General features: G+C 29.6%; 3 protein-coding genes and 1 long non-coding RNA gene across 4 annotated transcripts; 1 reads left to right on the top strand and 3 right to left on the bottom strand.

Annotated features, from left to right (window-relative positions):
- Positions 1 to 10,306: 10,306 nt before the first annotated feature.
- On the bottom strand, positions 10,307 to 11,407 carry LOC119613877. Its single transcript, XM_037969948.1, has 2 exons — positions 11,269 to 11,407; positions 10,307 to 11,198 (listed from the first exon to the last, which is right to left on the bottom strand). The coding sequence occupies exons 1-2, from the start codon at positions 11,295 to 11,297 to the stop codon at positions 10,385 to 10,387; spliced, it is 843 nt and encodes a 280-aa protein (XP_037825876.1). The 5' UTR covers positions 11,298 to 11,407; the 3' UTR covers positions 10,307 to 10,384.
- Positions 11,408 to 12,617: 1,210 nt separating this feature from the next.
- LOC119613876 (zinc finger protein 622) lies at positions 12,618 to 14,148 on the top strand. Its single transcript, XM_037969947.1, has 2 exons — positions 12,618 to 13,604; positions 13,677 to 14,148. The coding sequence occupies exons 1-2, from the start codon at positions 12,753 to 12,755 to the stop codon at positions 14,025 to 14,027; spliced, it is 1,203 nt and encodes a 400-aa protein (XP_037825875.1). The 5' UTR covers positions 12,618 to 12,752; the 3' UTR covers positions 14,028 to 14,148.
- Positions 14,149 to 18,108: 3,960 nt separating this feature from the next.
- LOC119613875 lies at positions 18,109 to 18,597 on the bottom strand. Its single transcript, XR_005232281.1, has 2 exons — positions 18,374 to 18,597; positions 18,109 to 18,313 (listed from the first exon to the last, which is right to left on the bottom strand). It is a non-coding gene; the product is annotated as an uncharacterized LOC119613875 (long non-coding RNA).
- A 4,634-nt stretch (positions 18,598 to 23,231) lies between these two features.
- Positions 23,232 to 54,995, bottom strand: LOC119613874 (serine/threonine-protein kinase minibrain-like; the record flags this gene model as incomplete). Its single annotated transcript, XM_037969945.1, is given in 7 exon segments — positions 23,232 to 25,159; positions 45,862 to 46,519; positions 46,590 to 46,876; positions 46,945 to 47,112; positions 47,183 to 47,354; positions 54,860 to 54,937; positions 54,939 to 54,995. Coding segments are annotated over 7 exon segments (2,502 nt in total), but the record flags the coding sequence as incomplete, so codon positions are not given.
- Positions 54,996 to 55,345: the final 350 nt, after the last annotated feature.

Raw genomic sequence — 55,345 nt, 5'->3', positions numbered from 1 at the left:
AATAACGGAAAATTAGGGGTGGGTAGTTGAGATAAGTTAAAATTAAAGTGTTTGACAAAAAATTTTGCATACTTCCAGCATTTGCCTATACAAATCCCAGAGTAGTAATGTGGGGTGGTATATAGTATAACCATAATAACAGGGCACTTGTTATAACAAATTGAAAATTTTGTCAACAAACAAAAATTTAATGGTTAATTAACTATGAATTGTTATTATTTGCATAACAAACAGATAACGGTTAATGTATATATTTTCAAATTTATTCTTATTTGAGGTTATGTGCTTAAAATAATGAGGTTAGTTTTGTGTTTTGTGTATGAACAAAAAACATCCTTATTTCTTACAAGTTTTTATATTAAAACTAGCAGACCTGGGCGATTTCCATTAATTTTGCATTAACATTAAATTAAAAAAAAATTAATTTAATGTAAAAAATATTGCATTAACATTAAATTTTTAAAATTTAATGCATTAAATTTCCATTAACATTAAATATTTTTGAATTTAATGCATTAATTTTACATTAACATTAAATATTTTTCAAATTAATGCATTAATTTTGCGTTAACATTAAATATATCTGAATTTAGTGCATTAATTTTACATTAACATTAAATAAGCAATAAAATTAATGCATTAATATTCCATTAACATTAATATATATAAAAATTGATAAACATAAATAAAAATACAGCTCAAAAGACCTCGATCTAACTAAACAACTAAAATTAAATAGGTTAAAGTCCTTTCTAATAACTCCTATATTCCATTCAAACTTGTGTGTTTTAAATATGATATTTATATAAGATTCCACAGACAAAATAAACTAAAAAAGGAATATCTGGGAAGTGATATTATTCTTCTAATATGTATTATCGAGTATAGGACTTATTAGAAAGAACTTTAACAAAATAAACTAAAAATGGAATATCTGGGAAGTGATACTATTCTTCTAATATGTATTATCGAGTATAGGACTTATTAGAAAGGACTTTAACACATTCAATTTTACTTGAATTTTGTTAGACCGAGGTCTTTAGCGCTGTATTCTTATTTTTATAAATTATTTTATACATTAATGTTAATGGAAAATTAATGCATTAATTTTATTATTTATTATTTAATGTTAATGGAAAATTAATGCATTAAATTCAAAAATATTTAATGTTAATGCAAAATTAATGCATTAATTTCACAAATATTTAATGTTAATGTAAAATTAATGCATTAAATTTAAAAATATTTAATGTTAATGCAAATTTAATGCATTAAATGTACCCATGTTAATGTTAATGCAATAAACTTGCATTAACATAAATTTTTTTTAATGTAGAAAAAATTGTTAATGCATTAACACATTTAATGCATTTATCCCAGGTCTGAAAACTAGAATAATTATATTGTAAATGTTAAGTATTTGATATGATGTTATCTTTTAACAAGTGTATGCTGAGTTTTTTTTTTCTTGCTGGGAACGGCAATAATCTTTTGACAACTTAGATACATAAACTTTATGACATCTTTTGTATTTATATTGTCATTAATTTTAATTACAACTTTTTAAAGATTCACATAAAAGGCAAATGTATGTTGTGCCAAACTTAAGCAGAATCATGGGGAATATGTAATGACTCTAAGAGGCGGTACTTTTTACTATTTATATAGAGTCATTCAAAATAATAACCAAACTGGGGTGATATACATATTGTAGTTTAACTACAAAGGCCTCCAAATTAAATTATCTGAGATAACCAGATAACCTGCTGCCCAGGAGACAAAACTGACGAATAATTCCAGTCTGCACAGTTGTAAGGGATACAACGTTCTCCGAAAAGACCGCAATAGAAGCAACCGTGTGGGCATTGCAATCATCATACACAATGCAGTGCAATATAGAGCCGTATATAGAGACGTTTCGATAGCAAGCCCTGGTTTGATAAACTACGCAACCATAATCGCATCAATCCCTCTGGATCATTGTCAGGAAGGACCTATATTCATAGAGACGCCATAAATACCGCGGTTTAGGTTACCGCCTATAGCAGAAATAGAGAAGAAGATGCAGCGGAAAACAAGAGTTGCTCTGGCATAACTGAGATCGGTATTGAGCAATAGGCTCAACGCGTACTGGTCGCGCATAGACCGCAGTCATCATACACAATGCAGTGCAATATAGAGCTCTTTTTCTTGATCTCAACCAATAATCGCATCAATCCCTATGAATCGATGTCAGGAAGGACCTACATTCATAGAGACGCCATAAATACCGCGGTTTAGGTTACCGCCTATAGCAGAAATAGAGAAGAAGCTAGCGCGGAAAACAAGATTTGCTCTGGCACAACTGAGATCGGTATTGAGCAATAGGCTCAACTGGTCGCGCATAGAACGTGCCGTCCCCAATAAATGTCCAGCATGTGAATTACCACCACATATTCAACTGTCAAGCCCACCAAATGGATTTCTTGGCTTGGACCAAAATACGGAACGCCCGTATTAAAAATTGTATAGATTGTATTACAACAACATCAAATATACCCGTCAGGCAGATTCCCAAAGTGCTTTACGTAAGCGCATGCCTTGTGGGCTAAGCTTAATGTGATCTTTTATGACAAGATATATACTGACTCCAATCTGTGTACAAGTACTCAAGCTGTCTAATTTCTTACCATTGCAGTCCCGCTAAGGAATATCCGGCAATCTTCAGACATGTCCCAAGCATTCTTCGATAAAAAACTGAACCACACTGTTGGGATGATGACCTCTATTGTTTCGGCAACAGGATATGGGCACGTATTTCGTAGACCGAAATCAAAAAGCCAAGGCATCATTAGTTACAGAGGACACATTGATCCAATGTTCGACAGATTTTCGTAGTGCTTTACGTAAGCGCCTGCCTTGTGGGCTAAGCTTAATGTGACATTTTTCCACAACAGGGTAAGCTAGATACCACTCATAAATGCCTCTTTGTGTCTTGCAAAGAACATGCAGGTGGCAATATTTGTACAAGACTGACTCCGATCCATGTACAAGTACTCAAGCTGTCTAATTTCTAACGATTTTAGTCCCGCTAAGGAATATCCGGCAATCTTCAGACATGTCCCAAGCATTCTTCGACAAAAAAAAACTAAACTTCACTGTTTGGACGATGACTTCTATTGACATGGAAACGTATTTCGTAGACCGAAGCGCAATCTCCATAAAAAAATCAAGTCATTATTCCTTAAATGGGACACATTGATCCAATGTGTCGTCAGATTCCAGTATTAATTTGCGTGAGAGTCTTTCTTGTGGCCTAAGCTCACTGTGAGCTAGAGACAACTCACCAACACCCCTTTTCTCTAGCAAAGAACATGCAGGTGGCAATTTTTGAACATGGTGGACTGCGATCCATGTACAAGAACATTGCTCAAGTACTCGAGATATTAAAACTCTCACCATTGTAATCCCGCTGCAGAATGTCTGGCAGAACACGCCACATTGTTGGTATGGACTCAGTTGTTTCGGCATCCGCTGGGCAGACCTAAAACGGTCCGAAATACGATCCGTCTGTATGTCGAAATAATGTGAAGGATGTAGGAATTTATAAAGTCTAGCGAACCCAATAATTGCACCGACAGGTTGGGTGACGGCCCTCAACCGTTAGTAGCGTAGCATGTATTAATATGCATCCTGTTGAGATGGCAACAGCATCAAGAACTTCCCTCAAGTAAAAGGCATACTGAATCAGTACTAGTCTCCCGTCGGGCAAAAAAATACTTTCCCGAAATTTCACCAATTTACATTAGTTCCATTCTCAGATCATAAAAAACGATCTACGGAATGACAGGCAGCTACCGAATGTCAACCCGAAGAGTAAAAGATAATCAAAGGGTTCATGAATCCAGCATAAGTTGCTTTGTCACATCACCCAGTGACATCTGTTGAGATGGCAACAGCACCGGAGAGAGAATCCGAGAGAAAAATTCTCTGCCCGCGAAGAAACCTCAACCAACTGACCAGCTAGAACAAAGTCCTGCGAGCAACTGGCCACCCGTAGTACCAGATTGTCTGACGCTCTGGTTCGATCTCATGTCAAATCATTCTAAGGAAAGACCGAAGATACATTTGATCATCACTACTTTATAGTTACGGCAGACTAAAGTTAATGGTAGCACCTCTTTCCCCCGGGATTGCAATAACACCAAGATGAGTGTCTTTCATCAATTCTACTTTTTTGACAGCCGCGTAAAATGCGAAGAAGCGTAGAATGCTCCCTGTAAGTCGCCGATTTCCGTGGTATCAGATCAGAGCGCAAGACAAATATCTTCTGCAGCTTAGTCATGGCGGACTAGAGTTACTGGTAGCATGTTTATTCCTCGGGATTGAAATTCACCACCGAAGTTATGAGTAGTTCACTATGGTACTATGCCCCAGGCGGTCCAATGATCACCAAAATTCAACAGGAATTTAATTAATGCCCATCACCAGAGATTGAACTAATGTCTACCTCAGGCTAAAGTTAATGTTAATCAGTGTCTGACCTTGAAACTTATACTTTACTATTGAAAATTTTCAAAGATAAAATTTGTAATGTCCAGATCTGCTGATACAAAGTCTAACTTTGACATTCCCCTAATGCTGATTAAGACCACAACACAGAGTCCTTTTTACACCACCTAGTCGATTTATTGAGATGGAACGAACATGGCCATTAAAAGCTCTTAATGGAGAGGGAAAAAGTGTGAATTTTACTATGTACAGAACAGACAAACCTCAACTAGAACTAATAGTGTCATTACTTTAGGTAGGAAGAAAGGAAGATATGTTTATTTTTAAAAGAAACTAAGTTACAATTAATATGAATTTATTTTAAATATTTTCTAACATTTTGTGTCCCATACTCTCAAGTTATTTTATTTACAAATGCATTTCTTAACATGAAAAATTTATCCTCATTATTTATTCATATTTTACCATTATTTTTTGTTTACATATTTTTTTCCTACTCTATTAAAAAACAAACATGTTTATGCAAATCTATGCAAGATTTTGCGTGCTACCTTTTGTATTCATTAGAAGTAAAATAGAAGAAGGCGAAGACAAAAAAGTGAGCAAAAACTGATTTTTTCACTAACGAGCTAAAATATACATAATTTTTTTTCTGTAGGGAGGGGGAGGAATTAAATTATTTGCTGAAGTTTTTACAGGTTATATTGAAAAGAGAGGTTAAAGTGATAGTAATTAGGTAGTCGAATACAATCGGGAAGAAGTCCATTTTATCCAAAAATTCCGCGGTATAGTCTAGTCTAGCTATAGTCTAGTCTATAGTATAGTATACAGTCTAGTCTATAGTCTAGTCTATAGTCTAGTCTATAGTCTAGTCAGTATAGTCTAGTCTATAGTCTAGTCTATAGTCTAGTCTATAGTCTAGTCTATAGTCTAGTCTATAGTCTAGTCTATAGTCTAGTCTATAGTCTAGTCTATAGTCTAGTCTATAGTCTAGTCTATAGTCTAGTCTATAGTCTAGTCTATAGTCTAGTCTATAGTCTAGTCTATAGTCTAGTCTATAGTCTAGTCTATAGTCTAGTCTATAGTCTAGTCTATAGTCTAGTCTATAGTCTAGTCTATAGTAGTCTAGTCTATAGTCTAGTCTATAGTCTAGTCTAGTCTATAGTCTAGTCTAGTCTATAGTCTAGTCTAGTCTATATCTAGTCTAGTCTATAGTCTAGTCTAGTCTATAGTCTAGTCTATAGTCCTAGTCTATAGTCTAGTCTATAGTCTAGTCTATAGTCTAGTCTAGTCTAGTCTATAGTCTAGTCTATAGTCTAGTCTATAGTCTAGTCTATAGTCTAGTCTATAGTCTAGTCTATAGTCTAGTCTATAGTCTAGTCTATATCTAGTCTATAGTCTAGTCTATAGTCTAGTCTATAGTCTAGTCTATAGTCTAGTCTATAGTCTAGTCTATAGTCTAGTCTATAGTCTAGTCTATAGTCTAGTCTATAGTCTAGTCTATAGTCTAGTCTATAGTCTAGTCTATAGTCTAGTCTATAGTCTAGTCTATAGTCTGTCTATAGTCTAGTCTATAGTCTAGTCTATAGTCTAGTCTATAGTCTAGTCTATAGTCTAGTCTATAGTCTAGTCTATAGTCTAGTCTATAGTCTAGTCTATAGTCTAGTCTATAGTCTAGTCTATAGTCTAGTCTATAGTCTAGTCTATAGTCTAGTCTATAGTCTAGTCTATAGTCTAGTCTATAGTCTAGTCTATAGTCTAGTCTATAGTCTAGTCTATAGTCTAGTCTATAGTCTAGTCTATAGTCTAGTCTATAGTCTAGTCTATAGTCTAGTCTATAGTCTAGTCTATAGTCTAGTCTATAGTCTAGTCTAGTCTAGTCTATAGTCTAGTCGATATCTAGTCTATAGTCTATCTATAGTCTAGTCGATAATCTAGTCTATAGTCTAGTCTATAGTCTAGTCTATAGTCTAGTCTATAGTCTAGTCTATAGTCTAGTCTATAGTCTAGTCTATAGTCTAGTCTATAGTCTAGTCTATAGTCTAGTCTATAGTCTAGTCTATAGTCTAGTCTATAGTCTAGTCTATAGTCTAGTCTATAGTCTAGTCTATAGTCTAGTCTATAGTCTAGTCTATAGTCTAGTCTATAGTCTAGTCTATAGTCTAGTCTATAGTCTAGTCTATAGTCTAGTCTATAGTCTAGTCTATAGTCTAGTCTATAGTCTAGTCATAGTCTAGTCTATAGTCTAGTCGATAATCTAGTCTATAGTCTAGTCTATAGTCTAGTCGATAATCTAGTCTATAGTCTAGTCTATAGTCTAGTCTATAGTCTAGTCTATAGTCTAGTCTATAGTCTAGTCTATAGTCTAGTCTCTAGTCTAGTCTATAGTCTAGTCTATAGTCTAGTCTATAGTCTAGTCTATAGTCTAGTCTATAGTCTAGTCTATAGTCTAGTCTATAGTCTAGTCTATAGTCTAGTCTATAGTCTAGTCTATAGTCTAGTCTATAGTCTAGTCTATAGTCTAGTCTATAGTCTAGTCTATAGTCTAGTCTATAGTCTAGTCTATAGTCTAGTCTATAGTCTAGTCTAGTCTATAGTCTAGTCTATAGTCTAGTCTATAGTCTAGTCTATAGTCTAGTCTATAGTCTAGTCTATAGTCTAGTCTATAGTCTAGTCTATAGTCTAGTCTATAGTCTAGTCTATAGTCTAGTCTATAGTCTAGTCTATAGTAAAGTCTATAGTCAAGTCTATAGTCTAGTCTATAGTCTAGTCTATAGTCTAGTCTATAGTCTAGTCTATAGTCTAGTCTATAGTCTAGTCTATAGTCTAGTCTATAGTCTAGTCTATAGTCTAGTCTATAGTCTAGTCTATAGTCTAGTCTATAGTCTAGTCTATAGTCTAGTCTATAGTCTAGTCTATAGTCTAGTCTATAGTCTAGTCTATAGTCTAGTCTATAGTCTAGTCTATAGTCTAGTCTATAGTCTAGTCTATAGTCTAGTCTATAGTCTAGTCTATAGTCTAGTCTATAGTCTAGTCTATAGTCTAGTCTATAGTCTAGTCTATAGTCTAGTCTATAGTCTAGTCTATAGTCTAGTCTATAGTCTAGTCTATAGTCTAGTCTATAGTCTAGTCTATAGTCTAGTCTATAGTCTAGTCTATAGTCTAGTCTATAGTCTAGTCTATAGTCTAGTCTATAGTCTAGTCTATAGTCTAGTCTATAGTCTAGTCTATAGTCTAGTCTATAGTCTAGTCTAGTCTAGTATAGTCTAGTCTATAGTCTAGTCTATAGTCTAGTCTATAGTCTAGTCTATAGTCTAGTCTATAGTCAATTCTATAGTCTAGTCTGTAGTCAATTCTATAGGCTAGTCAATAGTCTATTCTATAGACTAGTCTATCGAATAGTATACAGTCTAGTATATAGTGTAGTCTATAGTCGAGTCTCTTTTCTCTTTCCATAAGAAACGTCTATTTACGGTCTTTAAAAGTGAAAAAAGACATCCTTTTAAGACATTCCAGAAGAGGATCTTTTATGATCTGAAAGTCCTAATATTAGAACCAATCTCTGGGAGAATCATTTTTGTATTAGAGCTCTCACTCTATTCCCATAAAGGAAACAAAGTAAATTGTTGTCTCTACAGTTTACTTTCCTTTAGAAAAGGCTATTTAAAGTCTTTAAAGACGTGATGAAAAATACATCTCTTTAATACTATACCCTGTTTCCCATCACACTTTTTATATGCATTTAAATAACTGCTGTTTTTATACACATTTTTTGTCCTGCATCTTTTCTTTCAAAAAAGTTGTTTTAGTATTTCTTGGTTGCACATTTTTTCACTGTAACTTTGCTTTGGAACCAAAAGAACAGAATTCAGTAGAAAGAAAACAAAAAACGTTGAAAACTTTTTAATAAATTTTAATTATTCATGCACATGAAAAGATTATCAACTTTCGTATTTGGTTTGTCATAAGTATCATAAGTTGTGCATTTTATTTTTTAATTACTACTGGGAGGAGGGTTATTTTATTTTCTAAATAGAATAGCAACAGAACTAAAGAAGAAAAAATGCATAAATATAAATAAAATGCTCAAGTAAGCGCCAAATCAGAGCTCCGAGTTTGTTAGGTGTAGAGGTAATGATGACACTTTAGAAGAGTTTTGTCTATTTTAATTGGTAAAAGGCTGGTAAAAGATGTGTGTAAATTAAAAAAAATTCAGGTCATTTAGAAATAATATGTGAAATAAGATTAGAAGGTTAGCTATGGAGGGAGCTATCATGGATGGCCAAAGATTTTGGATAGAAAATCCTTGCTATTGTGAATAGCTTAAGTTTTCCTATGGAAAATCGCTATCAAGGAAAGCTGACGATTTTCTATAGAAAACATATTAGCATCCGTGGATAGCTGAAAATTTTCTATAGAAAATTCCTCGCTATAATAGAAAATTGAAGATTTTTTATAGAAAATCCTTGTTGACATTTATAGCTAAAAATTTTCTGTAATCGCTCTTGTGGATAACTTAAGATTGTGGATAACTTAAGATTTTTCAGAAAATCCTTCTATATCGTGGATAGCTAAAGATGTTCTATAGAAGATCCTTCGCTGTTGTTGTTAGCTGAAGATTTTCTTTAGAAAATCCTTCGCTATCGTTGATAACTAATATTTTACTAAAAAAAATCCTTCGCCATCAAGAAATGCTAAAGATTTTCTATAAAAAAAACTTACTTTCTTGGAAAGCTTAAAATTTTCTATGAAAAGTCCTTCGCTATCGCGGAAAGCTTAATAATTTCTATGGAAAATCCTTCGCTATCGGTAAAAGCTGAGAATTTTCTATTGAAAACCCTTCGCTATTGTTGATAGCTAAAGATTTATACAGAAAATCCTCTAAAAATGTATTTTTAAAGATAATTTCTTAATTCTTTTAGAAAAGTAAAACAGAAATTTAATTTCTAATTTTATTATATGTATGTACATATTTATAAATTTGCTTTATTGAGTACAAGAATGAATTGACACATATAATATTGATGATAAAGTTGGCTCTTTAAACCAACATCTGCTGCATAATCACAATTTTTTACATTTATATAAAGAAACTCTCAAATATGTATCACTTTAATACTTCATTTCTCTTTAAATTTTTAACGTACCACTAATATATGAAATTTTTGTTTAATTAAGCATTGAACTTAAAAAAAGTTATTAGGATTTTAAGTGACAATTAGAAAAGTAAATTTTCTGCCTTTGAACGTTTTAAAACGGCTATATCCCAAAAATCACTACCTACAGACTCTCATCAAAGAACTCTTGGAAGCTTTTAAGTGGATAATGTACTAAAATGGGAATTAGCGTGAGTAAGTGTTTGTTTCTTTACAAATGCGTAATACAATATGCGTGCAAAATGTTATTACTTTTTGAAATTCGCGAATACTTTGTTGGGAAATATTTTGCCTGCACGAACTTTGTACTAATTAATTGAAAAAAATTTACCTATAAATGTTTTATGTACAGTTTCCAAATATACAAAAACTTAATCCAATTTTAAGTAAATTTAAAAGTAATTTCGTAAAAACAGTTGAAATCTTACTTTGTAGCCAATATTCATCAAGTTGAAGGCCTTACAAAATGCCTAAATGTTAAATAATATCCCGGCTATGCCTTTCTTTATAAAGTTAAAGTGCTTTCAATTTAGAGCTTTAGATAATGTCATGGATGCTACTATCAAAAAGAAAGTAACGGTTCTTGTGTTCTAATAGTTTCCTTCATTTAGTATATCTTTTGTAGTTCCCAAATATTTATATTTTTTAAAAAAATTTTATCAAATTCCAACTTCTACTTTATTTTAACAATTCCAAATTCTACTAAGTAAAAGTTTTAACCATAATTACCTTTGTCTTTATTCATCTAGTACATTATCCAACCACTGTTGTATATCATCTTTGTTTTCTGCAACCGTCGAACTAACGCCGGCAGCACTTTTATTATCCGGTGTGTTAGGTTTCAAGGCCGGAGTGTTAGCACCAGATTTTACACTAACTTTTGACATTTGATCTGAGGTCATATTTAATAACTCATCCAATTCATCGGGAGCTTCTGGAGATTTAGCTTTAGTGGATTTTTGACTTTTAGCAGAATTGGTCTTACGGCTGGCGGAATTAATTTTAATACGGGGATTTTCGATGTGTTCTTTCAAAACATTTTGATATGTCTTCTCAGCAGCCTCAGCTTCTTTTTCCATGTTTTGCAATTGTTCCTTGCTAAACATGGAGGATGAGTAGTCCATCCGCTTGTAGAATGGTATAGTTTGTAGACCCACATTTAAAAGTTTCAAATTTAAAGTGAAATATTCACTGGCTTCGGTATTGTCTAGGAATTCCTCATTTTCCGCTTGTTCCCATTGCTTTTCGGAGGCGAATTTAAAATGTCCACCCATGCCGGCGGGTAATTGAGACATGGAAGTGAAATCTCCCGCACGCATTTGTTCGTTCTCTTCCTCGCCAGCAGGGAAGTCATCCAATTCCAAGGGATACGTCTTAGCGGCTTTTACTTTCTGGCCACCTCTTATCCACTCATTTCTATCTATAAAACGTTCATCACTTGAATCCACCACATCAACATAACCACGTACCGTCTCTACTTGACCCGAGGACGAAGAGGTGGTACAATATTTGCTTTTATTGCGATAGTGAGACTTCATTTTATGACGCTTACTAAGTTGGAGAAAATTTTCAGTTTGCTGTAGTTCTTTTGAGTTGTAGCTAATGAATGGCTAATACTTACTCTTTCGATCGATTATCCTTGCCCTCCATGACGACTTTTTGTACTTTTTTTGCCCGAAATTTTTTAAAAATCTAATAAGAATTTTTGTTTACACTTCCGTTAGTTTACTAAGCAACCGGCGGGACTAATCAAACAGCTGACGCGATTTCAATAAAGTGCTGCCAGATTTGTTATTAATTTATTAAAGAGATGCCAATAAGAAAGCGTTTTTAAGTCCAGCAGATTTCAGGGAAAAAATTATATTGCTTGCGAGTCTTCCTTCTTCTCAGTACAAAAATGGAAAAATATAACTTTAGTCTATTCAGTTCCGGGAGTTATAACCCTTTAAAGTTTTGATTTAAAATTTGATATATCTCGACTACTAATTGTTATATATAGTTGATATGGATATCAATTGAGAGGTCTCCAAAATATTCATATATATGGTATAACATATAATATTAACCCATTGAGTGCTAGGGTTAAATTTTATATTTTCTAATAATGACTTTTTTACAAAAGCACCATTATCTCAAAAATATATCGATATAACCGTACTTTAATCACATCAAATTTTGTAGACCACATTTAGGCCTCTCATATGATATATGATTAAAAGTCCTATCTCATGAAATGCAACAGTTAAAGGAGTTTAAATTTAATCACTTATCTGATATCGCCGATATGGATATTAATGGAAAGGCCTCAGTATTACCTTTCGATGGATATATAATGTAATTTAAATCATTAACATAATGACAGCTATGTTCTAATTTTATATTTTTTAATCTTGACTTTTTTACAAAAACACCGTTATCTCAAATATTCATAAATCGATATAATGGTACTTCAAATCTGATTTTGTAGACAACATTTTGGTCTTTCATATGATATATGTTTGTGAGCCATATCTCATATATATCGGACATCATTTAAGTTTAAAAAAGGATATCAATGAAAGATCTCAGAAACACCTTCCGATTGATAGTGAAGAATTTTCTATGGAAAATCGTTAGCTATTCACGATAGCGATGGATTTTCTATAGAAAATCTTTAGTTATCTACCACAGTGGTGGATTTTCTATAGAAACTATTTTGCTATACACGATTTTCTATAGAAAACCTTTCGGTCTCATGAAAATAACGAGTTTTTTAAAAAAAATAATGCTTTCTAATGATAACAATGATTTTTTTATCTGATTTGATTGATTTTCTTTAAAAAAAGCATTAAAATAATAGGTTTTCTTGTTTAAAAATAACGTTTCTATATATTTCTCATCATCTGGCAGCTTTATAACTAGCTTAACGCCGTTGGTTTTAGATTTCATTGGCTTTGTATTTCGCAGATGTTTACATTTTGACATTTTTCTCTCACCCATCTCTCATTTTAACAATTGACAGACAAACAACAAGAACGTGTTTAGATTTTGCATTCATCAGTTGAAAAGCAGATTTTAGTGATTAAAAAAGAAATTAGTTGTGAAATTTTATTAAATTAAACAAAAATGTCCAATTTTACTTGCATTAATTGCAGCGTTAAATTCGCCTCGGCAGATATACAACGTGAACACTACAAAACAGATTGGCATCGTTACAATCTTAAACGTCGAGTGGCTGAATTGCCACCAGTCACTGCTGAGGAATTCCAGTCGCGTGTCATACAAATGCGCAATGCTGAAGCCACCGCTAATGAGGAGAAACAAATGAGTTTGTACTGTAACGCGTGTCGCAAACAGTTCGGTAACCAGAAGGCTCATGACAATCATTTGAACAGCAAAAAACACAAGGACAATTTGGCCAAATTTGAGAGGGAGAATCAAGGAGCAGAAGTAGAGATAACCACCAAATCTGTCATACAACCCAGACCACATCCTGCCATAGCTGCTGCTGCTCAAGGTAAAGGTAAATTTGCCTTACAGCAAGTGGCCCAGGCAGAAGAAATGGAAGCCGATGAGGATGATGATGACTACGAGGATGTTGAGGAAGAAGTGGTAGATTCCGATGAATTAGATGATGAATTGGCCGAAAATCCTTTAACAGATAAAGATTGTTTGTTTTGTACTCACAAAGCCGAAGATATTATGGATAATTTGAAACATATGTCCGAAACACATTCCTTTTTCATACCCGACCTGGAGTACTGTACAGATTTGGAGGGCTTGCTTAATTATTTGGGTGAAAAGGTTGCTGTTTACTTTATCTGTTTGTTGTGCAATGATCGCGGTAAGACTTTCTATACTTTGGATGCTGTAAGGAAACATATGTTAGATAAGGGTCACTGTCAAATGTTGCATGAAGGTTTGGCTTTGGCAGAATATGCTGATTATTACGATTACAGTTCCAGTTATCCAGATCATGTAAGTTTTTTTTTGGAACTTTATAAAATAAAACAAAATATTGATATCTATTTGTTCTCTTCCTAATTTTAGCAAGAAGGCATGGATGTGGATGAAGAAGTTGTACCCGACCTTTTAGATGGTGATGAATATCAATTGGTTTTACCCTCCGGCGCTGTTATTGGTCACCGTTCATTACTGCGTTACTACAAACAACGTTTGAATCCCAATCGTGCTGTGGTGCCCAAAAAATCCGATCGTAAATTGCATCATCTCTTGAGTACTTATCGTTCATTAGGCTGGACTACTAGTGATCAAAATGCTGCTGCTCGCAAAGCTCGTGATATTCATGTTATGAAGCGTGTCCAAGCTAAATGGCAAATGAAATTGGGTTGTCGTGCCAATAAGTTGCAACATCATTATCGTGCTCAAGTTATGTTCTAAGCTTAATGAGGATATTTGATGCGTGTTATAGGAAAATGATAGCAAGTGAAACGTTATTTTAGTTAAGGAATTTAAAAATTGGATAAAGTTAAATATCAAAGAATTTGATAAACGGAAAAAAGTGCAAGATGTTTGAAAGTGTGAATAAGTGCGAAATTGTAAGTGCAATAACAACCATAAAAGGCAATCTAAATTTGTTCTTAATAAAGGGGTTTATAAAGAAACTAAGCTGAAACAACAAAATAACTACAACAAACTAATTATTATCGTTGATAGCTATAGATTTTCTTTAAAAAATCCTTTTCTATTGTTGATAGCTACAGATTTTCTAAAGAAAATACTTTGCTCTCGTTGATAGCTAAATATTTTCTATAGAAAACCCTTTGCTATCGATTTTCTACAGAAAATCCTTTGCTATCGTTGATAGCTAAAGATTTTCTACAGAAAATCCTTTGCTATCGTCGATAGCTAAAGATTTTCTATAGAAAATCCTTTGCTATCGTTGATGGCTTAAGATTTTCTATAGAAAATCTTTTGTTATCGTAGATAAAGATTTTTTTTATAGAAAATCCTTTGTTATCATTGATAGCCATAGGTTTTCTATAGAAAATCCTTTGTTATCGTAGATAAAGATTGTCTATAAAAAATCCTTTACTATCGTTGATTTTCTATAGAAACTCCTTTCTATAGTCTGTCGATTATGCTACAGTCTAGTCTATACTCTATTCTATATTCTACTCTATAGACTATTCTATAGCCTACTCTATAGTTTATAACATAGTCGAGTTCATAGACTATTATATGGTCTAATCAAAAAACGGTAGTCTAGCCAATAAACTATTCAATAATCCAGTCAGTAAACTATTCAATAGTCTAGTCTGTATTCTATTCTATAGTCTAGTCTGTAGTCTATTCTATGGTCTAGGCTATAGACTATTCTATGGTCTAGGCTATAGACTATTCTATAGTCTAGTCTATAGACTATTCTATAGTCTAGTTTATAAACTAATCCTTTGCTATCGTTGATAGCTAAATATTTTCTATAGAAAATCCTTTGCTAGTGTTGATAGCTAAAGATTTTCTATAGAAAATCCTTTGCTATTGTTGATAGCTAAAGATTTTTCATAGACTATTCTACAGTCTAGTCTATAGACTATTAAATGGTCTAATCCAAAAACTATAGTCTAGTCAATAAACTATTCAATAGTCCAGTCTGTAGACTACTCAATAATCCAGTCAGTAAACTATTCAATAGTCTAGTCTGTAGTCTATTCTATGCTCTAATCTACAGTCTATTCTATTGTATATTTAATAGTTTAGTCTGCAGTCTATTCTATATACTACTATAGTATAGTCTATAGACTATTATATGGTCTAATCTTTAGACTATTCTATAGTCTAGACTATAGACTACTCTATAGTCTAGTCTATAGACTACTCTATAGTCTAGTCTATAGACTATTCTATAGTCTAGTCTACAGACTATTCTATAGTCTAGTCTATAGACTATTTTATAGTCTAGTCTATGGACTATTCTACAGTCTAATCTATAGACTATTCTACCGTCTAGTCTATGGACTATTATATGGTCTATTGAAAAAAAACTATTCTATGGTCTAGTCAATAAACTATTCAATAATCAAGTCTGTAGACTACTCAATAATCGAGTCAGTAAACAAGTCTACAGTATATTTTATGATATATTCTAAAGTCTAGTCTGCAGTCTATTCGATAGTCTTTATACTATTCTATAGTCTAGTCTATAGGCTATTCTATGGTATAGTCAATAGACTTTTCTGTAGTCTAGTCAATAGAATATTCTATAGTCTAGTCAGTAGACTATTTTATAGTATAGTCACTAGACTTTCCTGTGGTCTAGTAAATTAACTATTATATAGTCTAGTCTATAGACTATTCTATAGTCTAGTCTATAGACTATTCTATAGTCTAGTCCATAGACTATTCTACAGTCTAGTCCAGCGGTTCCCACCGTTTTTTACTTCGCGGACCCCTTGAGGAATTTATTTAATTTCACTGGCCCCCATACATATTTTGATATCTTATTGTTATAAATAACACTGTGATACAAAAGTAAAGAAAAATAAAATGCAGGCGTTCTCATATACCAATTCTATTTCGTTATAGTCCATAGAGTACGAATATATTTTTAGTTTTCCCCTATCACTTCGTTAACTTACTTTTTAAGAGCAAAAGATGCGAAAAAAAGCCATTTTTGAAGTTTTAAATTTCAAAAATCATAAGTTTAGTAGTTTTCATCCGATTTTCAAATCCGATATTTTTTTTAATGATACAAGTGTCTTTTAATCCAAAAAAAGAAATCCAAAATTTATGGTCAAATGTCTGAGTTACGGTCGTTTAAGTAAAAAAACTCACACTTTTTTAAAAAATTTTCATTTTCATCATGCTCTACTTTGACCATGAGGCAGTGAGTTCATCTTTTATTACTTTCCTGAAGAATCACTTAAAGGAAGGTTTCTAAAACTTGTTATTTCATAAAAATCTATGATTTATGCCAATTTTTCTAATAGCATGTTTCTCGAATTTTTGGTTTTCTCCATACAAATTAATTTTTGTATAAAAATGTTTATAAACATTTTTTAAACTTGTTACAAAGAAAACCAGAAACATGAACGTTTTTGTATGGAAGAAATATGCTATATTTTTATAAAACTTAGCACAACTCATAACCTTTTTCATCGATTATGATAAATTGACCATCATTGGAAACCCAACTTAATGTGCCTTTTTTCAAATGTAATAAAAGCTAAAATTCATGGCCAACGTAGAGCAGTATGAAAATTAAAAATTGTGAAAAAAGTGTGAGTTTTTTTTACTTAAATGGCCGTAACCAAGACATTAATCATAAATTTTGGATTTATTTTTTTGGGTTGAAAGACAACACTTGTATCTTTAAAACAAAATATCCAATTTGAAAATCGGTTGCAAACTACCAAACATATATTTTTTAAAGTTAAAACTTCAAAAATAGCTCTTTTTCACATCTTTTGCTCTTAAAAAGGAACTAAACGAAGTGATCGAAAAAAATTAAAAATATATTCCTACTCTATGGACTATAACGAAATGGAATTGGTATATGAGAACCCCTGCATTTTTTGCTGTATCACTGTGTAATTGTTCGTCCGAAAATTGTCTTAGTCCTTGTCCATAAACCCTATAAAATATTGCCGTACATTGAGAACATTTAGTATTTCGGAGATGTTTTCAATTTCATGGTTTTAAATATAGAATGACTTCTAACATGATGTTTAATTTTATGATCGTGAGAGCCAAGGTATATTTATTTTATAAGGTAGTGTTAACAAAACAGCTGACTATTTTTTGCTCACATTCATGTTTTTTCGCCGCGGTGTAGAGTTAATGTCAAACTTTGTTTACGTTTGGTTAATGTATGCAAAATGTCAAAGTTTGTTTATATTTTTAATTTGACATTTAAAAGTGTGCTTTTAAAAAAAGGTATAAAACTGTTAGTTTTTATACCTTAATGTACAATTAAACAAAAGCTATTAAATTTTTAAAGAAAACAAAAGACCTTGTTTTAGGGTCTATATCAATATTTTTTGCATTTTATGGTCTATATCATACAAAAGGCAAAAAACTAGCACGGTACAGGTCGCAATTTTGAAGATAATTTGTTGAAATTTGGCACAAAGTCTTATTTTGGCCTAAAGGAGGTACTTATAGAATTTGGTTAATATCTGACCATGAATTCCCTTAGCCGCCATATAAATCTGCACTAGAATATGACTTTTTCGTTCATAAAAATCGGAAATGTATATTTATCAATTCTAAATTGAGCACACATAAGTTTTATACCAGCCAAAATACCACTATAAAATTTGGTAACGATCTTCCAACATATCGTGAAATGGTGCGGTTCAAAAAAATCAAAATCGCGAAAAAGGCCAAAATTACCCCAAAAATCTAAAATATCTGGCAAACTATAGATGATATCGAGATACGGGTTTCGGAATCGGTAAGAGCACCTCCAAAATATATAGAAACATAATTTTTTTCAAAAATGGTCGGTGGAGCAAAACAATAATATACTGACGATATATATTCCATTCTGTTTTAGTTCTATGTAGTTTAAGATTTCACTAAAAACTTGAAAAGGCAATTATTTAAAATAATTATATCCATAAATAATTGTTGAGCCTTTGTGTCCTTCTGCTGCAAACAAGCCTTCCACTGATCAGCCGACAAACGTTATTTTAGCATTTTCTTGTCTAGACCGAAGAGTGTTCCTAATAGGGAAAATCATTAAACAACTTTCTAAACGCTGGACAAATTCTTTGGCTACTTACGAAGAATTTTAACAATTTTATTATATTTCAAAAAATCTTTTATTTACAAACAACTTTTTTTTTTAATTTTTACAAATTCGCCTCATATTATAAATCAGCTGTTTTTGACATTGTGCCTACACCAGAATTCGCCTAAACAAAAACAAATACTGTACAGTGTTGTATTTCGATTCGCCCAAGTTTTTTTGAATTCGCCCTTAACACTACCTTATAAAATAAATATACCTTGGTGAGAGCTTTCATGTTCATTTCTCGTCAAGGTAGAGAAAAGGTTTCTTTAACAAGTATTGTCGACATGTGCTTAAAGAGTCATGTTTCTAAATTTTTTTGCGATTGCATAGGAGTGAGCTGAGTATGTAAGCTAAGTTTTCGGGAAAATATGTGAAAGTTAGACTTCTTCGATGTTGTTGCAGAATGCGTTACCCACATAAAATATGACCTGAACTCTTTGCGAATGTACTGTGAATTTGGATCTTAAATTTGAATTTTAAAATACCTACGAATTATTTTACTGCGTGGTTTTGACTATTTACGCAAAACGCTATGAATTGTCTGATGTTGATTTAATAATATTGGACAAAATGAAGTTAAAATCTGTGTATCACGTTGGAATGGAATATTTATATTTAAAATTAACTAGATTAACACTTTTGCTTACAATTTAAAAAAATATTATGAAATGTGACCTAACTTCATATTCCGGGATACCAGTATCAGTATTTAATTCTAAGGCAAATCATTATCCGTCTGCTATAAAAACATTTATTTCGATACATATATATTTTTAAAAATTACAAATCACGTAATACTTTACTTTATAAAAGTGAAACAATAAATTTGTAGGGCCTAGCTTCATCCTGATAAATGACCGAAACAATAAAATTCAAAGAGTCACCAACAAATCTGGATTATTGAATAAAAATTGTGTATTTTAGTATTTATGAAAAATTTGGAGATATTTTTAATATTTTCTAACAAATAGAGAATATTTTTTATTCATGATTTTTGTCGTTCGTCTTCGCGGACCCCCTAGGATTTTGCTACGGACCACTAGGGGTCCGCGGACCCCCTTTTGGGAACCGTTGGTCTAGTCTATAGACTATTCTACAGTCTAGTCTATAGACTATTCTATAGTCTAGTCTATAGACTATTCTATAGTTTAGTCAATAAACTATTCAATAGTGCAGGCTATGGACTACTCAATAATCGAGTCAGTAGACTATTCAATAGTCTATTCTATAGTCTAGTCTATAGACTATTCTATAGTGTAGTCTATAATCTTGTTTATAGACTACTATATAGTCTAGTCTATAGACTATTCTATATTCTAGTCAATAGACTATTCTCTAGTCTAGTCAATAGACTATTCTATAGTCTAGTCAATAGACTATTCTATAGTCTAGTCAATAGACTATCCTATAGTCTAGTCTACAGACTATTCTATAGTCTAATCTAGACTATTCTCTAGTCTATAGACTATTCTATAGTATAGTCAATAGACTTTTCTGTAGTCTAGTAAATTAACTAATCTATAGTCTAGTCTATAGACTATTCTATAGTCTAATCAATATACTATTATATAGTCTAGTCAATAGACTATTCTATAGTCTAGTTTATAGATATTTTTATAGTCTAGTCAATAGACTATTCTATAGAATTGTCAATAGACTTTTCTATAGTCTAGTCAATGGACTATTATTTCGTCTAGTGTAGTCAATAGATTATTCTATAGTTTGGTCAATAGACTACTCCATAGTCTAGACAATAGGCTATGCTTTCGTTTATAGCTCAAGATTTCCTATAAAATATCCTTCACTATCGTTGGTAGCTGAAGGTTTACTATAGGAAATCTCGGCAATAGTTTTGAGGAAAGATTTTCTATAGAAAATCTTCTTTAACATTGACCCTCAAATATTTTTTTTATCTTCTTTAAATAAAACTCTTTTTTTCATTTTTTTTTGCATTTTTTTTTAATAAAATTTAGATTTATTTTAATGTAAGGGTCAAATTTATAACTAGCAAATTTTTAAAACTTAATTACATGTGTATTTTCTGGTTGTTTCTTTAAATTTATATATAATTTGTTTTCTTTTTTTATTTCTAATAAGAAAAAAATACATTTTGTTGTAAAGTTAAATAAAAATAATAATAATAAAAAATGGAGAGGATGGTTTGAAATCTTTAAGATTTTTTTTTATATAAGTATGTATATAAAAAACGGCAGATGTAGTTTACATTTCATGATTATTTTTTTTTTTTTAATTAAATGTACAAATTTCTTGTTGTTTAACTTTTTGCATTAAAAATTATATTATAAACAAGGCGAGGAAAAAAGTGTGTGTGTATAAAAAAAAATTTAACTAAAAAAAAATTAAATAAATTATGAAAAAAAAATTATATAAATTTTGCTATTGTTTTGTGTTGTATATTTTATTTTGTTTTTTGTTTTTTTTTTTTTTGTTAAAATTATCGAAATATATAGTTTATGTATATATAAAAACTATTGAGTCATATTGTTTTAATATAGTTAAATATTTCTTTTTTTTTAGTTTTTTAATGTTAAATTAAACTTAAAAATAAATTTATAGTTTTATTTTTCAATATTGATTTTTTTGTAGTTTTTAAAATTAATTTAAAAGTAGCACTTTATTTGTTTTATTATACTACAAACTAACTTTTATTTAGAGTTTTTATAGTTTAAATTATCTTTTTAAGCTGCTGTTTAAATGGTCATTTGTTAGTTTTGTTAGAAAATTTTTTATTTCTATAGACAATTTTCTTAGGTTGGCTGTAAGAAAAATGTGTTAATTCTCTCTATTTGTCGTAAAGAGTTTGTCAATTACTAAATCTTACAGAAACTGTTAACACCTTTTATATTTCTTTATTGTTGTTGATTTCTTTAATAGAAAAAGTATACTATGGACGGATTCGTAAAACCGTTTAATAAAAAAAAAAATTGTAATTGTAAATGGATTTAAACAAAAATATAAAAAGAATAAATGTAAAATATGTTTAGTTTTATAGCAGAATATAGGCTGTTTAAGCAATTTTTAAATTAAATTCCACTTTTTTTTTTATTAGTTTAACAACAAAATTTGTCTAAATTATAGAAATGTTTGGTTTGTCGTCTTATTGACAATAGAATAGTCTTGAGACTAGACTATAGAACAGTTTATAGACCAGGCTATAGACTATGGAATATTCCAAAGACTGGACTATAGAATAGTCTAAGGACTAGAGTATAGAATAATCTGTAGACTTGACTATAGAATAGTCTATAGACTAGACTATAGGCTAGATTATGAAATAATCTATAGACTAGACTTTAGAATAATCTATAGACTAGACTATAGAATAGTCTGTAGACTATACTATAGAAGTCTTTAGACTAGACTATAGAATAATATATGGACTAGACTAGTCTAAAGACTAGAGTATATAATAATCTATAGACTAGACTATAGAATAGTCTATAGACTTGACTATAGAATAGTCTATAGGCTAGACTATAGAATAGTCTTTAGACTAGACTATAGAATAGTTTGTAGACTAGACTATAGAATAGTCTGTAGACTATACTATACAAGTCTCTAGACTAGACTATAGAATAGTATATGGACTAGACTATAGAACAGTCTACAGCCTAGACTATAGAATAGTCTACAGTCAGTCTGTAGAATAGTCTATTGACTAGACCATAGAACAGTCTATATACTAGACTATAGAGTAATCTATAGACTTGACTATAGAATAGTCAATAGACTAGACTATAGAATAGTCTATAGACTAGCCTATATACTATACTATAGAGTTATCTATAGACTAGATTATAGAATAGTCTATAGACTAGACTATAGAACAGTATATATACTAGACTATGAAATATTCTATAGATTAGACTATAGAGTAATCTATAGACTAGACTATAGAATAGTCTATCGACTAGACTATAGAACAGTATATTTACTAGACTACGAAATATTCTCGAATAATCTATAGACTAGACTATAGAATAGTCTATCGACTAGACTATAGATTAGCCTGTAGACTATACTATAGAATAGTCTCTAGACTAGAATATATAATAGTCTATAGACTAAACTATAGAATAGTCTCTAGAGTATAGAATAGTACCATAGAATAGTCTATAGACTAGACCATAGAATAGTCTATAGATTAGACCATAGAATTGTCTACAGACTAGACTATAGAATAGTCTATAGACTAGACTATAGAATAGTCTATAGACTAGACTATAGAATAGTCTATAGACTAGACTATAGAATAGTCTATAGACTAGAATATAGAACTGTCTATAGCATAGACTATAGAATAGTCTATAGAACAGTCTATAGTCTATATACTAGACCATAGAATAGTTTATTGGTCAGGCTATATATTTGTATATTCGCGAGTCGATAGACTAGACTACAGAATAGTTTATAGAGTAGACTATAGAATAGTCTATAGTCTAAGCTATAGAATAATCTATAGACTAGACTATAGAACAGTCTATAAACTATAGAATAGTCTATAGACTAGACTATATAATATGTTATAGACTGTACTATAGAATGGTGTATAGATTAGACTATAGAATGGTATATAGACTGGACTGTACAACAGTATATAGACTAGACTATAGAACAGTCTACATACTGGATTATATAAAGACTAGTCTAAAGAACATTCTATAGACTAGAATATATAACATTCTATAGACTAGACTAGTCTATAAATTAGATTATAGAATGGTCTATAAACTAAACTATAGAATAGTTAAAAGACTAGACTATGGAATAATCAATAGACTATACTATAGAATAGTCTATAGACTAGACTATAGAAAAGTCTATAGACTAGACTATATAATAGTCAATAGACTAGACTATATAATAGTCAATAGACTAGAGTGTAGACTATAGAATAGTCTTTAGTCTATTGTTCAGGCTATAGATGCGTCTATTTATAAGACTATAGAATAGTCTACTATCTTAACTATGGAGTAGTGTTTAGGCTGTACTAGAGAGTAAACTTAAAGTTCTTTCTTAGACAAATTTGTTGCTTTAACTTGTAGCTAAATATTTTTACTTCTAACTAGGCATTTGTTGTTTTCTTAAGCAGCTTATTTTATTTTTCTCCCTAAAAGAATACAATTTTTAAAAATTTTGTAAATTTACGATTAAATAAACATATATACTAAAATATATATGTTTTTTTTTTAATAATTATTATTTAGTTATTTATATTATAATGTTATAAGTTTAGGTATATATAATGTCTATAATAGTTATTATTAATAATTAAATTGTTTTGTTTTTGTTTATCTCTCTTTAACAACAATACAGTTAAATTATACGAAAAAGCAAAAAATAAAGACAATAAAATATATATAAGATAATAATAAAAATTAAATACAAATATATATTTTTTGTTTCTTTTTTTTTTTCTTGCATTAAATTATAATAATAAAATTTATATTTATATATATATAAAAATAAAATAATTTTTTAAAGTATTAGAGCAGTAATAGAGCAGAAAATATATAGAGAAAATAGTAGTACAAGATAGAATAAAACACTACCTACAAATAAAACTCTCTCTCTCTCTCTCTCTTTCTTAACAAAAAGAAAAAGTCAAGCAATAGGAGTTAAAGTAGTGTTTTCTTGTAAAGTAGGGAAAACCAGGGGAAAGTATTGGAAACTTAATGAATAACTACAGGACTTTGTTGAACACAAACGCCTACCATGGGCGAAGAGGCATCTCCACTGGCAGAACCACTATTATTACCAGAAGAATTCGAACTATTATTAGAGTTGACCGGGGGTAGACGATCCGCACCACCACCACCGCCAACTGCACGCCTTTGTGAATGTTGTAATTGATGCTGCTGCTGATGCTGTTGTTGTTGCTGCTGCTGCTGCTGATGCATTAAATGTTGTTGTTGTAAATGTGCGGGAGCATTAACCATATCATTTGACATACTAACGCCGGCTAACATGTGTGAGGGCGGTGGTGGTGGAGGCAGGCCAAAGACATGATTGCTGGTTGGTGCCACCGAGGGCCAGGATGTATACGAGGCAGGTCCAGTAGATGAGCCAGCTGCAGAGGCAGTTATAACGCTAGAATCGGTCATCATTAGATGCGAGGCAGCCGCCGACAGCGGATGATGAACAAAATCTGTTGGCAGCGAAGCGGGTGCATAATTGTGATGATGTGCCACAGCTGTGCCAGCTGTTGAAGGCTGATGTTTGTTGGTCTGCAAAGGATTAAAACCCCCTGAACTGCCAGAGTTTTGTCGTATGCGTGAGGAATTTAAAGAGCCTGTACTACCCCCCGAGGTAGTGGATGATACTCCACCACCTTGCAAAGACGTTGAGGAGTTATTAACACCAAAACGCATATTTGTATGAAGTTGTAAAGGTGGCGGTGGTGGTGGCATTTGTTGCGAGGCCAAGGGAGGATCACAATCCATGGCCAAGGGATAATTATTACTACTTACACTGTTCGATTGCTGTTGTTGTGTGCTACTGCTACAACTGCTATTCGAACCGGGCGATAGTAAACCCTGCAGTGATTGCTGTGCCGCCAGCAGCTGTTGCTGCTGCTGTTGTTGTTCGTATAGGGATTTCATCATCATAGAGTTTTGATCGAAATTTTGTGGTCCACCACCACCACCGACAACGACGCCACCACCACGTGATGAACGCATAAGATTTGCAGAGGCTGCTTGACCCAAACTATTTAAACTGTTGGGCTGTTGGCTTGAGGGATGCATTAAAAGGCCTGTGGATGCAGGATGAAAAAGAAAGAGGTAGAAATACTTTTAGATAATTAAAAGAATTTTATAAAAATTACAAAAAGTTTTGGGTAGATGAGAGCAGAAATTATTTTTGGATTTAAAAAAAACGGATTTTTCTTTTAGATTATTTGGTTTTTAGAAAAAGAACTGGATAGTCTGATAAATATTAGAGGAGACTTTAGAAGAGACTATAGTTTAGTCTGTATTCTATTCTATAGTTCAGAACATAGTACAAAACTGTAGTCTAGTCTATTTTCTAGTCTACAATCTTGTGTATAGCCTAGGTTATAGTCTAGTCTATAATTAAATCTATATTTTAGAATTATTATTCGAGTCTACAGTCTAGTTTACAATCTAGTCTAGTCTATAACTAAGTCTATAATATAGTCCATAGTCCTGTCTATAATCTGGTCTATAGCCTAGTATATAGTCTAGTCTATAGCCTATTCCAGTGTAAAGGCTAGTCTAGAATGTAGTCTATAGTCTAGACTAAATTCTAGCCTACAGTTTAGTCTATAGTCTAGTCTATAGTCTAGTCTATAGTCTAGTCTATAGTCTAGTCTATAGTCTAGTCTATAGTCTAGCCTATAGTCTAGTCTGTAGTCTAGTTTTGGTCTAGTCTATCTAGTCTGTAGTCTAGTCTATAGTCTACTATATAGTCTAGTCTATAGTCTACTATATAGTCTAGTCTAAAGGCTAGTCTATAGTATAGTCTAGTCAATAGTCTAGTCTATATTCTAGTCTATAGTCTGCCCTCTCTCTCTCTCTCTAGTCTGTAGTGTTGTTTATAGTCTAGTCTATAGTCTAGTTTATAGTCTAGTCTATAGTCTAGTCTATAGTCTAGTCTATAGTCTAGTCTATAGTCTAGTCTATAATCTAGTCTATAGACTAGTCTATAGTCTAGTCTATAGTCTAGTTTATAGTCTATTCTATAGTACAGTGTACAGTCTAGTCTATAGTCTAGTCTAGAGTCTAGTTATAGTCTAGTCTATAGTCTAGTGTTGTTTAGTCTATAGTCTAGTCTAGTCTATAGTCTAGTCTATAGTCTAGTCTAAAGTCTAGTCTATAGTCTAGTCTATAGTCTAGTCTACAGTCTAGTCTATAGTCTAGTCTACAGTCTAGTCTATAGTCTAATCTATAGTCTAGTCTATAGTCTAGTCTATAGTCTAGTCTATAGTCTAGTCTATAGTCTAGTCTATAGTCTAGTCTATAGTCTAGTCTCTAGTCTATAGTCTAGTCTATAGTCTAGTCTATAGTCTAGTCTATAGTCTAGGCTATTGTCTAGTCTATAGTCTAGTCTATAGTCTAGTCTATAGTCTAGTCTATAGTCTAGTCTATAGTCTAGTCTATAGTCTAGTCTATAGTCTAGTCTATAGTCTAGTCTATAGTCTAGTCTATAGTCTAGTCTATAGTCTAGTCTATAGTCTAGTCTATAGTCTAGTCTATAGTCTAGTCTATAGTCTAGTCTATAGTCTAGTCTATAGTCTAGTCTATAGTCTAGTCTATAGTCTAGTATATAGTCTAGTCTATAGCATAGCCTATAGTCTAGTCTATAGTCTAGTCCATAGTCTAGTCTATAGTCTAGTCTATGGTATATTATATAGTCTAGTCCATAGTCTAGTCTATAGTCTAGTCTAAATTCTAGCCTACAGTTTAGTCTATAGTCTAGTCTATAGTCTAGTCTATAGTCTAGTCTATAGTCTAGTCTATAGTCTAGTCTATAGTCTAGTCTATAGTCTAGTCTATAGTATAGCCTATAGTCTAGTCTATAGTATAGCCTATAGTCTATAATCTAGTCTATAGTCTAGTCTATAGTTTAGTCTATAGTCTAGTCTATAGTCTAGTCTATAGTCTAGTCTATAGTCTAGTCTATAGTCTAGTCTATAGTCTAGTCTATAGTCTAGTCTATAGTCTAGTATATAGTCTAGTCTATAGTCTAGTCCATAGTCTAGTCTATAGTCTAGTCTATGGTAAATTATATAGTCTAGTCCATAGTCTAGTCTATAGTCTAGTCTATAGTATAGCCTATAGTCTATAATCTAGTCTATAGGCTATACTAGTCTATAGACTAGACTATAGACTAGTCTATAGTCTAGTCTATAGTCTAGTCTATAGTCTAGTCTATAGTCTAGTCTATAGTCTAGTCTATAGTCTAGTATATAGTCTAGTCTATAGTCTAGTCTATAGTCTAATCTATAGTCTAGTCAATAGTCTAGTCTATAGTATAGCCTATAGTCTAGTCTATAGTCTAGTCTATAGTCTAGTCTATAGTCTAGTCCATAGTATAGTCTATAGTCTAGTCCATAGTCTAGTCTATAGTCTAGTCTATAGACTAGTCTATAGTCTAGTCCATAGTCTAGTCTATAGTCTAGTCTATAGACTAGTCTATAGTCTAGTCTATAGTCTAGTCTATAGACTAGTCTATAGTCTAGTCTATAGTCTAGTCTATAGTCTAGTCTATAGTCTAGTCTATAGTCTAGTCTATAGTCTATAGTCTAGTCTATAGTATAGCCTATAGTATAGCCTATATTATAGCCTATAGTATAGCCTATAGTCTAGTCTATAGTCTAGTCCATAGTCTAGTCTATAGTCTAGTCCATAGTCTAGTCTATAGTCTAGTCCATAGTCTAGTCTATAGTCTAGTCCATAGTCTAGTCTATAGTCTAGTCTATAGTATAGTCTATAGTCTAGTCTATAGTCTAGTCTATAGTCTAGTCTGTAGTCTATTCTAGAGTCTAGTCAATAGTTTAGTCTATAGTATAGCCTATAGTCTAGTCTATAGTCTAGTATATAGTCTAGTATATAGTCTAGTCTATAGTCTAGTCTATAGTCTAGTCAATAGTCTAGTCTATAGTCTAGTCTAGTCTATAGACTAGTCTATAGTCTAGTCTATAGTCTAGTCTATAGTCTAGTCTATAGTCTAGTCTATAGTCTAGTCTATAGTCTAGTCTATAGTCTAGTCTATAGTATAGCCTATAGTATAGCCTATAGTATAGCCTATAGTCTAGTCTATAGTCTAGTCTATAGTATAGCCTATAGTATAGCCTATAGTATAGCCTATAGTCTAGTCTATAGTCTAGTCTATAGTCTAGTCTATAGTCTAGGCTATAGTGTAGTCTATAGTCTAGTCTATAGTCTAGTCTATAGTCTAGTCTATAGTCTAGTCTATAGTCTAGTCTATAGTCTAGTCTATAGTCTAGTCTATAGTCTAGTCTATAGTCTAGTCTATAGTCTAGTCTATAGTCTAGTCTATAGTCTAGTCTATAGTCTAGTCTATAGTCTAGTCTATAGTCTAGTCTATAGTCTAGTCTATAGTCTAGTCTATAGTCTAGTCTATAGTCTAGTCTATAGTCTATTCTATAGTCTAGTCTATAGTCTAGTCTATAGTCTATTCTATAGTCTAGTCTATAGTCTAGTCTATAGTCTAATCTATAGTCTAGTCTATATTCTAGTCTATAGTCTAGCCTATAGTCTAGTTTATGGTCTAGTTTATAGTCTAATCTATAGTCTAGTTAATAGTCTAGTCTATAATCTAGCCTATAGTCTAGTCTATAGTCTAGTCTATAGTCTAGTCTATAGTCTAGTCTATAGTCTAGTCTATAGTCTAGTCTATAGTCTAGTCTATAGTCTAGTCTATAGTCTAGTCTATAGTCTAGTCTATAGTCTAGTCTATAGTCTAGTCTATAGTCTATTCTATAGTCTAGTCTATAGTCTAGTCTATAGTCTATTCTATAGTCTATTCTATAGTCTAGTCTATAGTCTAGTCTATAGTCTAGTCTATAGTCTAGTCTATAGTCTAGTCTATAGTCTAGTCTATAGTCTAGTCTATAGTCTAGTCTATAGTCTAGTCTATAGTCTAGTCTATAGTATAGTCTTTAGTCTAGTCTATAGTCTAGTCTATTGTCTAGTCTATAGTATTGCCTATAGTCTAGTCTATAGTATAGCCTATAGTCTAGTCTATAGTCTAGTCTATAGTCTATTAATTTTTTCTACTTAACAAATATTCCAACTTCTTTAATTTTTTGATTCCTTCCAAAGTTTTTGTTTAAAAAAAACATGATCCTGTTTTTATTTTTTGGTTGATTATATCATAAATTTTTTATTAAGTTTTTTGTTGTTGTTTGTTTTCTTGCTTATTCTTTTTTTTCCTTCATATAATCATTATTATTTATGGGTTTTGTTGTTATTTTTTTTATTATTTTTTTTTTTGTTGTATTTTAATAATAATTATGAAATATTAACTTAAAGTTAAATGAAATATTTTTTTAATAATAATTTTATTATAATTATTATTATTTTTGTTTAATATTATTTTCCGTTTTTAAGTTTGTTGTTAAGATGAAGTTGTGTTTTTTTGTTGTTTTATTTGTTTACTTAATTAATAAATGGCTTAAAGTTGTATAACATTTTTTTCTTTTATTTAATTACGTTGTTGGTTTTTTATATTTTATATTCAATAGGTAGAAAAAAATTAAAATATTTTTTTTTTGTTTTTTGTTATAAAAAAATTAAATAAAAAATTTGTTTTTTTTTTAATGAACAAAAGTTTTGTTTTTCTTCATAATTTTCTTCTCAATATTTTTTTAATGTTTTTTTTTCCTTTTTGTAAATAAATATTTGTTTTCGTTTTGTTTGGGTTTTAATATATTTTTTAGCTGTTTTTCTAATATTTGTTTTTACGTTTTTTAAGGTTTCAAGTAAATTTTCGTTTTTGTTTTGTTTGTTTAGTTTTGGTTTTTTTTCTTCAATACTGTTCGGATGTGTGGTTTTTGGTAAATATGTAATAAATTAAATAAGAAAAGTTTAAAGTTTACTTAAAATAAAAACAAATTTCAAAAGCTTTGATTTCATACAAAAAAGAAGAAAATTTAAAAAAAAAAATTGTCAAAGAACATGAAATATTTTAAATCTTCAGTTTAAGAAAGTCTAAAGAGTTAACAAACTAGACTAGACTACAGAATAGTCTTAGACTAAAGAGTAGTCTATAGAATAGTTTATAGAATAGTCTATAGAACAGTCTAGAGAATAGACTATATAATAGTCTTTAGTGTAGTCTAATCTACACTCTAGTCTAAAGTGTAGTCTATAGTCTAGTCGTTAGTCTAATCTATACTCTGGTCTACAGTTTAGTCTATAGTCTAGTCAATAGTCAAGACTATAGTCTAGTCTATAGTCGGGTCTATAGCCTAGTCTAAAGTCTAGTCAATAGTCTAGTCTATAGTCTAGTCAATAGTCTAGTCTATAGTCTAATCTATAGTCTAGTCCATAGTATAGTCTATAGTCTAGTCTATAGTCTAGTCTATAGTTTAGTCTATAGTCTAGTATAGTCTATAGTATAGTCTACAGACTAGTCTATAGTCTACTCAATAGCCTAGTCCATAGTTTAGTGTATAGTCCAGTACATTGTCTAGTCTATAGCATAGTCTTTAGTCTAGTCAATATTCTAGTCTATAGTCTAGCATATAGTCTAATCTATAGTCTAGTCTATAGTCTAGTGTAGTCTATAGAATAGACTATACAATAGTCTAGAATATAGAGTAGTCTATAGACTAGACTATAGAATAGTCTATAGGCTAGACTGTAGAATAGTATATAGACTAGACTATAGAATAGACTATAGAATAGTCTATAGAATAGACTATAGAATAGTCTATAGACTAGACTATAGAATAGTCTATAGACTAGACTATAGAATAGTCTATAGACTAGACTATAGAATAGTCTATAGACTAGACTATAGAATAGTCTATAGACTAGACTATAGACTAGACTATAGAATAGTCTATAGACTAGAGTATAGAATAATCTATAGACTAGACTATAGAATAGTCTATAGACTAGACTATAGAATGGCCTGTAGACTAGACAATAGAATAGGCTATTGACTAGACTATAGAATAGTCTATAAAATAGACTATAGCATAGTCTATAGAATAGACTATAGAATAGACTACAGAATAGTCTATAGAATAGACTATAGAATAGACTATAGAATAGTCTATAGAATAGACTATAGAATATTCTATAGAATAGACTATTGAATAGTCTATAGAATAGACTATAGAATAGTCTATAGAATATACTATAGAATAGTCTATAGAATAGACTATAGAATAGTCTATAGAATAGACTATAGAATAGTCTATAGAATAGACTATAGAATAGTCTATAGAATAGTCTATAGAATAGTCTACAGAATAGACTATAGAATAGTCTATAGAATAGACTATAGAATAGTCTATAGAATAGACTATAGAATAGTCTATAGAATAGTCTATAGAATAGTCTACAGAATAGACTATAGAATAGTCTATAGAATAGACTATAGAATAGTCTATAGAATAGTCTATAGAATAGTCTATAGAATAGACTATAGAATAGTCTATAGAATAGACTATAGAATAGTCTATAGAATAGACTATAGAATAGTCTATAGAATAGACTATAGAATAGTCTATAGAATAGACTATAGAATAGTCTATAGAATAGACTATAGAATAGTCTATAGAATAGACTATATAATAGTCTATAGAATAGACTATAGAATAGTCTATAGAATAGACTATAGAATCTATAGAATAGACTATAGAATAGTCTATAGAATAGACTATAGAATAGTCTATAGAATAGACTATAGACTAGTCTATAGAATAGACTATAGAATAGTCTCTAGAATCTATAGAATAGTCTATAGAATAGACTATAGAATAGACTATAGAATAGTCTATAGAATAGACTATAGAATAGTCTATAGAATAGACTATAGAATAGTCTATAGAATAGACTATAGAATAGTCTATAGAATAGACTATAGAATAGTCTATAGAATAGACTATAGAATAGTCTATAGAATAGACTATAGAATAGTCTATAGAATAGACTATAGAATAGTCTATAGAATAGACTATAGAATAGTCTATAGAATAGACTATAGAATAGTCTATAGAATAGACTATAGAATAGTCTATAGAATAGACTATAGAATAGTCTATAGAATAGACTATAGAATAGTCTATAGAATAGACTATAGAATAGTCTATAGAATAGACTATAGAATAGTCTATAGAATAGACTATAGAATAGTCTATAGAATAGACTATAGAATAGTCTATAGAATAGACTATAGAATAGTCTATAGAATAGACTATAGAATAGTCTATAGAATAGACTATAGAATAGTCTATAGAATAGACTATAGAATAGTCTATAGAATAGACTATAGAATAGTCTATAGAATAGACTATAGAATAGTCTATAGAATAGACTATAGAATAGTCTATAGAATAGACTATAGAATAGTCTATAGAATAGACTATAGAATAGTCTATAGAATAGACTATAGAATAGTCTATAGAATAGACTATAGAATAGTCTATAGAATAGACTATAGAATAGTCTATAGAATAGACTATAGAATAGTCTATAGAATAGACTATAGAATAGTCTATAGAATAGACTATAGAATAGTCTATAGAATAGACTATAGAATAGTCTATAGAATAGACTATAGAATAGTCTATAGAATAGACTATAGAATAGTCTATAGAATAGACTATAGAATAGTCTATAGAATAGACTATAGAATAGTCTATAGAATAGACTATAGAATAGTCTATAGAATAGACTATAGAATAGTCTATAGAATAGACTATAGAATAGTCTATAGAATAGACTATAGAATAGTCTATAGAATAGACTATAGAATAGTCTATAGAATAGACTATAGAATAGTCTATAGAATAGACTATAGAATAGTCTATAGAATAGACTATAGAATAGTCTATAGAATAGACTATAGAATAGTCTATAGAATAGACTATAGAATAGTCTATAGAATAGACTATAGAATAGTCTATAGAATAGACTATAGAATAGTCTATAGAATAGACTATAGAATAGTCTATAGAATAGACTATAGAATAGTCTATAGAATAGACTATAGAATAGTCTATAGAATAGACTATAGAATAGTCTATAGAATAGACTATAGAATAGTCTATAGAATAGACTATAGAATAGTCTATAGAATAGACTATAGAATAGTCTATAGAATAGACTATAGAATAGTCTATAGAATAGACTATAGAATAGTCTATAGAATAGACTATAGAATAGTCTATAGAATAGACTATAGAATAGTCTATAGAATAGACTATAGAATAGTCTATAGAATAGACTATAGAATAGTCTATAGAATAGACTATAGAATAGTCTATAGAATAGTCTATAGAATAGACTATAGAATAGTCTATAGAATAGACTATAGAATAGTCTATAGAATAGACTATAGAATAGACTATAGAATAGCCTATAGACTAGACTATAGACTAGAATGATCTATAGAATAGTCTATGGAATAGTCTAGACTCTAGAAAAGCCTATAGAATGTTATATAGACAAGTTTATAGAATAGTCTATAGACTGGACTGTAGAGTAGTCTATAGACTAGACTACTTAATAGTCTATAGACCAGAATGGTCTATAGAATAGTCTATAGACTAGAATGGTCTATGGATAGTCTAGACTCTAAAAAAGTCTATATAATATTATAACAAGACAAGATTATAGAATAGTCTATAGAGTAGACTATGGAATAGTCTATTGAGTAGACTATAGCTTATAGGCTAAACTATAGAATCGTCTATTGCCCAGGCTAAAGCATGGTTTATTGTGTTAAAGAGAATGCTGGTCTATTGTCCAAGCTAAAATCTAGTCTACCGTGCTGGATATATAGACTGGTCTATAGTTCATGCTATATAGTTCTCTATAGTTCACGCAATAAACCAGTCTGTTGTCCAAGCTATAGTTTGATCTCTTGTCTAGGCTATAGTCTAGTTTAATGACCAGCCTGTCAGCTGGTTTCTTGTCTATAGTTCACACTAAAGTTTAATTTCTAAAAGAGTTTCTTAAGAATAATAAAAGAACAAAATCAACATTTTTGGAACATTTCTTTTTTTTTTTTTTTTTTGTTATTAAATTTTTATTAATTTTTTGTGGGTTTTTCTTCGGGGGAAATTTTTTTTTCTTATTTGTTGCATATTTTTCAGTTTCTTCAAGTTGTTCTTGTGTTGTTACAGTTGCATTACTATTCTTTTTTTGTTTTTGTTTAAATATAATTTATGACTACAACTAAATGTTTAATGTTTTACATAATTTTTCTTGTTTTATTACTTTTTTTATTCGCTTTCAATAATTATTACTTTTTGTTTAATGTTTTTTTTTTTTTTGTTTTTTTACTTGCGGTAAATGTTTCTTCAAGTTTTCCTTAACCAGAAGAAAAGATTTTTGTTGTCGTTTTTGTTTTTTTTTGTTTTTGTTCATTTTTATTGGAAATGTAGAAAAAATAAGTGTGAGTTTTTTGTTTTGTTGGAAAAAAATTAATAATTACGAGTGTTGTTGTTTGGTTTTTTATGCTTAACTGTTGGTTGGTTTTTTATTTTTATCTAAAAAGTATGCTAATATTAATTATAATTATTATTTTTAATATTAAATAATTTATAATTAAATATTTAATTATTTTACAAACACTCACACACACGCTTTTATTTGAACATTCATTCATTTCTTATTTGTTGTTTTATGTTTAATTCAGTTTAATTTTAAGTTTTTTTCATTAAGTTTAATTTTATTTTTTTTTATAAACTATGATTTGTTTTTATTACTTAATTTTATAAATTTCTAATATTTTTTTTATGTTTTTTTTTTTTGTTTAATTATAATTAATATTTGTATACGGATTGCTAATCAATTTAATATTTTACAAGTGTATAGAGTTTTTTTTTAACTTTTTAAAGTTTTTTTTTTATGTTAAATTTTTTACAGCATGAATGTTTGTTTAAATGTTTTAAATATGTTTTATTATTATTATTTTTTATATATTTTTTATGTTCTTTATTATTATTATTATTTTGCAAATAATGAACTCTATGGTGGTTAAGTCACCTAATAAATGCATAATTTGTTTTTTATTATTATTATTTTTTTCTCATTTCTAAATTATTAAATTGTTTTATTTTATAAAATAAAAATTATTATTTTATGAGTTAATGAGTTTAAATTCTTTTTTAAAAGAAAAAAAATATATATAAAAATTAAGAAAATATCCTTTGTTATCATAGAAATCTCCACATAAAATTGTTAAAATAAAATTTAGCATAAAAAGCTAAAACTAAATTTAATTTTTTTAAAAATTTTCTAACAAATATAAGTTTTCAAAGAAATCGTTCAAAATGGTCCTTCGAACTCACTTATCACATTGTTTTTTTATAACAATTTGTTGTTTTTCAAACAAATTTTGTTTAATTTCAGTTTTGTTTTTCAAAAGGAATCCAAATTTTAAACAAAATCAATGATCTTTCGAACTATATTTAATCATAGACTGGACTACAAAATAGTCTATAGACTATATGGGAAACTAATCTATAAAACATTATTCTAGAGATTATTCTACTCGCAAATAGTCTATAAACTAGATCGGTGTATTGAATATAGTCTAGTCCATAGTCTAGAGTATAAGTTTGTCCAAAGTCTAGAACATAGATTAGTCTATAGTCTAGAGTGTAGTGTGGCCTATAGTCAAGAGTATAGTCTGTAGAATAGACTATAGAATAGTTGATAAAATCAACTATAGAATAGTCTATAGAATAGACTATAGAATAGTCTATAGAATAGTCTATAGAATAGACTATAGAATAGTCTATAGAATAGACTATAGAATAGTCTATAGAATAGACTATAGAATAGTCTATAGAATAGACTATAGAATAGACTATAGAATAGTCTATAGAATAGACTATAGAATAGTCTATAGAATAGACTATAGAATAGTCTATAGAATAGACTATAGGATAGTCTATAGAATAGACTATAGAATAGTCTATAGAATAGACTATAGAATAGTCTATAGAATAGACTATAGAATAGTCTATAGAATAGACTATAGAATAGTCTATAGAATAGACTATAGAATAGTCTATAGAATAGTCTATAGAATAGACTATAGAATAGTCTATAGAATAGTCTATAGAATAGACTATAGAATAGACTATAGAATAGTCTATAGAATAGACTATAGAATAGTCTATAGAATAGACTATAGAATAGTCTATAGAATAGACTATAGAATAGACTATAGAATAGTATATAGAATAGACTATAGAATAGTCTATAGAATAGACAATAGAATAGTCTATAGAATAGACTATAGGATAGTCTATAGAATAGACTATAGAATAGTCTATAGAATAGACTATAGAATAGTCTATAGAATAGACTATAGAATAGTCTATAGAATAGACTATAGAATAGTATATAGAATAGACTATAGAATAGTCTATAGAATAGACAATAGAATAGTCTATAGAATATACTATAGAATAGTCTACAGTCTATTCTATATAATAGTCTACAGTCTATTCTATAGAATAGTCTATAGAATGGACTATAGAATAGTCTATAGAGTAGACTATAAAATAGTCTATAGAATAGGCTATAGAATAGTCGATAGAATGGACTGTAGAATAGCCTATAGAATATACTATAGAATCCTCTATAGAATGGACTATAGAATAGTCTATAGAATGAACTATAGAATAGTCTATAGTCGATAAAATCAACTATAGAATATATAGGGTGGACTATAGAATAGTCTATAGAATAGACTACAGAATAGTCTATAGAATAGACAATAGAATAGTTTATAGAATAGACTATAGCATAGTCTATAGAATAGACTACAGAATTGTCTATAGAATAGACTATAGAATATTTTATAGAATAGACTATAGAATAGTCTATAGAATAGTCTATAGAATAGACTATAGAATAGACTATAGAATAGTCTATAGAATAGACTATAGAATAGTCGATAAAATCATCGGAATAGTCTATGGAATAGGCTATAGAGTAGATTATAGAATAGTCTGTGGAGTAGACTATAGAATAGTCTATACTCTAGACTATAGAATAGTGTATACACTAGACTACAGAATAATCCATAGAACAGTTTATTGATAAGACTATTGACTAAATTATACTATCGTCTCTTGACCAGGTTAAAGTTTGGTCTAGTGTAAAGAGAATGCTGGTCTATTGTCCAGGATGAAATCTAGTCCACAGCGCTGGATATAGTCTGGCCTATAGTTCATGCTATAAGCTGGTGAATTGTTCAGGTTAGTCCAGATTACAATTTGGTCAATAGTCCAGATTACAAAATGGTCAATAGTCCTGAGTATAATCTGGTATATAGTCCAGATTATAGTCTCTTCTATAGTCCATATTACAATCTGCTCTATAGTCCAGATTATAATCTGGTCTATAGTCCAGATAACAATCTGGTCTTTAGTCCATATTACAATCTGGTCTATAGTCCAGAGTATAGTCTGGTCTATAGTATGATCAAAAGTCTAGTTAAATTTTATAAAAATGTTAAACTTAAAATTCAAACTAATTTGTTAAAGTAATTAGAAATAAACAATAATAACTTTTTCTTGTTTTTTTTTTAATTAGTTTTCTTTTTTATGATAAATATTATTGATTAATTGGATAAACATTGCCATAGAGTCCAAAAAGTATGTAGAGAGAGAGGGGTTAATTGTAAACATATGCTTTTTAAATATTTCCTTTTTTTAGGCAGAATTTTTCATTTATAAACATTTTTTTTGTTTGTTTTTTGTTTGCTTCGAGTGTAATAGTTTGTTTTTTTTCTTTACTTCAGTTTTATTTAGTAGTAGTAAGTAGTATATAGTTAGTTTTTTTGTTTTAGTTTTTAGTAGAGAGAGTTCGATGCCAAAAATATGTAATTTTAGTTTCTTCTTTACTTCTTTATTATATTTTTTTTAGATTTTTTGTGGGGTTTTCTTTTTCAAATATTAGGAAGGTGATTTAAGTTAATTTTTTAGAAAATTATAAAAAAGAAAATTATTAAAAATTAAGCCAAACTTGAAATAATATGTTTCTTTTTTTTTTAATTTTTATTTTTTATTTTTTGATAGATAAATTTTATATGCCAAAAAGTGTGTGTTTTTTTAGTAATAATTTAGTTTTTGTTATATTTTTATGTATTTTTTTTTAAGACTTAAATGTCTAAAAAATCTAGTAGTAATTTCTTTTTCTTATTTGTTTTTTATATATAATTTTAGAAGTAATTTTGTTTTTCTTTTTTAATAGCCAAAAGTAGTAATTTTCATTTTTATTTCAACACATTTTGTTGTTGGATTTGTTGCAACTTTTCTTTTTTTTTGGAAAAAATGACCTAAAGTTTTGGGGGTTTTACTTTTATACTTTACTTACTAAAACTAAATGTTTTAATTTTTATTTTTAGTTTTTATTACTACGTTTATAATTTTAAATTATTATTTTTTCTTGTTTTTTATATATAATATATATATATTTTTTTTATAAACATTTTCTTTCAAGTGTTGTTCTTTTTTTTTTAATATATATAATTTGCTTTTGTTGTTGTTAGTTTTTTTCTTTTAAATTTCGATTACGACAATGTTGAACCAACTAATCTTTCTGTTTTTTTTTTTGCTAATTCTCCTTTTATCCTTTTGTGTGAAAAAAAAGGTTTTATAAATTGCTATTTTTTTTCTTTTAATTATTACATTTTCAAGTTTCTTTTTGTTTTAAGAAATTTTATTATTGAGTTTGTTGTTTATTTTAAATAAAATAGTGTCATTTGTTGTTGTTATATATTATTTTGCTTTAAATTTATTAATAATAATAATTAAATAGAAATGTTTATGAGATTTTTGTTTTTTTTTTTTTTTTTTTAATTTAAACATAGTATTTTTTAAGTTAAAAATTATGGCAGTCAATTAAGTCGTTTTTATTTTTATTCGGTTATTTTGTTTTTTTTTATCATTTAAAGTAGAAAAGTACTTAAATAAACCAAAAATAAGTTAAATTTATACATTATTTTAATGATTACAATAAATAACAAAGAGAACATAAGAAATGGAAAGTTAACTTGTAGAATTTCTCAATTCAGCGACCCTCGTTTATACTCTAGTTAAAAAAAATTAGAGAAAAAACTGTAATCTTATTAATTTTCCAATTTTGTTTTGCTCCTATTTCACAAACTAAAGCTGACTCGAGAAAACTAATCACATTTTTGAATTCAGCGACCCTCGTATATACAAACAGTATAAATAAAACAAAATTATCGAATCTAGTTCTAAAATTATTAAGAAAAAATAAACTTATTTAATTTTCCAATTTTGTTTTGCTCCTATTTCACAAACTAAACCCGACTCGAAAAAACTACACACATTTTTGAATTCAGCGACCCTCGTATATACAAAAAGTATAAATAAAATTTTGTTATCGAATCTAATACAGAAATAACTAAGAAAAAATAAACTTATTTAATTTTCCAATTTTGTTTTGCTCCTATTTCACAAACTAAACCCGACTCGAAAAAACTATACACATTTTTGAATTCAGCGACCCTCGTATATATAAACTTTATAAATAAAATTTTATTATCGAATCTTGTTCAGAAATTATTAAGAAAATAAAAATTTTTAAATTTGCACAATTTTGTTTAGCTCATATTTCTCAAACTAAAGCCGACTCGAAAAAACTAAGGACATTTTTAAATTCAGCGACCCTCGTATATACAAAATTTATAAATAAAATTTTAGTATTGAATCTAATTCAGAAATTAAGAAAAAATAAAATTGTTTAATTTGCACATATTGCATTGCTTATATTTCAGAAACTAAAGTTGACTCGATAAAACTATAAGAATTTTCGGATTCAGAGGACCTCGTATATACATAATTCATAAACAAAACTTTATTATCGAATCTTGTTCAGAAATTATTAAGAAAATAAAAATTGTTAAATTTGCAAAATTTTGTTTTGCTCATATTTCACAAACTAAAGCCGACTCGAGAAAACTATAAGCATTTTCGGATTTAGCGACCCTCGTTTATATAAAATTTATAAATAAAATTTTGTAATCGAATCCAGTTCAGAAATTATTAAAAATATATAAAATTAATTAATTTGCACATTTTGTTTTGCTTATATTTCACAAACTAAAGCTGACTCAAAAAAAACTATAAGTTAGTTCGGATTCAGCGACCCTCGTTTATACAAAATTAATAAATAAAATTTTAGTATCGAATCTAGTTCAGAAATCATTAAGAAAAAATTAAATTATTTAATTTGCAAATTTTGTTTTGTTTATATTTCACAAACTAAAACCGACACGAGAAAACTATAAGTATTTTCGGATTCAGCGACCCTCGTTTATACAAAATTCATAAACAAAACTTTATCTTCGAATCTAATACAGAAATTACTAAGAAAAATTAAAATTGTTAAATTTGCAAAATTTTGTTTTGCTCATATTTCTCAAACTAAAGCTGACTCGAGAAAACTATAAGCATTTTCGGATTCAGCGACCCTCGTATATACAAAATTCATAAACAGAATTTTGTTATCGATTCAAGTGCAGAAATTATTCAATAAATTTAAATTGTTTAATTTGCAAATTTATTTTAGCTTATATTTTACAAACTAGAGCAGACTCGAAAAAACTAAGGGCATTTTTGAATTCAACAGCCCTCGTATATATAAAATCGTGCATTGAAATTTTACTATCAACTCTGGTTAAAAGAGATTTAAACAAATTTATTTTTTATTTTTTTTTAACAAATTTTGTTTTGCTCATATTACACAAACTAAAGCCGATACGAAAACGTTTAGCATATTTGTATACACCGACCCTCGTATATTCAGAAACATGTAATGGTATCTTATTATCAGCTCTAGCTAAGAAATTATCAAACAACTTCAATTTGCATATTTTAACAAATTTTGTTTTACTCATACATGTTTCACAAACTAAAGCTGACTCGAGAAAACTTTTAGCACATTTGTGTACAGCGGCCCTCGTATATTTAAGAACATGTAATGGAATCTTATTATCAACACTAGCTAAGAAATTATTAAACAAATTTAATTTTCATTTTTTTAGCAAAGTTTGTTTTGCTCATATTTTACAGACTAAAGCCGACTCGATAAAACTTTTAGTACATTTGTATACAGCGGACCTCGTATATTCAGAAACATGTAATGAAATCTTATTATCAGCTCTAGCTAAGAAATTATTAAACAATTTTAATTTTCATAGTTTAACAAAATTTGTTTTACTCATATTTCACAAACTAAAGCTGACTCGAGAAAACTTTTAGCATGTTTGTATACAGCGGCCCTCGTATATTCAGAATCGTGCAATGAAAACTTATTATCAGCACTAGCTAAGAAATTGTTAAATAACTTCACTTTTGATGTTTTAACGAATTTTATTTTGCTTATATTTTACAAACTAAAGCTGACTCGAGAAAACTTTTAGCATATTTGTATACAGCGGGCCTCGTATATTTAAGAACATGTAATGGAAACTTATTATCAGCTTTAGCTAAGAAATTTTTAAACAATTTTAATTTTCATATTTTAACCAAATGTTGTTTTGCTCATATTTTACAAACTAAAGCTGACTCGAGAAAACTTTTAGCATATTTGTATAAAGCGGCCCTCGTATATTTAAGAACATGTAATGGAATCTTATTATCAGCCTTAGCTAAACAATTAATCAACAATTTTAATTTTCATATTTTAACAAATTTTGTTTTGTTTGTATTTCACAAACTAAAACCGACTCGATAAAACTTTTAGCATTTTTGTATACTGCAGACCTCGTATATTAAACAACATGTTTTCAAATTTCATTATCAGCTTTAGTTAAGAAGTTATTAAAGAAATTTCAAAATACGTTTTTCAAAACTTTAAACTTTTAAGTTCAAATTTAATTTTCTTAATAGTTTTTTGTTTAAAACGATGTTGAAGATTGTTATATATAAGAAACATTAAGATTTTTGAAATATTTTAAAACAACTTTTCATAAAAAAGACAAAAACATTTAAGATTTTACTGTAATTCGAGATGAAATGTTAAGAAAATAACTTTAGAACCATGCTTAGCAATGAATTTGTATAAAAATTTAAGTTTAAACTTAGTAGTACAAAGTAAACAAACAAATTCGTTTAAAATTCTAAGCTAAATAAGCTTATTGAGAAATAAATAAAGAAAACTTGTAGGAAATTTATAAAAAATTTATTAGAATTTGTAATAAATTTGAAATTTTATTAAAAAAAAAAAATTATATGAAAAAGTTAAGAAATAGAAGTAAACTTGCAAAAGCGAAAATATTTGAAATGGTTATTAAATTTTTAAAAACTAACTTTTGGTTTCTTAAGTAAACTCTTAAGTAATTTTTAAATCAACTTAAAATTAAATCTTTAAAGTAATTTTAAACTAAATTTAAATAAATAACTAAAATTGTCTAACTTATATAGAAATAAAAGGAATTTGTTACTTCTGTTTTTGTTTTATAAATATAAATATTGAAATACTTAAAAACTACAATAATAATAATAATATGCTACACTTGACGTTTTAAAACGTTATGTTTTAATGTTTTTTTTTTTAATTGTTTTTAATAATTTATTAAATAACCAAAACGTTGCTTGCTGGCACACACCCACACACACACATACGCTGTTGTTTATGTCAAACAATTATTATTTTTAAACATAAACAATTAAATGCACTTAAACCGGTTATACAATATTCAAGATCGTTCATTAAACTGTAATAATGGTAGAGTTGAAGTTGAAGGTGGTGTTGGTAGTAGTAGTGGTTCTGTTTAGGCCAACTATACTTTTCTCAAAAAGGGGAATTTAGAAAACTTTATACATTCTTTGTTGAACACAATAGAAAAAGTATATATAAAAAAAAACAACAGGATTAAAGAAATTTTATATACAATAGAAACAGGAAAAAATAGAAATTTTTAAGTTAAATGAACAAGATTTCAAAAAGTTTGGACTTTACAGAAAAACAAAGCAAAAAAAAAAGATGAATTGTTTAAGAATTTAAACCAAATGATGTATAGTACCATGTGTTGATTGTTGCTGTTGTTGTTGATGTTGAGGATGTGTTTGTTGTTGTTGTTGCTGTGGTGGTAGTGTTTGACCCATTGTATTGGCTGTTGAGGTTGTTGTTAATGTTGAAATTGTTGTATTTTTATTAATTAAACTCCTGGTAGCTGCTGTTGTTGTATTCGAACCTGAGGAAGCGATTGATGTTGTTGATGAAGATGTTGATGATGCTGATTTTAATGATGTTGAGTGTTGAATTTGTTGTTGTGGTAGAAAATGATCTCTTGCCATTAAGCCAGGTCATCGTCTATCATCTTGGTTGTTATATATTGTTTATTATAAAGCACAGTGTTTTAGTTTTTTTTTTTTTTTTTAATTTAAAAATAAATTTTACAGTTTTTTGTTTGTGTTTATAATTTTACAATGTTTTTTTTTGTTTTGTTTACAAAATTTTGTTTTTTAATTAACACATAGAAATAGAAAAAGAGAAGAAAAATATTTGTATATTTTATAATTAACTATATTTCTTAAAATTTTAAATTTACAAAAAAACTACTAAATAAACTACTTTTATAATTATAATAAAACAACATAATTTTAATTAAAATAAATATTTAAAAAAAAGTAAAATACAAAAATTATAAAAAACAACAACAACAACAAATAACTCAAATTTAACAAACTCTTAATAACCATTTAAGGTTAACCATTAATAGCCTACTTTTGAGGTTAGTAAAGAAGGTAATAAAGCTACAAATAATTGCCTATTTTTAGGGGCAACCGTTAAAATTCAATATTAAAAAAATAAAAAAATTTTAAATTTAAAAAATTTTAAAAATTATGATTTCAATATCACGTCTAAGTTCGAAATTAAGTTCGAATTTTTCGATCATGTCTTCAGAAAGCTTAAATTTACAAAATTTATATATTTCCTTACAGTATAATGAAAATTATTGAAATTTATGAAAATTGTCTTAAAAGGTGCAAAATAAGTAAAAAACTACAAATTTAGCATTTTTCTCAAATGCAGACTAAAAACTAAACACTTTAGTTCGAATTTTTGAACTTCGAATTTAAGTTCGAATTTTCGAACATCTCACAAAAGGTTGAAAATCCATAAAAACTTCAAATTTTGCATATTCTGTTAATGTAGACTGAAAACTTAAGAATTTAAGCAGGTTTTTAACTTTTCGAAATTAAGTTCGAATTTTCGAATATGTCTTAAAAGGTTCAAAATATGTAAGAAAAAAAAATCAAATTTTGCATATTTCCCAAATGCAGACTAAAAACTAAACATTTTTAGAAGTAAAAGGTTGAAAATCCACAAAAACTTCAAATTTTGCATATTTTCCTAATGCAGTGTAAAAACTAAAGAATTAAAGCAGGTTTTTAGCTTTTCGAAATTAAGTTCGAATTTTCGAACATGTCTTAAAAGATTTAAAATCGACAAAATTTAAAAATTTAGCATATTTTCCTAATGTAGACTGAAAACTAAAGAATTTGGGCAGGTTTTTAGAAATTCGAAATTAATTTCGAATTTTCGAACATTGCAGAAAGTAATTAAAAATGGAAAAATTTTCAAAATTTATATAATTTTTTTATAAACGTTTAAAACTAAACAATTTGAAATAATTTTTAGAACTTCGAAATTAAGTTCGAATTTTCGAACTTTGCCGAAATTGGTACAAAAGTGTACAAAAAATGGAAAATTTTTGTAGTTTCTTATAAAACAATAAAAACTAATTAGTTAATAGTGATTTTTAGATGTTCGAATTTAAGTTCGAATTTTCGAACATGTTCTAAAACGTTGAAATTTCAAAGAAAATATTAAATTTTTAGATGTATTTCAATTGCACACAAAAGTAAACATTTTGGAATGAATATTAAAACTTTCGAAATTAAGTTCGAATTTTCGAAAATGGCAAAAACGATTCAAAAGTAACAAAATTTTCAAAATTTATATAATTTCTTATAAGACAATAAAAACTAGTTGGTTAATAGTGATTTTTTGATGTTCGAAATTAAATTCGAATTTTCGAACATGTCCTAAAACGTTGAAATTTCAAAGAAAACGTTAAATTTTTAAACGTATTTAATTTGCACACAAAAACTAAAGATTTTCGAAGGAATTATAGAATTTCGAAATTAAGTTCGAATTTTCGAACATTGCAGAAAGTGACTAAAAAAATGGTAAAATGTCCAAAATTTATACAATTTCTTATAAAACAATAAAAACTAATTAGTTTATAGTCATTTTCAGATGTTCAAAATTAAGTTCGAATTTTCGAACTTGCCGAAATTGGTACAAAAGTGTACAAAAACAGCAGAATTTTTGTAATTTCTTATAAAACAATAAACTAATTGGTTAATAGTGATTTTTAGATGTTCGAAATTAAGTTCGAATTTTCGAACATATCCTAAAACATTGAAATCGCAAAGAAAATGTTAAATTTACATATTTTCTTAATGTAAACTAAAATTTAACAGTTTGGGAAGAAATTTTGAAATTCGAAATTAAGTTCGAATTTTCAAACATGACTTTAAAACGTTAAAATTTTAAAGAAAAATTTTAAAATCATAAAAATTAAGTTGGAATATTTAATAAATAAAAAAATTGTATAGAAATTAAACTCAAATCTTCGAAAAAAAAAAAATCCGTTTAAGAAAAAAAAAACTCAATAAGAAATGAAATCTACATAAAAGTAAAAAATAAAATTCTTATAAAAACTTACCATGACTCTGTTGTTCTGAATGTTGCACCGCACTAACCGGTACCATTTGACCACCCGGCACTAGAGCGGCCGTCGATGATGATGTTGAACTAACGGAAGGCGAAGATATTGCTATACTACCAGTTTGTACCGAACCAGCACCCGTATTGGTACCCTCATCTGTGGTACGCTTAAAGAAATTATGCTGTAACGCATAATACGGTGTGACACGTGTCTTCGGATCAAAATCCAACATTCGTAATATTAAGTCTTTGAATTTTAAATAGTCCGCTACCGAATGACCCGGCTCATCCATACGTCGACCACCCGGACCGCCCGTTTCGACGCCCAGTATATCGTGTAGTTTACGTGACCCAGGCGGTTTGTATTTACGACCATTTTGACTTTTCTTCAAAACATACGAACCATCTGAGACGATTTTATCGAAAAATTTACGAGTCTTGTGCGCTTGATCGAGCAGATATTTGGGTGGCATACCCAAGACCTCAACAATTTTATTCATTTGATCGACTTCATTACAGCCGGAGAATAAAGGTTCGCCAGTATGCATTTCCACTAAAATACAACCCAAAGACCACATATCAATGGCCAAATCATAAGGTATGCCTAATAAAACTTCCGGTGAACGATAGAAACGTGATTGTATATATTGGTATATCTGTTGATCAGGAGAAAAGTGAAAATATTAGTGATTTTAAAGTTTAATAGCGTTAGAAATGTTAACTTACCCTTTGACCCAATTGACAAGAACTGCCAAAATCAACAATTTTTATGGCTGATCTTTTGGGATTACAAAGTAATATATTTTCGGGTTTTAGATCACAGTGGATTATATTCAGTTCGGGAGTACTCAAGAAGAGCAAAGCAGTGCATAGCTGTTGAGCAAATTTTCGTGTTAAATTCAATGAGACACCACGAAAATTTGTATTACGTAATAAATCATATAAATTATAGGATAATAATTCAAATACTAAACATAAATGATTGCGCCACATAAAATGCCGTTTAAGTTTAACTGCAACAAGAAAAAGTTTTGTTAAAAAATATATATATATATTTCTTGAGGAGGAAGTTTAAACCTACCGATATAATATTTATTTTCTGCATCTGCACGATTCATCATTTCCAATAGTTTAACCTCAATTTGTGCCTGATTTAGGAACGGTTTCTTATTCTTAATTATCTTTATTGCTACATAACCTTGCTCTTCATGATCATAAGCCTTGACCACTTGTCCAAAACTACCTTTACCTATTAATGGAAAAAACATAGATTTATTATAAAACGCATTTCTATTTGGAAATTCATTTTCCCAACTTACCTATCAATGAATCAATTTCATAACGATCCAAAAATCTTTCACCATGCTTAATTATATAATCGTGATTATCGTCATCATAGCCATCATTATATAATTTACGTTCCTTTTTATTTGAGGAATCATCTTCGCCTTGTGTCTGTTGGGCACGACGTTTCTTTTTTGCATAGTAGACCTTTAAAGGAAAGAAAAATGTTTATTAAACGATAGTTTTTGTATCTTCCAAGACCCACAAGTTTTTGTGTAAATAACATTTTATTAAAATATATAACAATTTATTACCAAAAACAAGCTGTCTGTCAACTTCAATACTTCAATAAAATTAAATAAATTTGTTTAGCAACAAGTTGGAAAATAATATTTTAACCTTAAAAGGCAGAAAAATTCTAGTTCAGTATTAGTAAAGTTCTAGTTCAATTCTAGTTCAGTTCTAGTTCAGTTCTAGTTCAGTTCTAGTTCAGTTCTAGTTCAGTTCTAGTTCAGTTCTAGTTCAGTTCTAGTTCAGTTCTAGTTCAGTTCTAGTTCAGTTCTAGTTCAGTTCTCGTTCAGTTCTAGTTCAGTTCTAGTTCAGTTCTAGTTCAGTTCTAGTTCAGTTCTAGTTCAGTTCTAGTTCAGTACTAGTTCAGTTCTAGTTCAGTTCTAGTTCAGTTCTAGTTCAGTTCTAGTTCAGTTCTAGTTCAGTTCTAGTTCAGTTCTAGTTCAGTTCTAGTTCAGTTCTAGTCAGTTCTAGTTCAGTTCTAGTTCAGTTCTAGTTCAGTTCTAGTTCAGTTCTAGTTCAGTTCTAGTTCAGTTCTAGTTCAGTTCTAGTTCAGTTCTAGTTCAGTTCTAGTTCAGTTCTAGTTCAGTTCTAGTTCAGTTCTAGTTCAGTTCTAGTTCAGTTATAGTTCAATTCTAGTTCAGTTCTAGTTATTTATAGTTCAGTTCTAGTTCCAGTTCAGTTCTAGTTCAGTTCTAGTTCAGTTCTAGTTCCAGTTCAGTTCTAGTTCAGTTCTAGTTCAGTTAGTTCAGTTCCTAGTTCAGTTCTAGTTTCAGTTCTAGTTCAGTTCTAGTTCAGTTCTAGTTCAGTTCTAGTTCAGTTCTAGTTCAGTTTCTAGTTCAGTTCTAGTTCAGTTCTAGTTCAGTTCTAGTTCTAGTTCAGTTCTAGTTCAGTTCTAGTTCAGTTCTAGTTCAGTTCTAGTTCAGTTCTAGTTCAGTTCTAGTTCAGTTCTAGTTCAGTTCTAGTTCAGTTCTAGTTCAGTTCTAGTTCAGTTCTAGTTCAGTTCTAGTTCAGTCAGTTCTAGTTCAGTTCTAGTTCAGTTCTAGTTCAGTTCTAGTTCAGTTCTAGTTCAGTTTAAGTTCAGTTCTAGTTCAGTTCTAGTTCAGTTCTAGTTCAGTTCTGTTCTAGTTCTATTCTATTTCTGTTCTAATTCTGTTCTAGTTCTGTTCTAGTTCAGTTTTAGTTCAGTTCTAGTTCATATCTAGTTCAGTTCTAGTTCAGTTCAAGTTCAGTTCTAGTTCAGTTCTAGTTCAGTTCTAGTTCAGTTCTAGTTCAGTTCTAGTTCAGTTCTAGTTCAGTTCTAGTTCAGTTCTAGTTCAGTTCTAGTTCAGTTCTAGTTCAGTTCTAGTTCAGTTCTAGTTCAGTTCTAATTCAGTTCTAGTTCAGATTTACTTCAGATCTAGTTCAGTTCTAGTTCAGTTCTAGTTCAGATCTAATACAGTTGTAATTCAGTTCTAGTTCTAGTTCGGTTCAGTTCTAGTTCTGTTCTAGTTCTGTTCTAGTTCTGTTCTAGTTCTGTTCTAGTTCTGTTCTAGTTCTGTTCTAGTTCTGTTCTAGTTCTGTTCTAGTTCTGTTCTAGTTCTGTTCTAGTTCTGTTCTAGTTCTGTTCTAGTTCTGTTCTAGTTCTGTTCTAGTTCTGTTCTAGTTCTGTTCTAGTTCTGTTCTAGTTCTATTCTAGTTCTGTCCTAGTTCTGTTCTAGTTCTGTTCTAGTTCTGTTCTAATTCTGTTTTAGTTCAGCTATAGTTTTGTTTTAGTTCTTTTCAGTTTCTGTTCTGTATATACTATATTTTCATAGTGTTTAATTAAAAAGCGCCTAAAAGTATGCAACATTTTTGGCATTAACATTTAGAAACTTGAAATAATAAACCTAAAAGTGGACAATACAAATTTAAATAAAATTAAAGCCTATTTTAAGTATCTTAATGGTAAAGCTAAACATAGGCAACATTTCGTTTGTTTAAATTGTTAATTTATTTTCTTTTTTTCATGAGTTTTTGCGGGAACTTTTTTTTAAAGTTTCTGCTTTTAATTTATGTACTATTTCCCCTCCTTTAAAAAAATCAATATTCATCCAGCAACAGGATCATTTTTTCTCTAAATTCTCGGCAGTTAACAAAAAGAGGAAACATCTAAAGGAAAAATATTTCCAGATAAAAAATGGCAAATAAATCTACAAATGATAGCGAGGAGTATGTGAAAACAAAAACTTTAATTTGTGTGTTTTTATTATGATGTTTTTTTTTTTTTTTTTTTTTTTTTTTTGCTAAAAAACACACACACTCACTTGCAAACTTTGTATATAGAAATGTAAACACAGGCAAAAGCGCATGTGTCTGAGGGAATAGAAGAAAATACAGCCACAATTAAAAAAAACATAACAGAAATTAAATAACAAAAAGAAAGTATACAATGCAATCATCATACCCATACTTTGGTAAAAAAAACGAAGAGCCTAGAATGAACAAAATAAAAAACAACATTCAAAAACTAGCAGTCAAACAGAAGATACCCATGGATAGACAAGCAACCAGCCAGTCAGCCAGCCAGCCAACAAAAACACACATACATTTACACTCTCTACTTACAGTCTGACAGCCAGCCATTTAGACAACTAAACAAACCAAACTTTCTTCCCTATAACCATTGAATTTTATAGAGAAAAACCTTCTTTAAAGAGTCAGTCCGTCAGTCAGCCATCTAGCCGGCCTCCCCTTCTCTATACTTTTCAATTTCTACTTATACCAACCGACTAATACATTACATTTTGTATGTAGGAATGTAAGAGAGCAGCGAGCGAGCGACCGAGCACGTAAGTGAGTGAGTATGTGTAAGCTCACCCATAAAAGTATGCAATGAAAAATCAAAAATTGCAAAAAAGTTGTTGCTAACCCGTAGAACATTTAGAATTCTGGCTGTAAATGTATGTGTGAGTGTATGGCGACTAAAGCAGAAAAATAAAGATGTATAAGTAAAAAAACACCAACAAAAATGTATCGCACATATACCAAAAGAAACGAAAGTAACAAAAAAGCAACAAACACATGAAGTACCAAAGAGAGAGAGATATAAACAAACTCTCGAACATTTGCCCCCAAAAGGGGGGGATATACTACCAACAGGAACCTACAAAAACGTGATGCTGTAGACAGCAACAACAAAAACAAACACAAAATAAATAAATAAATAAATAATAAAACAATATTATTATTAAATATTAAAAACAACAAGGAAATATTTATGAAAGCAAACATTATAATAAACAAAACTTACAAAAGAAGCAGAAAAAATAAAAGAAAAACTAAAGAAATAAGAGAATATAAGAGTAACACTTTAGAGTTGCGCCTAAAAGTCTGCTTAGCTATTACAAAATTATACAGGAAAAGTAGTAGTAGCAGCAGAAGCAGCAACAAAACACAAACACTCTTACAACCAAACTTATATGGGATAAACGCTTAAAAATGGGTGTATGCCAAATGCAGTTGACGTTAACGTTTGCCGTAAGCGTCTTTAGTAAACTTCTCTCTCATCTACCAACAACAACAACAAGTAAAATTCGGAAACTGTTACTCTCTCTCTCTCTTTCAAAACAAAAAAGTGGAAGCTAAATTTTTGTGTACAACAATTACATTTACAGCAGCATATTTTTAGGGGGCATAATAAACAAAAGAACAGCTACAGAGATGAGAGCGAACAATTGAGAGCTTTAAAATTTTAAGTAAAATTTCCTTATTAAGTTTAGGCCATGCTAGGTGTTTGTCTTAAATATTAATAAAATTATGGCTAAAATAAACAAAACTTTAAAAAGGAAACTGGAATTTGTAGGAAAAACCAGAACACTTAGCAAATGAAATGTTAACAATTTTATGCTTAACTTGTTAGTATAACAAGGCAGATGTTTATTGATTAACATTTATGGGCTACCAGATGGAGAAATTCAAATGCCCTACAACAAACTAGAAATTGTAAAAAGTAGAGGAAAAATATTTTAGTTCGTTTCAAAATCTAGTTATATTACAGTTCTAGTACAATTCTAGTTCAGTTCTAGTTCAGTTCTAGTTCAGTTGTAGTTCAGTTCTAGTTCAGTTCTAGTTCAGTTCTAGTTCAGTTCTAGTTCAGTTCTAGTTCAGTTCTAGTTCAGTTCTAGTTCAGTTCTAGTTCAGTTCTAGTTCAGTTCTAGTTCAGTTCTAGTTCAGTTCTAGTTCAGTTCTAGTTCAGTTCTAGTTCTGTTCTAGTTCTGTTCTAGTTCAGTTCTAGTTCAGTTCTAGTTCTGTTCTAGTTCAGTTCTAGTTCAGTTCTAGTTCAGTTCTAGTGCAGTTCTAGTTCAGTTCTAGTTCAGTTCTAGTTCAGTTCTAGTTCAGTTCTAGTTCAGTTCTAGTTCAGTTCTAGTTCAGTTGTAGTTCAGTTGAAGTTCAGTTCTAGTTCAGTTCTAGTGCAGTTCTAGTTAAGTTCTAGTGCAGTTCTAGTTCAGTTCTAGTTCAGTTCTAGTTCAGTTCTAGTTCAGTTGTAGTTCAGTTGTAGTTCAGTTGTAGTTCAGTTGTAGTTCAGTTCTAGTTCAGTTCTAGTTCAGTTCTAGTTCAGTTCTAATTCAGTTCTAGTTCTGTTCTAGTTCAGTTCAAGTTCAGTACTAGTTCTGTTCTAGTTCAGTTCTAGTTTAGTTCTAGTTCAGTTCTGGTTCAGTTCTAGTTCAGTTCTAGTTCATTTCTTGTTCAGTTCTAGTTCAATTCTAGTTCAGTTCTAGTTCAGTTCTAGTTCAGTTCTAGCTCAGTTCTAGTTCCAGTTCAGTTCTAGTTCAGTTCTAGTTATAGTTCAGTTCTAGTTATAGTTCAGTTCTAGTTATAGTTCAGTTCTAGTTATAGTTCAGTTCTAGTTGAGTTCTAGTTCAGTTCTAGTTCAATTCTAGTTCAGTTCTAGTTCAGTTCTAGTTCAGTTCTAGTTCAGTTCTAGTTCAGTTCTAGTTCAGTTCTAGTTCAGTTCTAGTTCAGTTCTAGTTCAATTCTAGTTCAATTCTAGTTCAGTTCTAGTTCAGTTCTAGTTCAGTTCTAGTTCAGTTCTAGTTCAGTTCTAGTTCAGTTCTAGTTCAGTTCTAGTTCAGTTCTAGTTCAGTTCTAGTTCAGTTCTAGTTCAGTTCTAGTTCAGTTCTAGTTCAGTTCTAGTTCAGTTCTAGTTCAGTTCTAGTTCAGTTCTAGTTCAGTTCTAGTTCAATTTTAGTTTATTTTAAGTGCAGTTCCATTTCATAGACATATGTACTTTAGTTTAAAAAATCTATCATCTGGCAACATCAAACTTATGTTTTGAGCTCAAGTAAACATGTTCAAGAAAAACGCTTCTCAAACGAAAAATCTGCAAAACAAAATGTAAAAACTCTGCTGCACTCAACAACTCTTGCAAATTGATTAACCAAAACAAACTCACAAAAATACACATACACTCTAGCATACTTCACACTCCCATTCATAACAGCAACAACACATCCACCCCCACCCAGTAAATTCCAACACCTTCTAACGTTTTTGTTTTTTTTGTTTTGCAAACAAGAGAAAATTACAGAATGCGTTATTGTGGTGTATGCATGAGAGTGTATGGGTCTATTTGGAGCCCATTTTTATAAGTCTACCATTAATAAACAATAACAAAAACAAACAAAAGAAAAACAACAACGAAAATTAAACCGTATGCTTAGCGCCAGTCATTTGCACTCCAAAAACACATACAACCGACAATCCAAAAACAGCAGCAGCATCTTCATCATTATTATATTTTATTTACATCATTATCATCATAGATATTGTTATTTTTAACTTCATTATGGTGTGTTATGGAAATGAAAGTATTCAACAGCGTGTTAATGGTGTATATCCAGTTTTTCTTAAAAATATTTTTTAATTTTTTTGGAAGTATGTTTTTTGCACTTTTTTTGGTGGTTTAATGTTTGTTATTATTCCAAGAGTAAATTTTAAATGTGAGAAATATAAATGACAACAAACAGTTTAACTGCATATTTATGTAAATTAGAAAATGAAAAAAATTTGATTTTATAGGATTTTTAGAAACATCTAACCAACTGAACTAGAAAAAACTGGAACAGGACTAGAAGAGGGCAAGAACAGAACTAAAACAGAACAGAACTAGAACCAGAAACTACAACAAACTAGAACAGAACTAGAACAAAACTAGAACAGAACTAGAACAAACTAGAACAGAACTAGAACAGAACTAGAACAGAACTAGAACAGAACTAGAACAGAACTAGAACCAGAACTAGAACAGAACTAGAACAGAACTAGAACAGAACTAGCACAGAACTAAACAGAAACTAGAACAGAACTAGAACAGAACTAGAACAGAACTAGAACCAGAACTAGAACAGAACTAGAACAGGAACTAGAACAGAACTTAGAACAGAACTAGAACAGAACTAGAACAGAACTAGAACAGAACTAGAACAGAACTAGAACAGAACTAGAACAACTAGAACAGAACTAGAACAGAACTGAACAGAACTAGAACAGAACTAGAACAGAAATAGAACATAACTAGAACAGAACTAGAACAGAACTAGAACAGAACTAGAACATAAATAGAACAGAGCTAGAAATGAACTAGAACAGAACTAGAACAGAACTAGAACAGAACTAGAACATAAATAGAACAGAGCTAGAAATGAACTAGAACAGAACTAGAACAGAACTAGAACAGAACTAGAACAGAACTAGAACAGAACTAGAACAGAACTAGAACAGAAATAGAACAGAGCTAGAACAGAAATAGAACAGAGCTAGAAATGAACTAGAACTGAAGTGGAACTAGAAATGAAACAGTACTGAAACAGAACTGAACTTGAAATGAACCAGAACAGAACAAGAACTCAACTTAAAGTTGCAATAGCCTTGATTCTCTTCCACACCAATTTTTTTTCTTACATTTGCACTTGGAGCAAACAATACACAAAGTATTAATTATTTTCGAAATACCCAGTACAAAGAGCCATAGCATTATTTGTGTGTATATTATTTTCGATATACAAACTAAAAAATTGAAATAAAATATAGAAAAAAAAGACAAAGAAAAAAGAATAACAACACAAACCGTATATCATTAAATCGACACATGTCGTTCAGTTGACAATGACAACGACAATAGCAACAACCCAATTGAACAAACTAAGAAATTTAAATAAAATTGAAGACCGTTAGTTTAGAAATGCCCTTGACCCATTTTTTAACAAAAACTAAATACAAACCACGCAGAGCACGTTTAAATCGTAATTGTATAAAATTAAATTTTTGTTCTTCAAAACAACTCATAGAAAAACGATTTCTTTCTAAACATTTGCATTTGATGTTGTTCACTTATTTCGTTTTGATTAGAATTTTATTGTATTACAATACAAAGTAGAAAAAAAGAAATTGTTCGGAAGACTTACCTCATTTATATGCTTGTAGGTCTTGATTAAATCCACACTTAATTTTCTTAACGGCGCCGTTGCGGGATCACGAAAATGTGGTTGGTATACGTGCTTGCATGGCGCGCACCTCTGATGAAGACGTTGGACTAGATCGCTGGAAAAAAAGAGCAATAACAATAAATTATTATAAAAAATCAAAACAAATCAGAAAAAAAAAAATAAAGAATGTAATGAAGAAGGTTAAAATATTTAGTGAAGTTCAAATAAAACTATAGTCCCTTACATGACCCTAAAAATTGTTCAGACTATTGACTACTATTAAAGTCGAGCTTAACAATAAAGCGCACTGTAGTCTGATATATAGTCTGGACTATGGTCTATTCTATAGTATGCACAATTGTCTATTATATAGTCTCGGGAGCAAGGGCTTTGACATATAATTTTTTAATATACAATTTAAAACTATTATTGTTAAGTTTGGTACTGTAGTTTTACGATATTAAT

The sequence above is a fragment of the Lucilia sericata genome, unplaced genomic scaffold, assembly GCF_015586225.1.
Source record: "Lucilia sericata isolate MDLA Ls3-8-SP2 unplaced genomic scaffold, ASM1558622v1 Contig002396F_arrow, whole genome shotgun sequence".
Taxonomy (NCBI): domain Eukaryota; kingdom Metazoa; phylum Arthropoda; class Insecta; order Diptera; family Calliphoridae; genus Lucilia; species Lucilia sericata.
This window is presented reverse-complemented; position numbering and strand designations above follow the sequence as displayed.

Bases quoted from the DNA above. Each gene is read 5' to 3' on its own strand.
- LOC119613877 (XM_037969948.1), bottom strand. From the start codon at position 11,297: ATGGAGGGCAAGGATAATCGATCGAAAGA. The intron at 11,199-11,268 runs GTAAGTATTAGC...TCTCCAACTTAG, and splicing joins AAGGATAATCGATCGAAAGA to TAAGCGTCATAAAATGAAGT.
- LOC119613876 (XM_037969947.1), top strand. From the start codon at position 12,753: ATGTCCAATTTTACTTGCATTAATTGCAGCGTTAAATTCGCCTCGGCA. The intron at 13,605-13,676 runs GTAAGTTTTTTT...TCCTAATTTTAG, and splicing joins GTTCCAGTTATCCAGATCAT to CAAGAAGGCATGGATGTGGA.